Raw genomic sequence first — 72,089 nt, 5'->3', positions numbered from 1 at the left:
AGAATAGGTGTTGAGAAAATGGAGCAATCGAGAGAATACAAGACGTTCAAGGAGTTTAGAGGCAAAAGGCAGGAGGGAGACATGTCGATAGTTTGAAAGACAGGTAGGGTCAAGCTTGCTGTTTTTGAGTATTGGTATGATTGTTGCATGTTTGAAGGAGGATGGAAAGGTTCCAGAGCAGAGGGAGGAGTTAAAAATGTGCATGAGCGTAGGGATTATAGTAGGAGCAAGAGGTTTTAGGAGATGGGAGGGAATGGGGTCAAGAGGGCAAGTGGTAGAGGGAGAAGAGGCGATCAACAGAGACACATCCTCCTGTGAGACAGTGGAAAAAGAGTCAAGGAAGGCAGGAGGAGAGTTAGGAAGAGGTGTAGGATGGGAGGAAGAAACAGAGGGGATTTTCTGACGTATGGATTCCACCTTTTCCTTAAAATAGTCAGCAAAGTCCTGAGCGGAGATGGAAGAAGGAGAGGCAGCTGAGGGTGGTTTGAGTAGAGTATCAAAGACAGAGAACAGTCGGCGTGGGTTAGACTTGTGCATGTTTATTAGTGAAGAAAAGTAGGCTTGTTTAGCTTGCGAGAGGGCAGAGTTGAAACAGGATAGCATAAATTTGTAGTGAAGGAAGTCTGCGAGAGTATGAGATTTCCTCCAGAGGCGTTTAGAGGAACGAGTGGAGGAACGCAGCATGCGCGTGTGGGAATTTAACCAGGGTCTAGAGTTATAAGGGCGAGTGCGGCAGAGAGAAAGTGGGGCATGTAGATCAAGAGAGGAGGACAAGACAGAGTTGTAGTTCCTGACCAGATTGTCAGGGTCTGTAGCAGAGCTTAGAGAGGAGAGGGAGGAGCGTAACGTGGACTCAGTCAGGTAAGTGAATAGAGTGCAGGTTTCTGCAAAACCGGGTGGTAGGTGGAGGTGGAGAAGGGGAGAAGCGAGATAGAGAGAATGAGATGAGGTGATGGTCAGAGAGAGGAAAAGGGGAAATGGAGAAATTGGAGAGAGAGAAGTTTTTAGTGAAAACCAGGTCTAAGTAGTGGCCATCCCTGTGGGTGCTGGCTGCAGTCCACAGTTGAAGGCCAAAAGAAGAGGTTAGAGAAAGAAAGCGGGAAGCCCAAGGGAGAGAGGGGTCATCAATGTTGCAATTGAAGTCCCCAAGGAGAAGAACAGGGGAGTCTGAGGAGAGAAAGAAAGAGAGCCAGGATTCAAATTGAGAGAGAAAGGCAGAGGGGGGATGAGTAGAGGTAGGTGGGCGATAGATTACTGCCACGTGGACAGGGAGAGGAGAGAAGATCTGGACAGTGTGAACCTCAAAGGAGGGAAAAGCAAGAGAGGGGGGAATAGGAAGAGTTCGGTAACGGCCTGACCGTGACTGACGTGTGTGACTGTATATCAGGGGGCAGCCTGACCGTGACTGACGTGTGTGACTGTATATCAGGGGGCAGCCAGACCGTGACTGACGTGTGTGACTGTATATCAGGGGGCAGCCAGACCGTGACTGACGTGTGTGACTGTATATCAGGGGGCAGCCAGACCGTGACTGACGTGTGTGACTGTATATCAGGGGGCAGCCAGACCGTGACTGACGTGTGTGACTGTATATCAGGGGGCAGCCAGACCGTGACTGACGTGTGTGAATGAATATCAAGGGGCAGCCAGACCGTGACTGAGGTGTGTGACTGTATATCAGGAGGTAGCCACACCGTGACTGGCGTGTGTGACTGTATATCGGGGCAGCCAGACCGTGACTGACGTGTGTGACTGTATATCAGGGGGCCGCCAGACTGTGACTGACGTGTGTGACTGTATATCAGGGGGCAGCCTGACCGTGACTGACGTGTGTGACTGTATATCAGGGGGCAGCCAGACCGTGACTGACGTATGTGACTGTATATCAGGGGGCAGCCACACCGTGACTGTATATCAGGGGGCAGCAAGACCGTGACTGTATATCAGGGGGCAGCAAGACCGTGATTGACGTATGTGACTGTATATCAGGGGGCCGCCAGACCGTGACTGACGTGTGTGACTGTATATCAGGGGGCAGCCAGACCGTGACTGTATATCAGGGGGCAGCAAGACCGTGACTGTATATCAGGGGGCAGCAAGACCGTGACTGACGTATGTGACTGTATATCAGGGGGCAGCCACACCGTGACTGTATATCAGGGGGCAGCAAGACCGTGACTGACGTATGTGACTGTATATCAGGGGGCAGCCACACCGTGACTGTATATCAGGGGGCAGCAAGACCGTGACTGTATATCAGGGGGCAGCAAGACCGTGACTGACGTATGTGACTGTATATCAGGGGGCAGCCAGACCGTGACTGGCGTGTGTGACTATATCAGGGGGCAGCCAGACCATGACTGACGTATGTGACTGTATATCAGGGGGCAGCTAGACCGTGACTGACGTGTTTGACTGTATATCAGGGGGCAGCCAGACCGTGACTGGCGTATGTGACTGTATATCAGGGGGCAGCGACACCGTGACTGACGTGTGTGACTGTATATCAGGGGGCTGCCACACCGTGACTGACGTGTGTGACTGTATATCAGGGGGCAGCCTGACCGTGACTGACGTGTGTGACTGTATATCAGGGGGCAGCCTGACCGTGACTGAAGTGTGTGACTGTATATCAGGGGGCAGCCTGACCGTGACTGACGTGTGTGACTGTATATCAGGGGGCAGCCAGACCGTGACTGGCGTATGTGACTGTATATCGGGGGGCAGCCACACCGTGACTGTATATCAGGGGGCAGCCTGACCGTGACTGACGTGTGTGACTGTATATCAGGGGGCCGCCAGACCGTGACTGACGTGTGTGACTGTATATCAGGGGGCAGCCAGACCGTGACTGTATATTAGGGGCCGCCAGACCGTGACTGACATGTGTGACTGTATATCAGGGGGCCGCCAGACCGTGACTGACGTGTGTGACTGTATATCAGGGGGCAGCCACACCGTGACTGTATATCAGGGGGCAGACTGACCGTGACTGACGTGTGTGACTGTATATCAGGGGGCAGCCACACCGTGACTGTATATCAGGGGCCGCCAGACCTTGACTGGTGTATGTTACTGTATATCAGGGGGCAGCCAGACCGTGACTGACGTGTGTGACTGTATATCAGGGGCAGCCAGACCGTGACTGATGTGTGACTGTATATCAGGGGCAGCCAGACCGTGACTGACGTGTGTCACTGTATATCAGGGGGCAGCCAGACCATGACTGACGTGTGTCAATGTATATCAGGGGGCAGCCAGACCATGACTGACGTGTGTGACTGTATATCAGGGGGCAGCCAGACCGTGACTGACATGTGTGACTGTATATCAGGGGGCAGCCAGACCGTGACTGACGTGTGTGACTGTATATCAGGGGGCAGCCAGACCGTGACTGACGTGTGTGAATGTTTATCAGGGGCAGCCAGACCGTGACTGACGTGTGTGACTGTATATCAGTGGGCTGCCACACCGTGACTGACATGTGAGACTGTATATCAGGGGGCAGCCTGACCGTGACTGACGTGTGTGACTGTATATCAGGGGGCAGCCTGACCGTGACTGGCGTGTGTGACTGTATATCAGGGGGCAGCCTGACCGTGACTGACGTGTGTGACTGTATATCAGGGGGCAGCCAGAAAGTGACTGATGTGTGTGACTGTATATCAGGGCTCAGCCAGACCATGACTGACGTGTGTGACTGTATATCAGGGGGCAGCCAGAAAGTGACTGATGTGTGTGACTGTATATCAGGGCTCAGCCAGCCCATGACTGACGTGTGTGACTGTATATCAGGGGGCAGCCAGACCATGACTGACGTGTGTGAATGTATATCAAGGGGCAGCCAGACCGTGACTGGTGTGTGTGACTGTATATCGGGGCAGCCAGACCGTAACTGGCGTGTGTGACTATATATCGGGGCAGCCAGACCGTGACTGACGTGTGTGACTGTATATCAGGGGGCCGCCAGTCCGTGACTGACGTGTGTGACTGTATATCAGGGGGCAGCCTGACCGTGACTGACGTGTGTGACTGTATATCAGGGGGCAGCCTGACCATGACTGACGTGTGTGACTGTATATAAGGGTACCGTCACACCGTGACTGACGTGTGTCTCTATATAACAGGGGCAGCCAGACCGTGACTGATGTGTGTGACTGTATATCAGGGGGCAGCCAGACTGTGACTGACGTGTGTGACTGTATATCAGGGGGCAGCCAGACCGTGACTGACGTGTGTGACTGTATATCAGGGGGCAGCCAGACTGTGACTGACGTGTGTGAATGTTTATCAGGGGCAGCCAGACCGTGACTGACGTGTGTGACTGTATATCAGTGGGCTGCCACACCGTGACTGACATGTGAGACTGTATATCAGGGGGCAGCCTGACCGTGACTGACGTGTGTGACTGTATATCAGGGGGCAGCCTGACCGTGACTGGCGTGTGTGACTGTATATCAGGGGGCAGCCTGACCGTGACTGACGTGTGTGACTGTATATCAGGGGGCAGCCAGACCGTGACTGATGTGTGTGACTGTATATCAGGGCTCAGCCAGACCGTGACTGACGTGTGTGACTGTATATCAGGAGGTAGCCACACCGTGACTGGCGTGTGTGACTGTATATCGGGGCAGCCAGACCGTAACTGACGTGTGTGACTATATATCGGGGCAGCCAGACCGTGACTGACGTGTGTGACTGTATATCAGGGGGCAGCCTGACCATGACTGACGTGTGTGACTGTATATCAGGGGGCAGCCTGACTATGACTGACGTGTGTGACTGTATATAAGGGGGCAGCCAGACTGTGACTGATGTGTGTGACTGTATATCAGGGGGCAGCCAGACTGTGACTGACGTGTGTGACTGTATATCAGGGGGCAGCCACACCATGACTGACGTGTGTGACTGTATATCAGGGGGCAGCCAGACCGTGACGGATGTGTGTGACTGTATATCAGGGGGCAGCCAGACCGTGACTTACGTGTGTGAATGTATATCAGGGGCAGCCAGACCGTGACTGACGTGTGTGACTGTATATCAGGGGGCAGCCTGACCGTGACTGACGTGTGTGACTGTATATCAGGGGGCAGCCTGACCGTAACTGACGTGTGTGACTGTATATCAGGGGGCAGCCTGATCGTGACTGACGTGTGTGAATGTATATCAGGGGGCAGCCTGACCGTAACTGACGTGTGTGACTGTATATCAGGGGGCAGCCAGACCGAAACTGGCGTGTGTGACTGTATATCGGGGCAGCCAGACCGTGACTGACGTGTGTGACTGTATGAAACACAAGAAGAGATGGGGGAGCACAATGTGAGGGGAATATAATATCTTTCACTGACGGTCAATGTGGTAATTATACCTCTATTGATCCCTCATAGAAAGATCAAAAAACTCCTTGGATGGGGAGCTTGCGTATAAGTGTGTGATCACAGGGATTGGACGGAATAATAAATAAATAAACTTACACGGCCTTGTGTAAGTTGTATCCCATCAAGGTTTCTTTTACTTTCTTTCGAGTCTTGCTTCTGGGTGGTGGTGCTTCTTTCTTCCTGGTCCTTGTTTTCGTTTAGATAGGTGGATTCTTCACTGTAGTTCGCCTCTCGTGTGGATGTAAGTGTAAACAATAAAAGAAGGCAATTAGGCATATGCATACACAGATCTGCTGCGGTAAGGGGGTGAAGCAATATAATATTGCATGTATCAAATACTGATAGATAATATTCCGCTCACACGGCCTAATGTGAGTGATCTCCTATATCCGTATCTTGTCAACACCCATACGGTTAACAGGTCTTCAGGTAAATAAACATATGACCAATGACCAGGGGTCAAATGTTCCAACCTGGTAGGAGGGGAATAAAGGGATATACAAAAATACTCACACAGGCCATTGTGAGTACACACTCGTAGAGGTATCTTTGATACTCCAGTAGCAATGATAGGAATGGTAGGTAAACCCCTAGGGGCTACATGCAATCTCAAATGGACTCAGGGACACTGAACACTATGGGGGGTGATAACTTTATTGTAAACTAGCATAAAATAATATCAGCAATAAACAACTTTAAAACAATGAGGGGATAGGAAATATAAAACAAAGAAGCCACTGCTGCTTCTAAATGGGAAGATAAAACAGCAAAAGGAATCTCTTGATGGTTAGTGGGCACAAAGTCTCTTTTCTCCGCGTCCAGATGAAGAAAGTTTCCACAGCACCTCCGGTTCCTCTCTGAATGCTGCATGGTTCCAATGTCGATGAGCTACGCATTTCACCCTGAACAGGGCTTCCTCAGGCTCGTGTGTGACTGTATATCAGGGGGCAGCCAGACCGTGACTGACGTGTGTGACTGTATATCAGGGGGCAGCCAGACCGTGACTGACGTGTGTGACTGTATATCAGGGGGCAGCCAGACCGTGACTGACGTGTGTGACTGTATATCAGGAGGCCGCCACACCGTGACTGACGTGTGTGACTGTATATCAGGGGGCAGTCAGACTGTGACTGACGTGTGTGACTGTATATCAGGGGGCAGCCAGACCGTGACTGACGTGTGTGACTGTATATCAGGGGGCAGCCAGGCCATGACTGACGTGTGTGACTGTATATCAGGGGCAGCCAGACCGTGACTGACGTGTGTGACTGTATATCAGGGGACAGCCAGACTGTGACTGATGTGTGTGACTGTATATCAGGGGGCAGCCTGACCAGGACTGGTGTATGTTACTGTATATCAGGGGGCAGCCACACCATGACTGACGTGTGTGACTGTATATCAGGGGGCAGCCTGACCGTGACTGACGTGTGTGATTGTATATCAGGGGCAGCCAGACCGTGACTGACAGGTGACTGTATATCAGGGGGCAGCCAGACCGTGACTGACGTGTGTGACTGTATATCAGGGGGCAGCTAGACCGTGACTGACATGTGTGACTGTATATCAGGGAGCAGCCAGACCGTGACTGACGTGTGTGACTGTATATCAGGGGGCAGCCAGAAAGTGACTGACGTGTGACTGTATATCAGGGGGCAACCAGACCGTGACTGACGTGTAACTGTATATCAGGGGGCAGCCAGACCGTGACATAGGTTTGTGACTGTATATCAGGGGGCAACCAGACCGTGACTGACGTGTGTGACTGTATATCAGGGGGCAGCCAGACCGTGACTGACGTGTGCAACTGTATATCGGGGGGCAGCCAGACCGTGACTGACATGTGTGACTGTATATGAGGGGGCAGCCACACCGTGACTGACGTGTGTGACTGTATATCAGGGGGCAGCCACACCGTGACTGACATGTGTGACTGTATATGAGGGGGCAGCCAGACCGTGACTGACGTGTGTGACTGTATATCAGGGGGCAGCCTGACCGTGACTGACGTGTGTGACTGTATATCAGGGGCAGCTTGACAGTGACTGACGTGTGTGACTGTATATCAGGGGCAGCTTGACAGTGACTGACGTGTGTGACTGTATATCAGGGGCAGCTTGACAGTGACTGACGTGTGTGACTGTATATCAGGAGGCAGCCAGACCGTGACTGACATGTGTGACTTTATATCAGGGAGCAGCCAGACCGTGACTGACGTGTGTGACTGTATATCAGGGGGCAGCCAGACCGTGACTTATGTGTGTGACTGTATATCAGGGGGCAGCCTGACCATGACTTATGTGTGTGACTGTATATCAGGGAGCAGCCAGACTGTGACTGACATGTGTGACTTTATATCAGGGAGCAGCCAGACCGTGACTGACGTGTGTGACTGTATATCAGGGGGCAGCCAGACCGTGACTTATGTGTGTGACTGTATATCAGGGAGCAGCCAGACTGTGACTGACATATGTGACTTTATATCAGGGAGCAGCCAGACCGTGACTGACGTGTGTGACTGTATATCAGGGGGCAGCCAGACCGTGACTTATGTGTGTGACTGTATATCAGGGGGCAGCCTGACCATGACTTATGTGTGTGACTGTATATCAGGGGGCAGCCTGACCGTGTCTGGCGTGTGTGACCGTATATCAGGGGGCAGCCAGACCGTGACTGACATGTGTGACTTTATATCAGGGAGCAGCCAGACCGTGACTGACGTGTGTGACTGTATATCAGGGGGCAGCCAGACCGTGACTTATGTGTGTGACTGTATATCAGGGGGCAGCCAGACCGTGACTGACATGTGTGACTTTATATCAGGGGGCAGCCAGACCGTGACTGACGTGTGTGACTGTATATCAGGGGGCAGCCTGACCGTGACTGACGTGTGTTACTGTATATCAGGGGGCAGCCAGACCGTGACTGACGTGTGTGACTGTATATCAGGGGGCAGCCTGACCGTGACTGACGTGTGTGACTGTATATCAGGGGGCAGCCACACCGTGACTGACGTGTGTGACTGTATATCAGGGGGCAGCCAGACCTTGACTGACGTGTGACTGTATATCAGGGGGCAGCCAGACCGTGACTGACGTGTGTGACTGTATATCAGGGGGCAGCCACACCGTGACTGACGTGTGTGACTGTATATCAGGGGTACCCAGACCGTGACTGACGTGTGTGACTGTATATCAGGGGGCAGCCAGACCGTGACTGACGTGTGTGAGTGTATATCAGGGTAAAGCCAGACCGTGACTGACGTGTGTGACTGTATATCAGGGGCAGCCAGACCATGACTGACGTTTGTGACTGTATATCAGGGGGCAGCCAGACCGTGACTAACGTGTGACTGTATATCAGGGGGCAGCCAGACCGTGACTGACGTGTGTGACTGTATATCAGGGGCAGCCAGACCGTGACTGACGTGTGTGACTGTATATCAGGGGGCAGCCAGACCATGACTGACGTGTGTGACTGTATATCAGGGGACAGCCAGACCGTGACTGACGTGTGACTGTATATCATAGGACAGCCAGACCGTGACTGACGTGTGTGACTGTATATCAGGGGGCAGCCTGACGGTAACTGACGTGTGTGACTGTATATCAGGGGGCAATCAGACCGTGACTGATGTGTGTGACTGACGTGTGTGACTGTATATCAGGGGGCAGCCACACCGTGACTGACGTGTGTGACTGTATATCAGGGGGCTGGATAATTGTAAGAGCACAATTAGCCTGTTTTACCCAAAGGTAATTATATAACTACTCAACTATGTAACTACTCAACTATGTGACTACTCAACTGTGTAACTACCCAACTGTGTAACTACTCAACTGTGTAACTACTCAATTGTGTAACTACGCAACTGTGTAACTACCCAACTGTGTAACTACACAACCGTGTAAGTACTCAACTGTGTAACTACCCACCTGTGTAACTACTCAACTATGTAGCTATATAACTACTCAACGATGTAACTATGTAACTACTCAATGGTGTAACTATATAACTACTCAATGACGTAACTATATAATTACTCAACTATGTACCTACTCAACTATGTAACTACTCAACTATGTAACTATGTAACTACTCAACGATGTAACTATATTACTACTCAACTATGTAACTACTCAACGATGTAACTACTCAACTATGTAACTATATAACTACTCAACTATGTAACTACTCAACTATGTAACTATATAACTACTCAACGACGTAATTATATAACTACTCAACTATGTAACTACTCAACTATGTAACTACTCAACTATGTAACTACTCAACTATGTAACTACTCAACTATGTAACTACTCAACTATGTAACTACTCAACTGTGTAACTACTCAACTGTGTAACTGTGTAACTGTGTAACTATGCATCTATGTAACCTCTGTATGTTTATTACAGCATCACAATGAGGAGTTCTAATAGTTCTTAATTATCTATCTGTAAATAACATTACAAAAAATACTTTTGATGCAAATAGGGAAGGAAAATGTGGATGTATTTATATGAATAAATAAATAAATGGCATACAGAAGGATCAATCATTACCAAACAATAACACAGAATTGCAAAGCTAAAGGTCATTGCTGGGTTATACAGACACCTGTGTGTGTCTTACTGTATGTTACATGTACATGCAGAATATCCTACCTGTCTGCTAATATGTTTTGCATCACTAGATGGCAGTACAGTCACACGGATCCTAATCAGTAAGAGAAGCAGAATTACCTGGACGGGATATAGGGCTTTTCCCCTAGGTGCAGCCTGTATAAGTCTGCTGTATTTCCTCCTATATTGTATTCCTTAATAAAAGGCATTGCCAGACTGTAGTTAACATGTCCCGCGTGTATACTGCTCCCCGACTGCAAAGCACCGATAAAGTTAAGAATAAATACAAACCTGGGTGCCCCCTGCTTAGGCTGCGGCCACGCTGCCGCTGAGCGCGCTCGTGTTTGAGAGTGGTGACCTCACATGAGCGCAGGCTGTGCTGCATAATTTTGCAAGCTCAAGCAAGGTGGCGTGGATCGGGGCTATTTCTGTGTGTAATGTGCGTGTGTGTGTGTGTGTGTGTGTGTGTGTGTGTGTGTGTGTGTGTGTGTGTGTGTGTGTGTGTGTGTGTGTGTGCGTGTGTGCGTGTGTGTGCGGCTGTGTGCGGCTGTGTGTGTGTGTGGCTGTGTGTGCGTGTGTGTGTGTGGCTGTGTGTGGCTGTGTGTGGCTGTGTGTGTGTGTGGCTGTGTGTGGCTGTGTGTGGCTGTGTGTGGCTGTGTGTGGCTGTGTGTGTGTGTGGCTGTGTGTGGCTGTGTGCTGCGGCTGTGTGCAGCTGTGTGCGGCTGTGTGCGGCTGTGTGTGGCTGTGTGTGGCTGTGTGTGTGTGTGGCTGTGTGTGGCTGTGTGCTGCGGCTGTGTGTGTGTGTGCGTGTGGCTGCGTGTGTGTGTGGCTGTGTGTGGCTGTGTGTGGCTGTGTGCTGCGGCTGTGTGTGTGTGTGCGTGTGGCTGTGTGTGGCTGTGTGTGGCTGTGTGTGGCTGTGTGCTGCGGCTGTGTGCAGCTGTGTGCGGCTGTGTGCGGCTGTGTGTGGCTGTGTGTGGCTGTGTGCTGCTGTGTGTGGCTGTGTGTGGCGGCTGTGTGCTGCGGCTGTGTGCGGCTGTGTGCGGCTGTGTGCGGCTGTGTGTGGCTGTGTGTGGCGGCTGTGTGCTGCGGCTGTGTGTGGCTGTGTGTGGCTGTGTGCGGCGGCTGTGTGCAGCTGTGTGTGGCTGTGTGTAGTTGTGTGTGGCTGTGTGCGGCTGTGTGTGGCTGTGTGCTGCGGCTGTGTGTGGCTGTGTGTAGTTGTGTGTGGCTGTGTGCGGCGGCTGTGTGCAGCTGTGTGTGGCTGTGTGTAGTTGTGTGTGGCTGTGTGCGGCTGTGTGTGGCTGTGTGCTGCGGCTGTGTGTGGCTGTGTGTAGTTGTGTGTGGCTGTGTGCGGCGGCTGTGTGCTGTGTGCTCTGACTGCTGCTGAGCACGCTGCAAAATCAATTTTCTTTGTCTCCCCAAGCGCCGAGTTTGGGAGAGCGTACGTGTCCGTGCACTGCGTGCAGATTCACATTCACTGAAGTAACGCGCCGAGCGCGCTCAGCGGCAGTGTGGACGCAGCCGGAATCCTTCCACACGCGCTTTCTCTGCATTACTCTCTGTGGCCACAAGGGCAGTAAGTATGGCTACATCTTTATATACTGTACCTGTAACACGCAGAGCAGTGTGTGCCTGTAACATGCAGAGCAGTGTGTGTCTGTAACACGCAGAGCAGTGTGTGCCTGTAACACGCAGAGCCGTGTGTGCCTGTAACACGCAGAGCGGTGTGTGTCTGTAACATGCAGAGTGGTGTGCGTCAGTAACATGCAGAGCCATGTGTGTCTGTAACATGCAGAGCAGTGTGTGTCTGTAACACGCAGAGCAGTGTGTGCCTGTAACATGCAGAGCAGTGTGTGCCTGTAACACGCAGAGCAGTGTGTGTCTGTAACACGCAGAGCAGTGTGTGCCTGTAACACGCAGAGCAGTGTGTGCCTGTAACACGCAGAGCAGTGTGTGTCTGTAACACGCAGAGCCGTGTGTGCCTGTAACACGCAGAGCGGTGTGTGTCTGTAACATGCAGAGTGGTGTGCGTCAGTAACATGCAGAGCCATGTGTGTCTGTAACATGCAGAGCAGTGTGTGTCTGTAACACGCAGAGCAGTGTGTGCCTGTAACATGCAGAGCAGTGTGTCTGTAACATGCAGAGCAGTGTGTGTCTGTAACACGCAGAACAGTGTGTGTCTGTAACACGCAGAGCAGTGTGTGCCTGTAACACGCAGAGCAGTGTGTGCCTGTAACACGCAGAGCAGTGTGTGTCTGTAACACGCAGAGCAGTGTGTGTCTGTAACACGCAGAGCCGTGTGTTTCTGTAACACGCAGAGCAGTGTGTGTCTGTAACACGCAGAGCAGTGTGTGTCTGTAACACGCAGAGCAGTGTGTGCCTGTAACACGCAGAGCAGTGTGTGTCTGTAACACGCAGAGCAGTGTGTGTCTGTAACACGCAGAGCAGTGTGTGTCTGTAACACGCAGAGCCGTGTGTTTCTGAAACACGCAGAGCAGTGTGTGTCTGTAACACGCAGAGCAGTGTGTGTCTGTAACACGCAGAGCAGTGTGTGTCTGTAACATGCAGAGTGGTGTGCGTCAGTAACATGCAGAGCCATGTGTGTCTGTAACATGCAGAGCGGTGTGTCTGTAACACGCAGATCAGTGTGTGTCTGTAACATGCAGAGCAGTGTGTGTCTGTAACACGCAGAGCAGTGTGTGTCTGTAACATGCAGAGCGGTGTGCATCTGTAACATGCAGAGCGGTGTGTGTCTGTAACATGCATCACAGTGTGCATCTGTAACACGCAGAACAGTGTGTATCTGTAACACGCAGATCAGTGTGTATGTGTAACACGCAGAGCAGTGTGTATCTGTAACATGCATCACAGTGTGTATTTGTAACACGCAGATCAGTGTGTATGTGTAACACGCAGAGCAGTGTGTCTGTGTAACATGCACAGTAGTTTGTATGTGTAACACGCAGAGCAGTGTGTATGTGTAACATGCAGAGCAGTGTGTATCTGTAACACGGAGAGCAGTTGGTATCAGTAACCCGCAGAGCAGTGCGTATCTGTAACACGCAGAGCAGTGCGTATGTGTAACATGCAGAGCAGTGTGTATGTGTAACATGCAGTGCAGTGTGTATGTGTAACACGCAGAGCAGTGTGTATGTTTAACACGCTGAGCAGTGTGTATGTGTAACACGCAGAGCTTTGTATATCTGTAACACGCAGAGCAGTGAGTATGTGTAACACGCAGAGCAGTGTGTGTGTGTAACACGCAGAGCAGTGTGTATGTGTAACACGAAGAGCACTGTGTGTCTGTAACACGCAGAGCAGCGTATATCTGTAACACGCAGAGCAGTGTGTGTCTGTAACACGAAGAGCAGTGTGTGTCTGTAACACGCAGAGCAGCGTGTGTCTGTAACACGCAGAGCAGTGTGTGCCTGTAACACGCAGAGCAGTGTGTGTCTGTAACACGCAGAGCAGTGTGTGTCTGTAACACGCAGAGCAGTGTGTGTCTGTAACACGCAGAGCAGCGTGTGTCTGTAACACGCAGAGCAGCGTGTGTCTGTAACACGCAGAGCAGCGTGTGCCTGTAACACGCAGAGCAGCGTGTGTCTGTAACACGCAGAGCAGTGTGTGTCTGTAACACGCAGAGCAGTGTGTGTCTGTAACACGCAGAGCAGCGTGTATCTGTAACACGCAGAGCAGCGTGTGTCTGTAACACGCAGAGCAGCGTGTGTCTGTAACACGCAGAGCAGCGTGTGCCTGTAACACGCAGAGCAGCGTGTGTCTGTAACACGCAGAGCAGTGTGTGTCTGTAACACGCAGAGCAGTGTGTGTCTGTAACACGCAGAGCAGTGTGTGTCTGTAACACGCAGAGCAGTGTGTGTCTGTAACAGACATGTTTGTGCTCCGTTACCTGTATGCAGTGAAGCTCTGGAAAATGACAAGGGGAGTGAAAGAACAGAGTGCAGCATAGTGCAAATAGGGAGGCGCAGCGATAAAGGGCATAAAATAGTGCCGAAAATATGTGAATAAAACATAAAAACTTAAACAAAGGGAAATAATGTGTAATCATAAAGTGACTAACGAATAATGTGAAAATAAAGAGATTTGCAGCTCAAAACCCTTTAAGTGGACGGTCTGTTGAATCCATTTCAAACGTTGATGGCCTCAAGGTGTGGGGGAGCGCAGGTTCAATATGTAATAAAAGAGGAATAAAACATAGTGCAAATATAGTTTGTAACCATCGATTATATTGGATACTCGACCAAATGGAGACTCACGTGGTATCAATCAAATGAACTCAAAGTCATTGGCTCCTGACGAAGCTACACGCCTAGTGAAACGCGTAGAGTCGCCCTTGTGACGTCATCAGACGGCTCCATATCGCTCCCCCTTGGATGTTGCGCCGAGCTGTTCCTTAGACGGGAGAACTGGCACAAACACCCTCCTATCATCAGGATACTTACCTGCAGCTTCACACACAACTGATGCAGACAGCACTGAGCTGAAGCGGAGACGTCTGTGACGGAGGTAGCGGGGAGCACCCCAATCTGATGACATCAGCATTTTATGTGTCTTATTTCTTACGACACTGTATAAGTGTTCATTTTTTAATTGTTTCTATAAAATTATTTCTTGTACCGGATTACGCTATGGATGTCTTTTCTCTCTTACCCTGATTGGCGAATATCCCTGAGTGACACCGTATACTATCACTGTATACTGTCACTGTATACTATCACTGTATACTGTCACTGTATACTGTCACTGTATACTGTCACTGTATACTGTCACTGTATACTATCACTGTATACTATCACTGTATACTATCACTGTATACTATCACTGTATACTATCACTGTATACTGTCACTGTATACTGTCACTGCATACTATCACTGTATACTGTCACTGTATACTATCACTGTATACTGTCACTGTATACTGTCACTGCATACTATCACTGTATACTATCACTGTATACTGTCACTGTATACTATCACTGTATACTATCACTGAGGTCGTGTGACCACCGGGGTCATGTGACGACGAGGTCGCGTGGCCACTGAGGTCGTGTCACCACCGTGGTCACGTAACCACCGAGGTCGTGTGACCACGAGGTCACATAACCACAGAGGTCGTGTGACCACCGAGGTCATGTAACCACCGAGGTCGCTTAACCACAGAGGTCGTGTGACCACCGAGGTCGTGTGACCACTGAGGTCACGTAAGCACCGAGGTCGCGTAACCACAGAGGTCATGTAACCACCGAGGTCGTGTGACCACCGAGGTCATTTCACTGTGAGAGTAGCCGCACCAAAGACAATGATGTTTGCTACATCCGTAGTTACAGGGGGATAAGTGAGACACAGGAAGACATAGGGCCATGTTTACTAAGTAGCGTTCTGCTAATTGATACCTTACGGCCCATTTGAGCCAAGGTGTCTTGTGATAATAGACTTGCTTAGTAACTATGGGCCAGAGAGTGTGTGACAGATGACCGAAGGAATATAAAATGTGTGTAGTCACTTAGTGTCCCCACACATATTGGGGATCGCGGTGTCACAGTATGTCCCAACGTTATGTGGGAGGAGAGGCGTGTAGTGATTTTCCCTCTGACTCTTCCTGGTGCTGCAGAGGGTGTGAGCAGATTAAAGCTCAGAGCCAGAGAATCTCTCGCCAGACACTGAAGTGTAACACCACCTGTGCAGGTAACGTATAGTATTACAGCCTCCTGAGCCTTGTGTCACACAGGCGGAGTGAAACATGCAAAGAAAGGTAAGGAGAGGAGGAGAGAGACACAAGGACAGGAAGATCAGAAGAGAGAGAGGGAGAGAGGGGGAGAGGGGGAGAGGGGGAGAGGGGGAGAGGGAGAGAGGGGGAGAGAGGGGGAGAGGGGGGGAGAGAGGGGGAGAGGGGGGGAGGGGGGGAGAGAGGGGGAGAGGGGGGGAGGGGGGGAGAGAGGGGGAGAGGGGGGGAGGGGGGGAGAGAGGGGGAGAGGGGGGGAGGGGGGGGAGGGGGGGGGAGAGGGGGGGAGGGGGGGGGGAGGGGGGGGGAGAGGGGGGGAGGGGGGGGGAGAGGGGGGGAGGGGGGGGGAGAGGGGGGGAGGGGGGGGGAGAGGGGGGGAGGGGGGGGGAGAGGGGGGGAGGGGGGGGGAGAGGGGGGGAGGGGGGGAGAGGGGGGGAGGGGGGGAGAGGGGGAGAGAGGGGGAGAGAGGGGGAGAGGGAGAGAGAGAGAGAGGGGGAGAGAGAGGGGGAGAGAGAGGAGAGGGAGAGGGAGGGAGAGGGAGGGAGGGAGAGGGAGAGGGAGGGAGGGAGAGGGAGGGAGAGGGAGAGGGAGGGAGAGGGGGAGGGAGGAGGAGAGGGGGGAGGGAGAGGGGGGAGGGGGGGAGAGGGGGAGAGAGGGGGAGGGAGGGAGAGGGGGAGGGAGAGGGGGAGGGAGAGAGGGAGGGGGAGAGAGGGAGGGAGGGGGAGAGAGGGAGGGAGGGGGAGAGAGAGAGACTGTGTGCAGGGAGAGGAGAGTGAGAGAGAATGAGATTTATAATAATGGTTTAGCAGGAAGGAGGGTAGTGAAACAGGGAGAGGTATTGTAGGGTAGAGAAACGGTTAACAAGAACAGAGATCTAAATTTAAGGAGAAATGAATCTCCAAGTAATGCTGCAGGTTATTCTTAATCAAGCCATTCTATGTCTTTATTTATATATAGCCATTAATGAAATTAATGAAAGCCATCACAAGGCAGCGCTGTGGATATAATCCTTAGTATATAGGATGATGAAGTTCCCAATATAAACCTTTGATGCTGGATCCTATATATAGTATGCTGGGATAGAAGCCAATTGGAGCCCCGCAGATAGCTAGGACAACACTAGGAGTCACAGGGAAACCCAGCAACCTGAATCCGATTGGGCAATCAGAGCAGCTCCCAAAGGCAAGATACCCAGAGAATGAGAAAACTGTACTCACAGTACCACTGCTTTTCAATAGTCATGCATCCTTGCGTGCGTCCTGTCGAGCCATATCCCGAAGAGTACACAAAGTAACATGGGGCACAGCCAAAAAGAGAACTGGGGGCAGGATCGAAAGTCAAAAAGAATACAAATGTATTAGCACATAGTGCGCATAAGGAAACTGGAACAACACTCTGACGCGTTCCGCGCCGTAGGTGGCGCCTTATCAAAGAGAACAGAGATCTAGCAAAACGTCATGAAGAAGCTTTTCAATAGCCCCACACTATATTCCTGCCTTCATCAGGGTGGATTATAATGGGAGGAGAGAAGGAATACTATGGGTCTGATACACTAGGGTGAGCAGCTATTCATTCAGCGAGAAACAGCCTTTTCCCTGCAGGATTTTTGTACATTGACACGTTTCTGGGGTTATTCAAACTCACATTTACTCATTGGAACCCCTTACACGCTGAGAGAAGTGTCCCAGGCACCTGCAGCAGGACAGGGTTAATGCCTGTCTTGTAATACACAGGTGAAGGTGCTTTCGCTTTGTGAGGGCGTGGCAGTCAGTCCGGGGCGGGGCCGGCTATTCCTGTAATAGAGATCTGTGTGTGTGTAATTTTATACGTGTGCGAGGCAGGATAGGCACTGGCGCGGCTTCACAAATCCTTGTTGTTTTGGGGTAATATGAAGACTTTTGCAGCCATGTGTTTTTTTTGCTGTAAGAAGGGGCCCAGGGTATGTTCTGATCCCTTTGCCTTTCACAATCGGGTTTGCTCGGGAACTGCCGCCCACCGCAGCCGGCGTGAGTCTGTGATTGGTCAGAATCCCAGCACGTTTAGGAGAATTATAGTGGGTGAGTGTTCACTGCTCAGGACGAGTAGAGGGAGAACTTATCAAAATGATGGATTGACGTGTGGTGAGCCCCCGTACAGTATAACAGGGATGGTAGCCACACAAAAGGGGGTTTATAAGTGTGTACAGTATAAAGTATATATGTACAGATGCAGCGGCCGGTATCCGATCATTTCTCAAATTGGTTTTCGAGATCGCCCCGGCCATCCTTTCTACATTTGCCGCGACAGACTAATGGCCCAGCGGATTAACACAGCGGGGGTCCCTGCTGTGTTAATCTTACCGGGGTCTGTAAGAGACGCGCAGTAAGAGGCTGCATCAGTCACACTACCTGCGCGACTCTAACAGGCGACCGCGGGGGGGTTTATTTCATTTTAAACTCTACAGTTGTTGTATTGTAGCAGGGGGTCTCTGGAGCTGAGCCGCATTGATTTCAGGTCCGGGAACACCCTACTTCGCAAGATACAGGCCCTGTTATGGGGTGCCGGTATCCCCGCAATGTTATGGGGTGCCGGTATCCCCGCAATGTTATGTTGTGCCGGTATCCCCGCAATGTTATGGGGTGCCGGTATCCCCGCACTGTTATGGGGTGCCGGTATCCCCGCAATGTTATGGGGTGCCGGTATCCCCGCAATGTTATGGGGTGCCGGTATCCCCGCAATGTTATGGGGTGCCGGTATCCCCGCACTGTTATGGGGTGCCGGTATCCCCGCACTGTTATGGGGTGCCGGTATCCCCGCACTGTTATGGGGTGCCGGTATCCCCGCACTGTTATGGGGTGCCGGTATCCCCGCACTGTTATGGGGTGCCGGTATCCCCGCACTGTTATGGGGTGCCGGTATCCCCGCACTGTTATGGGGTGCCGGTATCCCCGCAATGTTATGGGGTGCCGGTATCCCCGCAATGTTATGGGGTGCCGGTATCCCCGCAATGTTATGGGGTGCCGGTATCCCCGCAATGTTAAAGACCTTCCAGTCACGTGGCACAGAGGATTTTACCATGGCGGGGATACCGGTACCCCATAACGGGGCCTGTATCTCGGGAAGCACCCCATAACGGGGCCTGTATCTCGGGAAGCACCCCATAACGGGGCCTGTATCTCGGGAAGCAGGGGGTTCCTGAGGCTGAAATAAACTTTGTTCAGCTCAAGAGACCCCCTGCTCACGCTCACTATGAATGAAAATAAAATGTAAGCAGCTCCATTACCTTAGCGGCTAACTGCTAAGGCAATGAAGGGGTTAAGGCAGACTACCAGGTTTATTGGGGGCAGAGGGAGCGGTCTGCAGCGGACCATCTCGGACCACCACGCACTATAGTGCATGGTGCAACCCGAGAAATGGCCGGATAAGGCCGCTGCATCTGTATGTGTGTGTATATATATATATATATATATATATATATATATATATATATATATATATATATATATATATGAGTTCTTCAGTATTAGGTGATACCTTTTTTATTTGGACTAACAATTTATGTCATAGGACAAGCTTTCGAGAGTTCTCTCTTCCTCAGGTCTGCAATACTGATCATAAGAGAGGATAACTCTCGAAAGCTTGTCCTATGACATAAATTGTTAGTCCAAATAAAAAAGGTATCACCTAATACTGAAGAACTAATTTATTCTGCACTATATCAACTGGACTAACACGGCTATTTTCATTTTTTATTTCATATATATAGCACAACAAGAAAGTATCCTTATATTGAAGCACACGGGCATACCAGAATATGATTATTGTTACAAATGTATTAGTAAAAAGATAAAAACAAGTCGAGAAATATAAAAGAGAAGGGGGACTCACAACTGACAATACAGATATACCATGAGGACAAAGGCACATTAATTGGTCAAAAGGATCACCAATGGCTGTTATGGTAGATAGTCAAATACATTCTATCCAAAACATTGGTAGCTCACTGAAAGGCACTATCCTGTAATGTAACACATTACTGCAGAGCTGTGTACTATAGATAGAAGTATGCCTGTAATATAACCCTAGGTTGCATATGAACAATATTGCCTAGGCTAATGTCAAGGAATCCAGTATAAGAGCATGTATCACAGTGTTGTTAAATTAGGATACATCACCAAAATCTATGTGGTTGGTATGGCCAAAAAACGAATTGCAGAAGCCTCCTATAATGGAAAAAGTCAGGGGTCCCCCTCCACAGACTCCCACTCCAACGCGTTTCGACAAACGGTCTTCTTTGGGGTGTGGAGTTGTGGAGAGTGAGCCTAGCATTTATAATGGAGTCAGGGGGTGTAGTACTGAAATTTCGCGCCAAAGTTCAGTGAGGAACAGCTGAAGGGTATGAAGGGAAAGGAAAGAGGAGTGCTCGCAATAATGCGACTGACGTCATGACGTATGACGTCACCGTGTATGAGCGTCATGACGTCAGTATCCCCTATTGTCACAATCGGCAGCGTGAAATCACTACTGCCGATGTGGTACTCACATAGAGGGGGAACAAGCAATAGGGGCGACTGGACTACCATGCCTCTAGCTCTACAACTAAATTTGGAAGCTATGGCAACCCCGGATAGTCGCGTGTTGACGTCACGATGGCTGACGTCATGACGCAATAAGCGCAGCATCCATAGATAGAATTCAGCATCTAGAGCAAAAGCCTCAAATATATGCCTCTATATACGCTTCCATTGCAGCAAGGGATTCTGGGAAATGGCATGCAAATGAGCACACAGTGCCACCTTTTGCTTTTTGTTTTGAAGCAAAAGGTGGTACTGTGTGCTCATTTGCATGTCATTCCCAGAATCCCTTGCTGCAGTGGAAGCGCTGTATGCTGGGTGATAATGGTGAAAGGCAGGGTTGCAGACCTGTCTAAGACATGCAAATGAGCATACAATAATGTTTATACTGTATATATATATATATATATATATATACATATATATATATATATATGAGACACGAAGAGAGGCCTGCAAAAGACCCTAAAATAGCTGTGATCTCCAGGACGAGCCCAGCTGATCCGGAACCTTTCTGGGGCAGCCCCACCCCTCCCCCCCACCCTCCCTACCTCTCCCCTTGTGTAGTCTGGTTGTAAGTCTGGTGGGTCTGTGCGTAACCCCGGTTTGTCTTTTGTGAGCCCAAATACAAAATGAGTTGTTATGTGTACTGTTATATACGACAATGGGTTGGTAGAGTATGTGATGATTGTACCATACACTCAATAAAAACTTTTTTGGTTGAAAAAAAGACCTAAAATAATGAATACCAAAATCAGCTAAGTATACAGTATACACTGATATGCGAAATGTCATCTCACAGAAGAGGTCAGAATACTGACACTGGACAAAGAGACAGAGGGGATAATTGTAGGATCTGCAGGGGTTAGCTGCCACTCAAAGACATCCTGTGTATCCTGCCTCCCCTGCTGATTGGATCCTGATGTTAGAGGAGGCGTAGTCAGCACCCTACAGGTAGCATCAGACAGAGCTGAAGATGCTAATGACCACTGGAGATGGGGGAATTTTGTGGGGTTACCAACCCCCAGGGAGGACATTAGATGGACAGAAGTGGGAGGAGGGACCGAATCCAAATGAAGGCAGAAATGTATTGTGGACGGTCTCTGCCAGAGATTCAGATTGCAGATACATATACTTGTACATATACTTGTGGTTCAGAATTACGGTGCCTCGGACAGTTCAGGTTTGGGAAGTCCGAATCCCCCCAAGTTCAGGGACTTTGGGATTTTGAACCTGCAAAAGTGTTCTTCCTTAGTTATTGGTGTGATGGACAAACATGTCAAATGATACCTCCCAGTCCTGGATGTCAGGACTGGATGACTGGGTTTTCTTACCCTATAAAACAGATGAGATGTGGACAGTGACCTGCAACATAGGTTGTTGCCATTCTATTCACGTGGCTGTTACTCTGTTTTTGTCTTTTCTCAGGGGAAGCTGACTGAGCTGAGCAAATGGCCAGTAATGCACATAAAGTTGGGATCTTCTCAAGAGACGGAAGAGACAACTACAACTGGTTGTATCTCCTGCTACTTTCAGGGTTTTTCAAGAGTGTGGTGACAGAGGTACACCCCATATACATCGCCAATAACAACTTCCACCAGTTCATGAACAATGTCACCCAGTGCACATTCGCCATCCTGTACCACTCTCGGAAGAGAGGGAGACTGAACGTCACCAATGTGACTGACTCTTTGTATGACATGGAGCTGGAACATTTAAGTACTATACTTGGTGAGAAGTAATTTTCTTATACAAACCCCCACCTACAGTATAAGGGAGGGTAGCAAAATGTATTTTATACAACTGGTTGCCAGTAAATAGCACAGGGACAGTAACTTCATGCCTGTAAGATAACCTTCTAATATTGGTTCTTGATACGCAAGAGGTAGGTTGAAAATGAAGCTGCCAACATTTGAACCATCTCTGCCATTTTATCCTACATACTGCAAAATAAGAAATCTACAGTTTTATAAATATAAGAGTGTAACTGCTGTTCCTCATTCAACATCGGTTTATCCTACCAATAATACATATACACTAATATCATTATTTATTAGCACACTGCACAAACCATTAAATCAACAACAAGAAGTAACAATACAAATAATATATTTGTACTCAGCCCATGTTACATTTCAGAACATTATGACATTTCCCTGAGTCTAACCACTGTAAATGTACTATATAAGGCTCTATATTTGCATGGAATCCATCCATGTATCCATCTTTCCCAGGAAGAAAAGCCATTATCTTAAGATTCAGGTCCATAACCGAATGCTTGAGCATTCACCCCGAATGAAGAGCTCACAATAATAAAATAGTCAGTTAATTAATGATTCTTTCTTTGTGTGTAGGAAAGAAACGGGTCATTGTGGTGATGGATGACGTGGAGAACAGCAGCCCTGAGGAGAAGAAGAGAATCCTACAAGACCAGTACAGCATTGGCCAATTGGCTTGTGATCTGTTCCTTTTCAGTGAGCAGGAGAAGAGATCCTGCAACATGTATGCTTCAGACCCAATATGGAGTGAGCGGCCCACTTCGAACCTGCTACATGATGAATATAACTCAGTGGTGAAGAAGAGAAAAGAGATGAAGGAGATCGTGGCTGGCCATAAAGACCAACATAGCAGAGACGGTAGTTTCTTACTGACTTTCAAGGGAGATTAAGGGCAGAGTACTTTGTTTGATTGGGCAGATCTTTCAAATATTGTTTAAAATAAAAAAGTGATAGAAATGGTGCAGGAAGGAGGGGTTTGGGTTTTTAGAGCACTGGGACTCCTTTTCTGAGATGTGCCATGTATATTCTTGGGACGGATTGTACCTCAATGAAGAGGGATCTTCTGTGCTAGCGGGGAGAATGCTAAAAAGGTTGGAGGAGATTTTAAACTAGGATGGAGGGGGGAGGGGAATGAAACAGATAATGAACTAAATGGAATAGATGAGGATACAAGGTGGTATGGAGGTAGAATGGGGGCAAGTGCAAGTTTGAAAAGCATTGAGATACCCATAGTAAATACAGATAATACTAGAAAACTTCTAAAGACTAAACCAAGTGGGATAAGATGAGATAAGATAATAGTACAGGCTGAAAAAAACTTAAATGCATGCTTGCTAATGCAAGAAGCCTAACAGATAAAATGGGGGAGCTTGAATTAATAGCTGCAAGGGAGCAGAATGATATCATAGGCATTACTGAAACATGGTGGGATGAAACTCATGACTGGACAGTTCATTTAAAGGGGTATTCTCTTTTTCGGAAGGATCGAACAAATAGAAGGGGAGGTGGAGTATGTTTATATGTTAAACCGGATCTAAAACCTATTATAAGGGATGATGTCTATGAAGGGAATGATGAAAATGTAGAGACTTTGTGGATAGAAATTAGCAGTGGAGATAAAAGTATAAAGACAATGTTTGTGGGAATATGCTATAAACCACCAAATATCGGTGAGGTTGAGGAAGCTAAAATACTTTTGCAAATGGAGAAGGCATCAAAACTGGGTCATGTTTGCATAATGGGGGATTTTAATTATACAGACATAGACTGGGGCAATGAGATTAGCGTTACAACAAAAGGAAACAGGTTTTTGGGGGTGCTTAAAGATAATTATATGACCCAAATTATTGAGGAACCAACCAGGAGAGGGGCAGTTCTGGATTTGGTCATATCAAACAATGTAGAAGTAATAACAAATATTCAAGTCCTGGAACATTTGGGTAATGGTGATCATAACATGGTCTCATTTGAAATAAATGATCAAAAAACAGATTACTTGGGTTCAACAAAGACCTTAAACTTTAGAAAGGCAGATTTTAATAAACTGAGGTCTAATCTAGTAGTAATACAATGGGATGATGTTTTTGCAGGGAAAAATGTAGAAGATAAATGGGCAGACCTTTAAAACATTGTTAGAAAAGCACACTTATCAGTGTATACCCTTGGGTAATAAGTATAAAAGAAATAAGTCAAAACCAATGTTGCTAAATAAACAGGTAGGGGAGGAAATGGACAAGAAGAGGAAGGCGTTTAGATTCTTTAAGTCAGAAGGGACAGAGGCATCGTATCAAAATTATATGGAATGTAACAAAAATTGCAAAAGGGCAATCAAATTAGCACAAATGGATAATGAAAAAAGGATTGCGATAGATATTAAGGCCAACACTAAAAAGTTCTTTAAGTACCTTAATAACAAGAAAATGAGAAAAGAAAATATAGGACCCTTTCAGTGTGAGATGGGTAGGCAGATTATTGGAGATAAGGAAAAAGCTGAGGTATTAAACAAATCATTTGCCTCTGTGTTTACCAGGGAAGAATCAAGTTCAATAGTAGTGCCGCAGGAGGAAGCCACAACCTCCATATTAATGAACAATTGGTTAACTGAGGAAGAAGTTCATAAGCGACTTGAAAAAATTAAAGTAAATAAGGCACCTGGCCCCGATGGCATACATCCAAGAGTTCTCAAGGAGTTAAGCTCAGTAATGGCAAAACCATTTTATTTAATATTCAAGGACTCCATTTCCACAGGCTCAGTACCACAAGATTGGCGTAAAGCAGATGTGGTGCCTATATTTAAAAAGGGAGCTAGATCACAACCGGGAAATTACAGACCTGTAAGCCTGACTTCAATAGTAGGGAAACTACTTGAAGGTTTAATACGGGATAATATTCAGGAATACCTAATGGAAGACAAAATTATTAGTAATAGTCAGCATGCATTTATGAAGGATAGGTCTTGCCAAACTAACCTTATTTGTTTCTTTGAGGAGGTAAGTAGGAATTTAGACCAGGGTAATGCAGTTGATGTGGTCTACTTGGATTTTGCAAAGGCTTTTGATACGGTTTCACACAAGAGGTTGGTGTACACAATAAAGAAAATTGGACTCAGTAATAATATACGCACCTGGATTGAAAACTGGTTAAAGGACAGACAACAGAGGGTTGTCATAAATGGAACTTTTTCAGGTTGGGCTAAAGTCGTGAGTGGAGTACCTCAAGGATCGGTACTGGGACCCCTGCTTTTTAACTTGTTTATTAATGACCTTGAGGTTGGCATCGAGAGCAAAGTCTCCATCTTTGCTGATGATACTAAATTGTGTAAGGTAATAGAATTAGAGCAGGATGTAATTTCTCTTCAGAAGGACTTGGAGAGACTGGAAACGTGGGCAGGTAAATGGCAGATGAGGTTTAATACAGATAAATGTAAGGTTATGCATTTGGGATGCAAGAATAAAAAGGCGACTTATAAATTAAATTGAGATATATTGGGGGAATCCTTGATGGAGAAGGATTTAGGAGAGCTTGTAGACAGCAGGCTTAGCAATAGTGCCCAATGTCATGCAGTACTGTAGCTGCAAAGGCGAACAAGATCTTATCTTGCATCAAACTGGCAATGGATGGAAGGGAAGTAAACATAATTATGCCCCTTTACAAAGCATTAGTAAGACCACACCTTGAATATGGAATACAATTTTGGGCACCAATCCTAAGAAAAGACATTATGGAACTAGAGAGAGTGCAGAGAAGAGCCACCAAATTAATAAAGGGGGTGGACATTCGAACTTATGAGGAGAGGCTAGCTAAATTAGATTTATTTACATTAGAAAAGAGGCGTCTAAGAGGGGATATGATAACTATATACAAATATATTCAGGGACAAAACAAGGAGCTTTCAAAAGAACTATTCATCCCACGGGCAGTACAAAGGACTCGGGCCATCCCTTAAGGTTGGAGGAAAGTAAATTTCACCAGCAACAAAGGAAAGGGTTCTTTACAGTAAGGGCAGTTAAAATGTGGAATTCATTACCCATGGAGACTGTGATGACAGATACAATAGATTTGTTCAAAAAAAGGTTGGACATCTTTTTAGATGGGAAAGGTATACAGGGATATACCAAATAAGTATACATGGGAAGGATGTTGATCCAGGGATTGATCCGATTGCCAATTCTTGGAGTCAGGAAGGAATTAATTTTCCCCCTTAATGGGGTTTTTTGTTTGCCTTCCTCTGGATCAATGAGTAAGTATAGATATAGGATAAAGTATCAGTTGTCTAAATTTAGCATAGGTTGAACTTGATGGACCTACGTCTTTTTTCAACCTCATCTACTATGTAGCTATATGTAACTATGAAATATATTGTAAAACGGTTCAGCAGCATATTCTAACCCTACTGCTTCAATGGGGCCTTCACACAAAATACATACAGGAAACACTTTCGTTAGTTCATTTTCAAAGTAGTTAACGGATACAAATAAAAAAAAATTTGAGCTGGACGTCCTGGTAGAAACATAGACATTTAACGTTGGATAAGAAGCACCTGGCCTACCTATTCTGTCCATCTTCCTATCTGCTGTAAAACCTAACTTCCTATTTGTTCCTAGGCTACCAAACTCCCCCAAAAGGTTCCCCTTTCCTGCTAGCCACACCTTTCAGTACATAACCTTGTGTTATCGTATTACTGCTCAGACATTTCTGAAGACACCATAACTTGTTCACTACAATTAAGTTACTAGACTGTGTAGAAGCCAACTGAGTATCCAGTTTACATCATCTCATCCACACCCCAGTCTCTGCTGTTCCCACAGTCCTCACTGATAAACCCGTCTGATAAACCCCACTGATAAACCCATCACTGACTACATATAGCTCAAACTCTTGCTATTCTACAGTAAATCAACCTAATGTCCCCACAACTCCCAGTTCTATTCTCCAGTCCTGTGCTTATTTCACTGCCTCTCACCCGGCCCCATTCATTTCCCCCATTTGGTATAGTGGGAACAGGGTAACGCACACTTAATGCATCTACTTCCATTCTCTTAAATCGAAGTGTAGAATATTGCAATATGTACCTAAATGCCACTGAACTTAGTACAGTATAATGTCCCAAGGTAATTCTTGGACAGGACGTCCCAGTATATCCTGACACGTCATGACAACTGTAAATGGTTCATGTTATTCTATGTGTGGGGAAATAATCCAATGATGGACAATACCAACTATCGCTCTTTTTTCCACTAAATGATTTATCTTCTACAGTTACCGTTGCATGTTACTCGTTCGATAATACAAGTTCACAGCTGTGCTTCCTACAGTAACTTGTATCCCCTAATATTCTCTCTTTGGGGAATTTTGCATCTGTTTATACCAAAAAAAAGTATTGATGCTCAAAATATTCGCGTAAGTTTGCAAACTCAGCAAAAGTTGCACTTTTTTGTGAAATAATTGTGAAAAAAGGAGCAGTTGGCCCAAGAAATGTGCATGGGTGCTCTGGTGATATGAACTTTATACGCAAGGTCACATGACCAATGTTCCCCCCTTTGAACAGATGTAACACATTAGGCAGGAAAGGGGCAATATTTCACATCCTTTTTTCCATTAACCCCCGCCTCTCCCACATTAACTGTACACAATGTACACAAAATTCACATTGTGTGACGTCCATTGTGACCCGTTCACACATCTTTAAATAAGAGTAATCAGGACAGGAACACAGAGGCCCAGCATAGAGATGTTTCTCGGTGTACGGTGCCATACTGACCAGAGGATACACCGGGCCCCGCCCGGACCAGGGAGAAGGATCTGAACTGATGAAGCCAGCAAGCGAAGAAAAGACACACAGTTTCTTAGAAAGCAGGAGTACTCTGTGTGGTAACATAAGCAATCTTTTCTTTTTATTCCACTTCCTCTTTCTAAAAATTCCTTTTACTTTGTCGTGAGATTGGCATACAGTACTTCTAGGTATTTCTGGAACTAGCTGAACCAAAATGTTAGTGAATACAGACAGGTGACAGCTACGGTTTAAAGTGAATAGCCTACAGTAAGTGATAAGGTGCAGAACGCAGGTGGGGGATACACACTGAGCAGGAATTACAATATAACCCTTTGATGAAGGAGACACCTGGTTATGAGGACCCCTGAACATGCTTGCAGTTGCTGCAACTCACCTCAATCACTTCTCCGCACCCAACTCACCGCAATCACTTCTCTGCAGCCAACTCACCGCAATCACTTCTCCGCACCCAACTCACCGCAATCACTTCTCCGCACCCATCTAACCTCAATCACTTCTCTGCACCCAACTCACCTCAATCACTTCTCCGCATCCAACTCACCGCAATCACTTCTCCGCACCCATCTAACCTCAATCACTTCTCCGCACCCAACTCACCTCAATCACTTCTCCGCACCCAACTCACCGCAATCACTTCTCTGCACCCAACTCACCGCAATCACTTCTCCGCACCCATGCAAAATGTCTAAATCTGGCTTATTTAGCAATATTCTCTCTGAACTGCTAGAACACAAAAAACTGAAACTTTTGTAGCGGTTACCACAAAGTATCACCTTTATTGGAATATTGATCCTCGTTCAGATAATCAGCATTGCTTTGAACAGCTTCTCTTATTAAAATCCCCCGATTGGACTTAGTTTCTCGGATTTTAATTGAATCCGACATAAGATTTACTGTAAATTAAACGGGTCCATGGAAGGTGCTTATAGCTAATCCCACGTGGAAATCAACAGAAATTACACATCACATTTGATTCAATTTGTCGCATTGAGATTTCGTTTGTCCGATTGGGATTCAGTTTGTCGGATTGGGATTCAGTTTGTCAGATTGGGATTCAGTTTGTCAGATTGGGATTCAGTTTGTCGGATTGGGATTCCGTTTGCCGGATTGGGATTCCGTTTGCCGGATTGGGATTCCGTTTGCCGGATTGGGATTCCGTTTGCCGGATTGGGATTCAGTTTGTCGGATTGGGATTCAGTTTGTCGGATTGGGATTCAGTTTGTCGGATTGGGATTCAGTTTGTCGGATTGGGATTCCGTTTGTCGGATTGGGATTCCGTTTGTCGGATTGGGATTCAGTTTGTCGGATTGGGATTCCGTTTGTCGGATTGGGATTCCGTTTGTCGGATTAGGATTCCGTTTGTCGATTGGGATTCCGTTTGCCGGATTGGGATTCAGTTTGCCGGATTGGGATTCAGTTTGTCGGATTGGGATTCCATTTGTCTGATTGGGATTCAGTTTGTCGGATTGGGATTCAGTTTGTCGGATTGGGATTCAGTTTGTCGGATTGGGATTCAGTTTGTCGGATTGGGATTCAGTTTGTCGGATTGGGATTCAGTTTGTCGGATTGGGATTCAGTTTGTCGGATTGGGATTCAGTTTGTCGGATTGGGATTCAGTTTGTCGGATTGGGATTCCGTTTGTCGGATTGGGATTCAGTTTGTCGGATTGGGATTCAGTTTGTCGGATTGGGATTCAGTTTGTCGGATTGGGATTCCATTTGTCTGATTGGGATACAGTTTGCCGGATTGGGATTCAGTTTGTCGGATTGGGATTCCGTTTGCCGGATTGGGATTCCGTTTGCCGGATTGGGATTCAGTTTGTCGGATTGGGATTCCGTTTGTCGGATTTGGATTCCGTTTGTTGGATTGGGATTCCGTTTGCCGGATTGGGATTCCGTTTGCTGGATTGGAATACAGTTTGCCAGATTGGGGTTCCGTTTTTCGGATCGGGATTCCGTTTGCCGGATTCGGATTCCGTTTGCCGGAATCGGATTCTGTTTGCCGGAATCGGATTCCGTTTTTCGGATTGGGATTCCGTTTGCTGGATTGGGATAACGTTTGTCGGATGGGGATTCCGTTTGCCGGATGGGGATTCCGTTTGTCTGATTGGGATTCCGTTTGTCTGATTGGGATTCAGTCCGCAGGTTCGGATTCGGTTTGCAGGTTCGTCGAACGGATTTTTCAGTAATTGGACATTACTGAAACTAACCTTTTGATATATCTAAACGTATGATTAATTCACAAGTGTAATATTTTGAGCACAAGGGGCATAACCACTGTGTACTACCACTGAACATGATAATGTTGGGGGGCCCAAGAGCAGGGGGGGCCCCGTCTGACCAGCGCTGGATGTTGGGCCCAGCCAGAGGTTGGCCCTACCTCTGCTTCCTGTAGCTGGGGCCTCTGTGTGCTGCCAGGTCCTCACACCAATCCCCCCCCGCCCCCTGCCGGTGTACCCATGTCCCCGGTCAGGCCCAATGCCCGCATCTGCAAGGGTGGGCCCCACTGGAGGGGACAGCTGGTTATGAACCGCTCTGAAGGAGTTGTCTTCTCCTTGCTAGGGACGATTTACGCTCCATTCATTTGAATCTGCCTCAAAGCTCCTGTGTTTCCCAGAAATGCGAGAGCCGCGTACGGTGCGGCCGACTGGCGCCGAGCAGGAAAACGTCTGGGCTTGTCTCATCTTTTACATGTTAAGCTGGACAAGAAATGGAATTATAAAATGAATAGCGGAGTTTATTTTCTGGGGGTGCATTGAGACAATCAGAGCCCCCAATGTTTGATAAATCGGCCTCTTGAATACATTTGAACCGGGGTGTGTGAGGCTGTGTTGACAGGCCCAGTATAATATAAGGAAGCCCAGTAGCTGGTGTAGGAGGCGCATCTTAGTCTGCTGCTGGTAATTAACACACCCAATACTATTCCCGTTATATTGTGCACAGGAGGCCGGAGAAGCTTTAGGCCACAAATGTTGGTACGTTAAGGAACCTTAGAACATGGATGTGAGCTGGGAGCAGCTAACTAGACCAGGGGGCTCAACTCCAGTCCTCAAGCCCCATGTCAGGTTTTTAGGATATCCCTGCTTCAGCACAGGTGACTCAATCAGTCCCTACTTCTGATCAGGTGGCTCAGTCAGTCCCTGCTTCAACACAGGTGGCTCAATTAGTCTCTGCTTCAGCGCAGGTGACTCAATTAGTCCCTGCTTCAGCACAGGACGCTCATTCTGTCCCTGCTTCAGAACAGGACGCTCATTCAGTCCCTGCTTCAGAACAGGTCGCTCAATCAGTCCCTGCTTCAGCATAAGTCTTCGACTGAGCCTCTGATTGAGCCACCTGAGCTGAAGCTGGGATATCCTTAAAACCTGACCTTTTAGGGGGGCGTGAGGCCTAGGGCAGAGCCCCCCTGACCTAGACCATGCACATACAAAGAGCAACGGGTTCTACCGCAGACGCGCCGCCTTTACATATGAAAGAGATGTTTCTGAAAAGGAGAAAAAGCTCGTGTGTAATGGCAATTCTGTAACCGTTCGCACTCCCACCTATAAGGTTTATTAGAGACCTTCAGTTTCAAACTGATATTATTATTATTATTATTATTATTATTATTATTATAATCATTTGTTTGAAAAGCGCCATCATATTCCGCAGCGGGGTACAGAGATGTGATCATTATATAAACAGTTACATACATATAGAGACAAACAGGCAGATACAGAGCAGTAATGAGGGCACCGGTCACAAGAGCTTACACTCTAGAGGAAATGAGGGACAATGTTGAAACAAAAGTTAGAGTGGCTGCTCATTGTGGGATGGAGTAAGCCTCGGGATGGAGTAAGCCTCGGGATGGAGTAAGCCTCGGGATGGAGTAAGCCTCGGGATGGAGTAAGCCTCGGGATGGAGTAAGCCTCGGGATAGAGTAAGCCTCGGGATAGAGTATGGTCCAAACACACAGCTGGTTCCATTAAGGTTTGGGTGTGTGGATGTTGGGGGTGTTAGAGTGGAATTTTGACCAGCCGCACAGCTTGTACTGATAGGGATGATCGGGGTGAGGGGTAGCAGGAGGGTGTTAAATGAAGAAAACTCTTCCAATGAAGACAATGAATCATGTAAGGGAAACAAAAACAGACATAGTGTAATACAGTAACTATACAATACACTTAACACTAAACAGACCTGCTGAGACAAGGACTGTTATAAAAGGTATCACATTTAATAAAACAACATTAAAATGATGTTGTTTTATTAAATGTGATACCTTTTATAACAGTCCTTGTCTCAGCAGATGTCTGTTTAGTGTTAAGTGTATTGTATAGTTACTGTATTACACTATGTCTGTTTTTGTTTCCCTTACATGATTCATTGTCTTCATTGGAAGAGTTCCAGCGGAGCGCATCCCTTCACTGGTTGTATAATACTTTTTATTAATTCTTTATATGCCTGTGACCCAGCGCCATAGATATAACGTTTTCTTCATGTTCTGTATCTGACCCGGGGGGTCAGAGTTATATCACAGGCTGCTGGTCTTTTTCTAGAATAGCGCTACCTTTCCTTTGTCTAGGAGGGTGTTAAATGTAACAGGGAGGGTGTTAGGGGTGCGCTAGAGAGGCTTCCTTCAACAGGTGTACTTTCAGGAAGTGTTTAAATGCCTGAAAGCTGAGGGAGAATCTGCTGGTGTAGCAGAGAGAGGGGGCAGCACGGGAGAAGTCTCACAGGCGTAAGAGGAGATAATAAGGCAGGATAATAATAATAATAATAATAATAATAATAATAGCGTGTTCTTGTATAGCGCTGCTAGTTTTACGTAGAACTTTACAGAGACATTTTGCAGGCACAGGCCCCTGCCCCGTGGAGCTTACAATCTATGTTTATGGTGTATGAGGCACAGGGAGATAAAGTGACTTGCCCAAGGTCACAAGGAGCTGATACTGGGAATTGAACCAGGTTCAAACTCAGTGCCAGTGAGTGTATTTACTCACTGAGCCACTCCTCCCAGGATGAAAGGCAGGTGTTGTGGGCAGAGGGTATTTAGGACTGTATTTGGGGATGAGGGCTGAGATGTAAGGGGGGGCAGCATAGTCGAGACCTCTGTAAGTTAGAGCTAGGGTTTAAATTAGACACTGGAGGATATGGGAAGTCAGTGTGTGGGATTGCGTTGTGGAATTAATACGGAACATTAGTAAATATTTACGGGGATAAAAGTGTTTTTTCTTTATTGTATTTCTTTGATTCTGCTATTGGAGGGCTTTTGATTAATACATTCATAAGCTGATTCATTAATTCTGATGGTATCTATTTTTCTTACAGACCCCAGAGGAAGCCAACCTCTAATCAGATCTACTTCTTATTTGGTTAGTAGCAATAATATTGTTTCCTTAAGTGTTCATCCTAGTCATCGTTCAGACGTATTAATAACACTGCCTATTTTCTGTTGAGACGGCTTGATACCCAGCCTTTTCCATATTTACAATTCCAACGCCTCTATTCCAAGCTGCCTTTAATGACTTGTCAGTATTATTATATACCGCGGTTCCTGGGCAGACTGTTCCATGCGCCCGCCATGTTTTAGTGATGATGACGGGAGGTTCTCTCATGATCTGCCCCTTCTAGTTTTCTATAACAATGGAAGCGTATGGTGGGGAGCAGTCAGTAAATCTGCATTCACACCGTCTCGTGAGTTACCCTCCACATTACTAGCGCTCCTATCGCTGTTATCGCTGTTATCGCTGTTATCGCTGTTATCGCTGTTATCGCAGTTATCGCAGTTATCGCAGTTATCGCAGTTATCGCTGTTATCGCTGTTATCGCTGTTATCGCTGTTATCGCAGAACGGACTTCAGTTGAGAGGTATTTTGTGTCTTAAAGACAATCTCTAGTGAAAAATCTCTTTCCTGGTAATGAAAATGCATAAAGTTACGTCATGGGCTACTGATGGGCGCACAAGCTGCCGCCGGGTGTCACGCATGCGCAGAAGCAGCCGCCACGGTGCCACGCATGTGCACAAGCTGCCACCGGGTGCCGTGCATGCGCAGAAGCGGCCGCCGCGGAGCCACGCATGCGCACAAGTGGCCGCCGGGTGCCGTGCATTCGCAGAAGCAGCCGCTATGGTGCCACGCATGCGCACAAGTGGCCGCCGGGTGCCGTGCATTCACAGAAGCAGCCGCTATGGTGCCACGCATGCGCAGAAGCGGCCGCCGGGTGCCGTGCATTCGCAGAAGCAGCCGCTATGGTGCCACGCATGCGCACAAGCGGCCGCCGGGTGCCGTGCATGAGTGCGGCCACACACACCGCCGTTATTAGAGGAATACCCCGTGAGTATAAATATCGAAGTGCAAATAGGAAACATTTTACAAATGTACCAAAAATAAAACCGTCATTGCTGGACTCCAATCTGGTAATATCTGGTAATATCTGGTAATATCTGGTAATATCTGGTAATATCTGGTAATATCTGGTAATATCTGGTAATACCTCCAGTATTCTTACCTACGGGATTAGCATCTGGATTTTTCATTACTACAGGGTGCTGGTTGTTGCTTTGCAATATATATATATATGTAGGTAAGAATAATGGAGATATTACCCGATTGGAGTCCAGCAACGAGCAGACAGCACACCAGGAATGATATTCAAAATGATTCTGTATTGTAGAAAAATACAGGCACCCCAGCCAACGTTTCGGTCTGCAGAGAGCAACCTTCTTCAGGGCAGCAATGGTCAAATGACCGTGACATACATTTATACCAACACCCAGTGACTCATGACACCCAATTCACCAATCAGAGAATAAGAAAAGCCAGCGAAATAGCTCACCTGTTGTCAATAATAGCCTTACTTGTTAGATTGCAGGCTGATGGTCATGTGTGTCTTTCTTGCTTAAGGGATTGGTCAGATGTCAGCAAGCAAAGAGTATGGTGGCTGCCTGGTGCTAATCAGCTGTTGCCATATCGTAATTGCGCATGCGCAAACAAGAGCACTATTTATGTCTAATGTGCACCGTTGTGGCTCCATTAGGGCAGATTATGGACTGCGCATGCGCATACCGGAGCGTCCGGCGTCACCATGAAACATAAAGTATGGTGGCCGCTTGGTATAAGCTTATCATGATTGCGCATGTGCGAACAATCGTAGCGTCGTAGACATTGTTTGTATCTCGTATGCACGCAGTTGCCTAAGGGCCAATCATGAGCTGCGCATTTACATAAGGGGGCGTCCGGCGTCACCATGGCAACCCGTGGAAAACAGCACTAAGTGACAGGAGCATGATACTCGGGGTTTATGTGAAACATGGTGTGCTGTCTCCTCATTGCTGGACTCTTAGGCAACTGCGTGCATATATATATATATCTTTACTTATCATAAGTCAATTATATCACTTATTCCAAGTGATAGTATGGAAATTTCAACACAAAAATATCTAAAATTAATTCTACTCTCAAATCTCTTTCATTGAATTAAATCATCACCACCACAAATACAATTTCTGTGTCAAAACAGTTAGAAAACACAAAGAAGTTTCACTTACAATGCGCGTGCTCAGCACACACAGCTTGTTTTTTCTGAGACTGTTTTTGGTTCTTTTTTTCAGAACTCACCTACGGACATAGTAGAAATAAGTGAACCCAGAGCCCCCAATGTGTGCAAACTCAGTAACAAGGTAACAAACTCTAATACTAATCTAGGGATGTGGGCGGTAAATCATTTCTACCCAATCATTTGTAATGTTTTTAATAAACTGATAAAAAGATGTACAAGATGAGCCCCCGATGTGAGATAAAACTGATCATTTCTGTACTCCAATATTGCTGAATCTTGTTTCTTTTTTATATGTACAGTATGTGTGTATGTCTTTATTTATATAGCGCCATTAATGTGCATAGCGCTTCACAGAAGTAGTACACGTGACACTCATATCATCATATAAATAACAACTAATACAAATAACACATAATGGGAATAAGTGCTTCAGACATAAAAGTAACATTAAGGAAGAGGAGTCCCTGCCCCGAGGAGCTTACAGTCTAATTGGTAGGCAGGGAGAACGTACAGAGACAGTATGATGGCGTTCTGGTAAGTGCGTCTGCAGGGAGCCAAGCTTTATGTACAGCTGCAGCGGCCGCTATTCGAACTCTTCATGCGTTGGTATATCGGAATACCCACGTCATGGCGCGGGAGGTCTTCCAAACTTCCCGCCTTAAGATGCGAGTGTGGCGAGTGTAGAAAATGGCATTTTAGTGTTCTGATTTTGAAACACCTGAAATTGACACAGTAGCACAGTAACAGAGTGACACAGTGACACAGTGACACAGTAGCAGAGTACTGTACACATTGCAATTCATTCATTACATTGTAACCAAAGAAACAGAATCCATGAAATTTAAAGAAAGCGTACGCGATAAGCGCGGGTCCCTGGGGCGATTGGCCGCATTCATGCCTCGTGGAGTACAGCAGACCACACAAAATCGGCGCCGTGATTTGTTCGAATAACGTCCGCTGCAGCTGTATGAGGTGTATAGTATCAGTCACGGAGCTACTTATATGCTTCGTTAAGCAGGTGTGTTTTAAGGTGGGTCTTAAAGGTGGATAGAGAGGGTGCTAGTCGGGTTTTGAGGGGAAGGGCGTTCCAGAGGTGCGGGGCAGCCAGTGAGAAAGGTTTAAGTCGGGAGAGGGCTTTAGATACAAAGGAGGCAGAGAGAAGACATCCTTGAGAAGAACGCCAGTTTTGCAGCCAAGCCATTTTTTACTGAACGTGATGAGTTTGTAAAGAAGCCGGAATATTTGTTATCTTTAGTAGGATTGGTCTAAACCTGCCACTAATTTGGCGAACGTGTTGTTATAAGAAGAATAAGTGATCCCTACTTTTCTTTAATGTCACTATCCCTGAGTGGTGGACAAGGGAAGATCATAAAGAAGAGACTGGGTCATACGTTCTGCCTTGTAACCGCCGTATTCTTACTTCCTTTTTTATCTTTCTCAATATATATCATCTTTTATCTTTTGCAGAATTTCTTCCTAATTATAATAGCGTCTATAGTTGTGTTGATAATTTGTCTGATTGTGGCCCTCACTGTAAAACCTATCCACTGATCTTCTGCTGCACCCATCATCTTCTGGGACACGTCACGTTTCTGACCATCCTGTTAACGCCTTTGATGCAGACAAGGTCAGCAGAACGGTATCTGGCTGAGCATGAAGTATTAGTAAGAAACGATTCAGTATTCACTCTGCCACTGCCTGCATCAGATGGATTTATTTCCCTTCTTTTGACACAAATCATGACGGTGATTGCCCAAACCATAAGCTGTGGTGGTGAAGGCACCTTGGGCAAAATTAAATGCTTGGTTCCTAAGTATATTGGTTTTCTGAAAACTGTGTTTTTATTAACATGAGATTTGAATCTCATTGCTTGCATAACCTTTCTGAACATGTAAGTCATATTGTATTACACTCTCTTCCGCCTGATGGTACGCTGGTTATAAATAAATTTCAAATATATCAATTGTGGATTTGTAGTATGTGTCCGACGCTTAAACAGTGAAGGTTATTTCCTATTCTTCTACAATATTCTCTTATTCTCTCCCACCTGAACTACTGCCCTCTCTGCAGGCCTGGATTATCCACTGGGCACAAAGGGTACCGTGTCGAGGGCCTGAGAAGCTCCCAGGGGTTTACGAACAAATGAGAAAAAGAAAACTGCTAAAATCAAACTTAATCATTTGCTGTCATTGAATTACTTTACAAATGCTTTTTAATTCTAATAATACATAACACTCCTTTCAATAATGTATTGACTTAGAATCCGTGTGGGGATATTGAAGGACAATCTAACTGTCAAGACTTCTGGTGCAGGTAGGACCTCATTTGCCAGAACAGCAGGGGGCAGGCGAGGAGGCATCAGGTTCATAGGCAAGGGTCCAGTGCAGGTGGCAATAAGCATGGTTGGGGTCACCAGCAGGGATCCAGGGCAGGGGCAAGAATCGTGGTCAGGGTCACAGGCAGAGGTTGGCAGCAGGGATATCCACAGGGACAGGGACAGAGGCTATGGCAGGGACAGGGCAAAAGGCTGTAGTGCACAACCGAAACGTCGGACTGCTTGGGTCATTAAAGCATTTTGTTTAAACTTGTGTGCTGGCTTCTCTCTGAACACTGAACAGGGACAGGGCAAGGAACAGACAGGGAATAAGCCTAATTGCAGTCAAGGACTTTTATTCACAAGGACAAGTACAGGAACAGGGAACAGACTGTGGCAGAGAAGTCCAAGGAACACAACACAAAGCAAAGTCAAAGAAGCACAGGAAACTATAACGACAGAGGACAGGACCAACAAGAGGAGACAGACAGACAGAGGAACCCCAGAGCAGCACCCCCGGTGGACAGACAAGGGAACTGTGGCTGGGAGCAGGATGTCTAGGAAGACTCTGACACTAACACACACATTTCATGACAAAGTGTCTCACGCACTCCATGCATCTTCTCTCCACTAACTCATGAACTCCCCGATCATTAGAGGCAGCCAGTTACATATAAGGCTAACAGTATTAATACTGCTGACACTATTAGACACCATATGAAAGTCATATGTTATATACATCTACGATTATATTATAGGACTGTAACAGGGACTTACCCCTGTTAAGAAACTTGCCTCTGATCCAGCAGTGTGCCGGTTAATTTCACACCTGCAATCAGACAACCCCACCTGCCTAATCAGAGCTATGTGAAATAGTGTCATGTGAGACACAGGAAGGAGATTCCTGAGCTGACATTTGGAGCTGACACAGGAAAGCAGAGAAGCCTGCACACAGACACTGTCTTGACCACATAGGGGTGCTGAGATAAAGACACCCAGAGACCTATATTCCTGGACACAGGGGACCCAGGAACCCACCAGAGACTGACATGAAGGGCCACCTGCTTTAAGGTATCTCTTGCGACTTTGGGGAATAGGGTGGTAATGGGATTATCCCTCCAGCCCTGCACATAGGGACTGGGGAACTAAGTTAGCCCTTACACAGATATAGGCGTTTGTTGTTTTTGTTGTTTTCATATGTTTGCTGTGCTACTTAAGGGAAACGGGCAATAAAGCCTTATTTTAATTTCACCTTAAAACAGTCTGTATTGCGTACCTCTGAACATGTCTCTTATATATGGTGTCAGAAGTGGGATGAGAGTTGGCCCTTGAAGTTCAAAGGGGCCCCAGAGACTGCCTGTGAGAATTTTTATGCTTGCTGCTCCTTGGCTTGTTGAAAAAAATAGTCCTTTGGCTACTGCCCTTTTTCTGGGGCCACGTAGGGGCAATCCTCACCATCCGAATAAGGCCTGAAGGGACACTGCTCTGTGTGGCCGGGCTCTTTACACCAGGAACACATTTTCTTCCCCATTCTTGTAGAGTCTGTATTTGACTTCAGCTGGGCGGCCATTTTAAATTCCCAGGTTTTTTTTCTTTCTTTTCTTTCACCAGTGGTGGGGTAGAATCTGGTCACAGCATCAGTCCCTTGTGTGGGTGACGAGATGAGGGGGATGTTATGGAGATGGGAGCAGTGTAGGTGAGTGATGGGATGAGGGGTATATTAGGGAGATGGGAGCAGTGTAGGTGAGAGTGATGGGATGAGGGGGATGTTTGGGGTATGGGAGCAGTGTAGGTGAGTGATGGGATGAGGGGTATGTTAGGGAGATGGGAGCAGTGTAGGTGAGTGATGGGATGAGGGGGATGTTAGGGTGATGGGAGCAGTGTAGGTGAGAGTGATGGGATGTGGGGGATGTTTGGGGGATGGGAGCTGTGTAGGTGAGTGATGGGATGAGGGGGATGTTAGGGAGATGGGAGCAGTGTAGGTTAGTGTTGGTATGAGGGGGATGTTAGGGTGATGGGAGCAGTGTAGGTGAGTGATGGGATGAGGGGGATGTTAGGGGCATGAAGGCAGTGTAGGTGAGTGATGGGATGAGGGGGATGTTAGGGAGATGGGAGCAGTGTAGGTTAGTGTTGGGATGAGGGGGTTGTTAGGGGCATGAGGGCAGTATTGGTGAGAGTTATGGGATGAGCGGGATGTTAGAGGGATGGGAGCAGTGTAGGTGAGTGATGGGATGAGGGGGATGTAAGGGAGATGAGAGCAGTGTAGGTGAGTGATGGGATGATCGGTATATTAGGGAGATGGGAGCAGTGTAGGTGAGAGTGATGGGATGAGGGGGATGTTTGGGGGATGGGAGCAGTGTAGGTGAGTGATGGGATGAGGGGGATGTTAGGGAGATGGGAGCAGTGTAGGTGAGTGATGGGATGAGAGGGATGTTAGGGAGATGGGAGCAGTGTAGGCGAGTGATGGGATGAGGGGGATGTTAGGGAGATGGGAGCAGTGTAGGTGAGTGATGGGATGAGGGGGATGTTAGGGGGATGAGAGCAGTGTAGGTGAGTGATGGGATTAGTGGGATGTTAGGGGCATGAGGGCAGTGTTGGTGAGTGATGAGAGGAGGGGATGTTAGGGTGATTGGGGCAGTGTAGGTGAGTGAAGAGATTAGGGGGATGTTAGGGGCATGAGGACAGTGTTGGTGAGAGTTATGGGATGTGGGGGATGTTTGGGAGATGGGAGCAGTGTAGGTGAGAGTGATGGGATGAGGGGGATGTTAGGGAGATGGGAGCAGTGTAGGTGAGTGATGGGATGAGGGGGATGTTAGGGAGATGGGAGCAGTGTAGGTGAGTGATGGGACGAGGGGGATGTTAGGGAGATGGGAGCAGTGTAGGTGAGTGATGGGATGAGGGGGATGTTAGGGAGATGGGAGCAGTGTAGGTGAGTGATGGGATTAGTGGGATGTTAGGGGCATGAGGGCAGTGTTGGTGAGTGATGGGAGGAGGGGATGTTAGGGTGATGGGGGCAGTGTAGGTGAGTGATGGGAGGAGGGGATGTTAGGGAGATGGGGGCAGTATAGGTGAGTGATGGGATTAGGGGGATGTTAGGGAGATGAGAGCAGTGTAGGTGAGTGATGGGATGAGGGGGATGTTAGGGGGATGGGAGCAGTGTAGGTGAGTGATGGGATGAGGGGGATGTTAGGGGGATGGGAGCAGTGTAGGTGAGAGTGATGGGATGATGGGGATGTTTGGGGGATGGGAGCAGTGTAGGTGAGTGATGGGATGAGGGGGATGTTAGGGGCATGAGGGCAGTGTAGGTGAGTGATGGGAGGAGGGGATGTTAGGGGAATGGGAGCAGTGTAGGTGAGTGATGGGATGAGGGGGATGTTAGGGTGATGGGGCAGCGTAGGTGAGTGATGGGATGAGTGGGATGTTAGAGGGATGGGAGCAGTGTTGGTGAGAAAAGGTCAAGCGCAGACATGGAAAGGCATTGGGATTGAAAGGAACGTAGCTCTAATAAATCTAAAGAAAATGTATTTATTTTGAACACTTTATTTATTAAACATACATTACGAGAATGGCCCCCAATGTCTTGGTGACTAGGATCCCCCAAGAGTATTAATCCACCACTGCCTGCTCTCAGGTATATTATTTCCCTAAAGTGCTTTGAGTCCCATTGGGAGAAAACACCATATCAATAAAGTTATTATAATTATAGTTATTTAGTGACTGCTGCAGTAAATGTGTTTTACCACTAGAGGGCAATTATTGCAAAGCTCAGACCAGTGATGTAATTGTTACTTTCACTTTCATTTTGACCGTGCACTGAAAGGTCAATGTCCGGCTTTACACTGAGGGACCACATGGAAGCTACAACTCTCCTCTAGCCCAGGGGTGCTCAAAGTCTTCTTCCTGTGCCCCCCTGTCTGGTCTCCCCCCCATGCTCGCGCCAACCCCCACCCTCTCATGGCTCCAGTGTCAGATGATGCTGCTTGGTCATGTGATGTCACAATGCCATGGCAACGCGACGTCACGTGACCCCGCAGCGTTATTTGACGCCGGGTTGCCATGACGACGCTTCGCTGGAAGGTAAGGGAGTTTACAGAGGCCTCACGCGATCCCTGGCATTTAATTTAAATACCTTCGGGGGAAGCGCGGGGGCCTCTATAACGGCCGCACCTCCCCCAGAAAATCTCCCAGGGGGCGCACCCCGCACTTTGCGCACCCCTGCTCCCATCTGTTCATCTATTCAATTAGCAGATGCTAATGCCAATTATTGACTATGGAGACATAGTATATGGCTCGGCTCCTCAAACCCACCTTAGCAAACTTGACACCCTCTACAATTCAATTTGTCGTTTTGTTCTCTAATGCAACTACACATACTTCACTGCGAAATGCTCAAAGAACTAGATTGGTCATCACTCGAGTTTAGGCGCAAAGCTCACCTTTCCTGTCTTGCCTTCAAATACTTTCTGGGCAAGCTACCAGTCTATCTGAACAAGCTCCTCACCCCTACCACACGCAGCACCTATCACCTGAGATCAGACTCCAAAAAACTGTTCATGGTCCCAAGGCTCAACAAAGTATCCGGCCGCTCCTCCTCTTACCGTGCACCCCAAAACTGGAACAACCTATCGGAGACTCTCACATCCACCACCAGTTTAAGTTCTTTCAAAACTAAAGCTGTCTCCCATTTTTATCTGGTCTGTAACTGTTACATACGCCTATAATATATATTATCTGTAACTGTGCATGCTACGTCTTGTATATAATGTATAACCTGCTCACTTAATGTAACCATGTATTATTTGTCATCTTAAATCTGTGCCCAGGACATACATGAAAACGAGAGGTAACTCTCACTGTATTACTTCCGGGTAACACATTTTATACATAAATAAATAAATCTGAAGCACTGGAGCCTTTCTCTTTTCTTCTGTGCATCAGCGAGGTTCTTGTGGATCCATACTGTATAAGGATGGAATGATTCCTACTCGTGTAAATAAACATGCAGTATATACAGTATATACCTACCCTGACTTCAGGAGCTTGTTCACTCCATGGAATCTGTTTTATAAAGTCCCCTCTTAGTGTGGTAGAGTAGCAGCTGAAGAAAAACTGGTCTGGATCCTTATCACACAGGTGACCTGGAGTCAGTTGTAAAATATGTCAAAGAAATGACTTTCAACATCTAGAACAAACCATTGTAAAGATATCTAGAAAGACAGGACACTGTCACTGCCAGAGACATCTGGAAAATATTTGTTCCGCAAACCCCTAATTAATAAATCTTTTTGCAACTAATCACACTATCGCCAACAAAACTGTGTGACCGATCTCAGGCAGTATAGTGCTTGTGGGGGAACACACGCTTAATAAGGCCCTGCACTGCGTGCAAACAGCATGGGGGGTTATATCTGTCACTCACTGCAGAACGTGCAAAGTCTCACCCCAAAATGCATTGCTGCTGTGAATGCAAAACATTGTGAGGAGAGACTTTGAAAGACCCTGCTGTAACGGACAGCTACACCCCCTATGCTAAGGTGCAGTTTTGGGACCAGGTGTGCAGTCCCCACACGGGTTCAGGAATACACTATACTGACTGGGATCCACCAGTACATATAATTTTTGCCAAACCCAATGGAGACACTCATGAAATCCCTGCGGGTTCTCACACTCCCTGTTGATAGTCACTGAAAAAGATTGAGAAGTTTTCATGACAGAGGGCAGGCCTACATTTTATTCTGTATGTATCATTTGTTATAAGTAATGTGGTCTGCCTGTTATCCATTACCTCTTCATTGATCACGTGCATTTTTTGTGCAATATTGCACCCTCTTCCTTGTACTCATCTTTACTTATCCAGAGTTTCTGGAAGGCGTCCAGTGAAGCAGTAAGTGAGCCTCCTACCCAAGATGCATACTGTCTCCTCTTTGTGCTTTTTGGGACAATCAGGTTAAAAGCCGAACCTGAGGAAAGCAGAGAGTCCAGTTCCTTCTGCCACATCTAAATATTCTTTTGAATTAACTGAATTGTTATCCTTTGGCAGAATTCTTAATGTTATTAGCCATAAAGAGTGTGACTTTCTCAACTGTCCACATCCCGTGATTCCGGTATTCCACCATCTCCCAAAGATCCATAAATCGCTGGTCGACCCTCCTGGTCGACCCATAGTGGCGAGCATTGTATCTTTGGGAGATGGGTTATCACGGTATGTGGACAAGTTTTGCAGCCCCTGGTCTTTCAACTTCCATCATTTATTAGAGATACAGAGGATCTCATTGTCAGTTTACAGGAGCTTATATGGCACATGGAGTACAGGTGGGTCACATTAGATGTGGCCTCCCTCTACTCCATTATAGATCACAAACACAGTCTTAGAGCTATACGACATTATCTTGATTTATCTAATGTATCTGTCTCACACTGCACTTTTCTAGAAGAATCTATATCTTTTTTACTCACTCACAATTATTTTTTGTTTGATTCACGATTTTATTTACAGAAATTGGGTACGGCTATGGGCACGAGTTTTGCACCTTCATATGCCAATTTATTTATGGTTGTTTGGGAGTCACAGTTTATTTATCACATCAATAATTATTTTCGTCATAATATCGTCTTTTTTTTTAGAGATATATTGACGATCTGATCTTAGTTTGGAGAGGTGATGAGCACTCATTATTTTCTTTAATTCAATATTTAAACACTAATGATTTTAATATCAAACTCACTTTTGAGCACAATATTAATCACATTCATTACTTAGACTTGCTCCTGTACATTGACAACGATATGACCATTCAGACTGATATATATCGAAAAGAGAATTCCAGGAATACGCTCCTCAATTCGCGGAGTTGCCATCCGCGTTCATTGATCAGGAATATTCCTGGATCTTAATTCATGAGATTGAAGAGACTTTGTTCAAACAATGACATATTCCTGTCAAGGTCTAAGGATATGTCTGACAGATTTTTGGCCAGGGGCTATTCTGCAAAAGATGTTTCAGCAGCTTTTGTTAAAGCTGACACTATGGATAGGGAGGTCCTTATTCGGAAAACTGGATCTAAATCTAAAAAAAAAAGATCAAAAACGTTATATTATAGCTCCACACAGAGTCCATTTTTTATTACAATTTATAGTCAACAATCACCACAAATTTCAAAAATAGTGTCTAAACATTGACACACTCTCCTATTGGATGAGGATATTTGTACTATGGTTCAAGGGGGACCAAGGTTCACTTATCTTAAGGCTAAAACTTTAGCATCTCATCTATCACCAAGTCTTTTTGATTCTCGATCCGGTTTTACCAATGTTACAAGTATACCAAAGGGGTTTTTCGGATGTGGAAATTGTTCCATGTGCCAATTCGCATTACCTGCTAAATTCATTTCATATGCTAATGATGTTGGGAAATATTACATCAATAATTTTTTGAATTGCAACACAAGTTTTGTTGTTTATGTTCTCTTTTGCAGATGTGGCAATAGATATGTGGGCCACACTGTCAGATCTCTTACGCTTAGAATAGCTGAACAGACTCGCTTAATTAAGAAGAACGACTTAGTTCATCCAGTGTCTTGACATTTCTCTCAATGTCCCAGGGAAGGCATTGGCAATTTCTCATTTTCTGCCATAGAACATATACCTTGTCACCCTAGGGGTGGCAATAGAGAGAATACACTCAATAAGAAAGAGATGTGTTGGATATACACTCTCAGGACTCTCTACCCCCTCGGCATGAATTCTGATTGGGAATTGAAACATTTCCTTCATGACTGAGGGAGTGGAGAGTGCAGAGATTGTATTACCATATTACCATATACTAATAGTCATTTTTTCATTCTTTATTGTTTTATAGTTTATTATTTCATATACACATTTTTTCACCACCTTTTTTATTCATTTTTTTTATTATTTTTCTTTATTTTTCTTTATTTCATTTTTTATTTGTTTTTCTCCATGATTACACATGTATGCATATATACTTTATGATTATACACTAATGCTTGACATCATATTCTTTGTTTTTAATTAATTCTTGTTTGTATATATATATATGTGTGATGTTTTCCTTGCTGCAGACATGTCTGTCTAGAACACTGTGACCCAGCTTTTGTTTCTATCTTGATGTGATTATTCAAACCTGCTGGGTCCCATTTAAAGCTTTCCAATTAGATTTGAGTTACTTCTACTTAGACTTGCCTGGTAGTAAGGAGGTTGTACTCTTTGATAAAGTCCCATGTCGGGATGAAACACGTCAGAGTGTTCTTATCTGTGATGTCCAGCATTCTTTTCTGATAAAGCTGATTTTATACTACAGAAGCTTGGTTTAGTACAAGGGAGTGGTGACCATTCATCACTTTTCTACTTTTTAATGCTTTCAGCTAGTCTACATCCAGGCAGGCTTCCCGTTCCCCAACCCTTATAAAAAGTCTCTTCTAGGACAGGGGTGCTCAACTCCAGTCCGCAAACCCCCCAACAGGTCAGGCTTTCAGGATATCCCAGCTTCAGCACATGTGGCTCAATCAGTGGCTGAGTCGAAGGAGCAGGGACTGATTGAGCAACCTGTGCTTAAGCAGGGAGCGATTGAGCAACCTGGGCTGAAGCAGAGACCAATTGAGCTATCTGTGCTGAAGCTTGGATATCCTGGAAACCTGTTGAGCACCTGGGTTCTCGGGGGCTGTGGTGAGACCCCTGGTTTCTACCTCTCCAGCCAGTTACTGCTGTAGCAAAATTAACGTAACTAAAATATAGAACTGAAAATAATTCAAAACTCAAGCACAGAGAGAAAAGGTCGGGGCTATTGATTTGGTGTAACCCGATCCTTCCTGTGGGGAGGGGCAGTGATACGGTGTAACCCGATCCTTCCTGTGGGGAGGGGCAGTGATACTGTGTAACCCGATCCTTCCTGTGGGGAGGAGCAGTGATACGGTGTAACCCGATCCTTCCTGTGGGGAGGGGCAGTGATACGGTGTAACCCGATCCTTCCTGTGGGGAGGGGCAGTGATACGGTGTAACCCGATCCTTCCTGTGGGGAGGGGCAGTGATACGGTGTAACCCGATCCTTCCTTCCTGTGGGGAGGGGCTATTGATACGGTGTAATCCGATCCTTCCTGTGGGGAGGGGTAGTGATACTGTGTAACCCGATCCTTCCTGTGTGGAGGGGCAGTGATACTGTGTAACCCGATCCTTCCTTCCTGTGGGGAGAAGCAGTGATACGGTTTAACCCGCTCCTTCCTTCCTGTGGGGAGAAGCAGTGATACGGTTTAACCCGATCCTTCCTTTCTGTGGGGAGGGGCAGTGATACTGTGTTACCCGATCCTTCTCTCTCTCTCCCTCTCTCTCTGTGTGAATGACATGAATGAACTTTATAGATGTAATTTATCTCCATTTTGAATATAGACATACTGTTTACTTTTATTCATGAAGCTGGAATTTACAGTAACATTGTTGGAGGGCTTCATGTACACAGCACTCTCAATCTCGGCTTTTTACCAGAATTCTGTCTTGAAATCCAGATGCACCAGACAATATACTCCCAATAAAGACTAGTGGCTAGCCCCCAAATGCAACCTCTTCTTGCTCCTCTTGTTTTTGATGAAGACACGAGAGTTTTACAAAATGTATCCATTATTACATGAGCTTTTGAGACATCGCGAGTCTGTTCTAATCAAACCATAAATAACTTTGCATGTTCATCCAGGGAACATTTTCAAGACCATAAATGAGTTTGTTTTCTCCGGAACCAACACGGTTACTTCCGCTCATCTAGGAGCTTATCCTTATTTTGACGTTTTTGGATGATATTGTGGTGTTAATGTCTCCGTTTTTTCTTTCTCAGAAATATGCAATGGCCGTGACAGTCACTGCAATATTTGTAATATGTGTGGCCAGAAGACGGTATTACAGAAAGAGGGGACCAGGTTAGAGTCTGCGTTTATCATTCCCTGGTAAGTGTACCGTACGATGTGTCTAATTGTTGTTGATTTGATAGTCTGAGATTTTGTGCTGATCAGTGGGTAATCTCTCCCGTTTTATGTGTTTTCAGTAATATTGTGTTACAAACCTTTCAGTATTCTATGGGCCATGTGTTCATTTTGTGTCATTGTGTCATTCTCCAGTGGAGAGGATACACTTGGTGAATCATACGCCCCTTCTGTCTCTGTGTCACTGCAGTAACAGGGACACACTCTGCAAGTTCCTCTGGGTTACTAAGTGATTATTTATCTTTTTCTCCAGGTTTAGAAAAGAAGAAAATCCAAGAAATCTTGAACAGTCCGAACCCAAACTCATTACACCCTGAGACCCCACACATGTAATCTTCTTATTTCAACAGAGACCAGACACTATGCCATCTGTTTTAAATTGAGTTCAGGGTGATTTATAGATGAATTAATGGAAACCAGTGTGCGCTGTCCCTTATATTTCTATCCCAGTTTCCCATGATCAGCAGGGCAAATCCAGACACATAAAAATACAAAAATATGCCTGTCTATCTTTGTTTTTGTTTTTATGATTTATAGATGATGTTAATTAGTCGTCTGTATAACTCCTAGTGAAAATAAAGGTGAACAATAGCGCTCATGCAAACAATGAATTACAATGAATTACAAAAAAACTGTGATATAGAGTCCAAGGTAGTCCTGGAGCTGCCCAAAGAAGTGAATCTGGAATCTCCTACCCAGATTTGGTAATGTAGGGGAAAGACACCTCCTGTGGCACTGAGGAATGGTTTAATTGTGATTGTAGACAAAGTTCTTTTCTTGATGGATTCCTCAAGAGAAAAAGAGAAAACAAGAATGCATTACCCAGGGACAACTAGGATGAAGAAATAGAGAAATTTTAATACAATAATAAAATACACTATAAAATACAAAATAAAAATTGATTACACTAAAAATACAAAGATTTATACTAAAAAGAACTATCTGTGCCTTGGCATAGTAACCAGATGTCTTGAAACTTGCTCCGTTTGGTGTAAAATTGGAAACCTACTCACCAAAAGTGACTAGGACATAAGCGTTATTGAAATGGTCTTATCAGCACATGAGACCGCTTGCTGCGAGGTGAAATTGTGTCAATCCACAGAAGAGGATCTCCTTTTCTGCTCGGGTGTTTGCTTGCTGCACACTGCTTACTGCTTTCTCCCAGAGTTCAGCCGATCAACTCCTCCTACAGTATGACGTCACCGCTTGTTCTCCACAGCTACGGTGTCTCAGTGATGCCAAAAGACCTCCTACATGTTTTGAAACTCCTAATAGTGGGTTTCTTCATCAGGGATAGTTACTGCATGTGTCCATACTCATATATATACACCCTTTCCTTAATTCATGTTAATAATTGACTAGATGACTCCTAATTGAGTGGAGAGTCTCACGAATTAAAATTGGAATGGTAGTCCATCAGAGAGATAATTCATTAATATGCAATATACATAGAAAGACATTCTAGTTGCAACATGGATGCAACACTTAGATAAATCTATATGCAAAATCGCAAATGAGCAAATAAATCAAAGAGATATATCATTAGTATGCAATATACATAGAAAGACATTCTAATTGCAATATAGATGCAACATATAAATAAATCTGTATTCAAATTAGCAGATGAGCAAATGAATGAAAAAAGCCAATTGACAATTAAGCAAAATAAGCAAGTTAATGAAAAGAAGCAAATGAACAAATTGGTAGAAAATAATAGCAAAAAATGTATACAGGCTTTGGTTGTGATTCTACAGGTGTGAAAGAAATGTTCTTACTAAATAGTATTTTACCATATATATAATCAATCACTACACATAAGCCAATGTATACATTTGATTGCTGGATTGATTACAAACAACAAATTCAATAACATGATGTTAATAGTCACAGACAAACATGATCAGCTACATACAATTAGACTAAATGCTGATTTAAATGTGAGAGGCTGTGTGTCAAGAAGGAACCTTAAGACATTATTCTTATAATTAGTATGTGAACTAATCAATTAAGTATATATAAAGTATAAGAAGTGACAATAGTGTTTTAAGATTTAAGATTAGTGATCCTAAACTATATATTATAATTATATCTTAATAGAGATAGAGTGTACTAAAGAATTTATTTGATTTGTGTAGTGCTTAATGGTGTTTTGAAGAATAATAATAAAGTGTATGAAAAAGTGATCAAATTAATTGGAATTGAAAAATTTAAATTTAATGAAAATTTAACATATAACAGGCAATCGCACAGCTGGATGAGAAATATTCTAAGACCCTAAGATTCTAAAATCCAAAATCTCAAGATCTCAAAATCTAGTCGGCAGACAATGTGCTGTGCAATTCTATTTGAGAAAAGCTGATAAATCAAATTCAATATTTAACCCCTGAGGACTAAGCGTTTTTAATTCATAAATCCAAAAGGACTCCCTCTTGGAAATGAAGTTCAATTTGTCTCCTCCTCTCTTGCAGAATGTGGGACATCCAATGGCATGGCACCTTAAGCCTTCTGGGCTCTGTGCATGTTTTGTTTTGAAATGGAGAGAAACATTATGAGACTCAAAGCCTCTTTTGATATTGTATACTGTATATGTTCTCCCAATCTTCTTTGTAATGTTCTGCCCGTGCAGCCCACGTATTGTAGACCGCACGGGCATTTCAAAAGGTAGATGACAAACTGACTGTGACAATTTATTAAAGTTTTTATAACATATTCTTTCTGTGTAATATATGATGTAAATGTATTTGTCTTAATACTATATTGGCATGCTATACACTTAGAACATGGGAAGTAACCATTGATTCTCCCTCTGTTAGTGAGTGAATTTTTACTGAAAGTGCAGCTTGGTGACAACATTGATTTGAGATTATTTGCTTTCCTGAATTATATTTCTGGTTTTTCTTTCAGGTGTATTTTCAAACTGTCATCCTGTCTAAGAAGACTCCAATATTTCCCAAAGGTTTTGATAATCTGTGGAGCTAGAGAATTGTATTGTGTAATAAAAGCCACTGTACTCTGTGTATTATTTTGATTATTTTTTGGTTTATATTCTAATAAATCAGATCTTGTCATATCTCGTACAGTATCAATCGCTTTCTCTAGCTCATGTTTGTTATAATCACGGTCAATAAACCTTTGTTTTAAATCCTGTGCCTGTACATCGAACATCAAATGGTCAGAACAATTGCGTTTGATCCTAACCAGCTGACCTTTAGGAATATTCCTAATCCATTTTGGATTGTGGTTACTGCTGGCTAGGAGATAGTTGTTCGCTTGGACTGGTTTATAGAATGTTTTTGTTTGTAAGATATTGTTTTCGATATATATATGAAGGCCCAAGAACTCCATGCAAGTCCTACTTTGCTTAAATGTAAAATGTAAGTTTTTATTATTATTATTATTAAGATTTATTTTGAATTGTTCTAACGCACAGGGCGTTCCTCTCCATATGAATATGACGTCATCTATGTAGCGCCGCCAAAGGACCAAATTCACCCCCAGCTCTATATTGGACCAAATAACATCATCCTCCCATCTACCCATATATAGGTTGGCATAGCTGGGAGCGAATTTGGTACCCATGGCAGTGCCACATATCTGTAGATGGAACTGTTCCATGAAGAGGAAGTATTTGTGCCTTAAAATAAAGTTTATAGATTCCATAAGGAATTTAGCCAATTCTTCAGACATGGTCTTATCTTGTTCAAGAGTTAATGCGATAGCCTCGCAGCCCTTTTCATGTGATATCACTGTGTACAGTGATGTAACATCTGCTGTTACTAGAATAAAATCTTGATGCCACTGAATGTCCCTCAAAACCTGCAAAATATGAGTAGTGTCTCTCAAATAAGAATGTAATTGGATCACATATTTTTGTAGGTGGTGATCAATAAATTGTAATAGTGATGAGGTGAGCGATCCTATGCCAGATATTATTGGACGGCCAGGGGGTCTCAGAAGGTCTTTATGTATCTTGGGGATCATATAAAAAATGGGGATTCTCGGATGTGTACTATAAAGAAAATCTAGTTCCTTATCATTTATAACATCATCTTTTAAAGCATTCTCTAATATGGTTTTTAGTTCACCTTGATACTGTATAGTAGGGTTACTATTTAATAGGAGGTAGGTGTTCTTATCCCCTAGTATACGTTGTGACTCTTCAATGTAGTAGGGGGCATCCATTACCACGATGCCCCCTCCTTTGTCTGCCGACTTAATTACAATCTGATCGTTCTTTTCCAGCTGTATTATTGCCTGTCTTTCGTTTGCACTCAAATTTTCTTTCCTGGTTCCTTCTTTCAAAATATGTCTCTCTAAATCTGCTGAAACCATCTCTGCAAATGATTCTACTAGGTTCCCTCTAGCAAATTTAGGGTAAAATGTTGAACCCGGTTTAAATTTTGTAAATTTTGTGGACTTTCTTTCCCCCTCTTCTTTGTCTGTTGTGTTGGTTTTAGCAAAGAATCTTTTTAATGCTAATTTCCTAGCAAATTTTTGAATATCTATATATAGCTCAAAATTATTTGGGCCACATGTAGGGGCGAAAGTAAGGCCTTTACTTAAAACTTGCTTTTCTAATTCTGACAATTCATATTTGCTAATATTGAATATGTTTTTTTGCTGTTTAGATTTTTTTGCTAATTTCATTCGCTTATTGCTCTGGCTGGTCTTTTCTTTCCCGCCTCTCCTCCCTCTTTTTCTATTTTTCTTTTTCGTGAATTCGGTGACTCCCATTTTTTGTCTGGCTTTCTTCTCTGAAATTCCTGGTCCCTTTCTCTCTTCCAATCTAAAAAATACCTTAAAAAGCTGAATAAGTGGATTGAATGTAATTGATAGTTTGAACAGGAGGAGGAAATGTGTGTCAGTGTCAGGGATCTCACAGCATCTTCACAAACAGGTTTGGTTATGATGTCAATTAGTCGTCTGTATAACTCCTACTTTAAATGCTCCATAATGCTAAGTCCAAAATGAAAACACAATGACAATTGTTTGTTTGTGGGTTTTACGATACACTTTGTCTGATTTAGTCTTTCAAATCTTCAAATATTCACTATTTCATTATTTCGCCGGTAATTTGTGCAAATTAAAATCTGCAGTAGTAACACTGTCCTGGGGTGTTTATTTGTATTTTTTGTTTATTGTACAGTTTTTATAAAGCAAGATCTCAAATTGGGAAAAATGTTTCTTCTTTGCCTTATATAGTAGGTAACACTGTCCTTGTCATTTTGCAGACACAATTAGACCCTGCGCTGAAGAGCTTACAAACCGTTTTGGTCCCTGAGGGCCAGGGAGGTACAGATGTAGGAAGACTTATTGTTTTTGGCAGAGCGATAAACCATTTGTAATCCCCCGGAATTTGTCTGCACGTTGCGGCCCTGTGACCGCGGGCGACCTGCAGCTTCCCAGTGGAGTTTGGCGGCTACCTTGGTACTTTGCAGTAATGTTAGGTGGTGCTAGTGTGTCTATATCCTATAATATATGTACCTCTAATCCACTCCCATACACTTTCACGGGTAGCTCCTGCGGCTCTGGAATCCAGGTGCTGGGACAGGCTAGTAAGTGGGTAGCGAGGATCCGTGGACAGGCCGGAGATAAAGGAAGGCAATAGCTGTCCCCTGCAGCGTGGTGTATATATTTCTAACGTTTTCCTGGGTATTACTGCAAGAGCATCTACTGGATCCCACTGACTATGATTGACTATTGTCTACGCCTCCGTTGTTCATGTGCCGCAGGTGTGCTTTGGCAAACAGACATAAGTAACTGCTCCGGGAGACCACTTTCTTGCAGGTCAGTGTCGGTAACACCGGGGGACATAGGCACATAAGTCTTCATCGCTGGATGAGCGGGACAGTATGTTCTGGCTGTATGGACTTCCCCGGCTTAGTTTTGCGTGAAGGCACATGGGGGCAGAAGAGGCTTCCTCCAGAAGTCGTGGTCTCTCTGTGGGTAGAGACCATCAATGAGCCTCGCCATGCAGTCCATCCTCTCCAAAATAAGGTACATTTTTCATCTCAGACACACAGATTACATTTACTTACCTGCCAAAGGTGGCAGGCATAGAAACCCATGCACGTTTCGAATATACATTTGTTGGATCCAGCAGGGGTGCATTAATTGCACATGTGGTGGTGGTGCTCTGCGGGTGCTGAGGGCACTCCAGATTTGGCCATGCTGGTGTACTGTGTTGTGTGCCGTTCTGGGTGTGGAACAATGTTTATAAAAAGTTCTGGATGGGTGGGGGGGAAAGGTTTGTCCCAGATTAAAGGGACATGTTACATTATATATTGTATAGAAACACATGTTAAGTTTTTGTGCTGTTCGGAGCGGACATGGACTTAAACATTCTCTGTGCCATCTGCCTGACACATACTGAGAAGGAGAAGCAGCGGCTCAGTGAGTAAAGACACTGACTGGCACGGAGTGTGAAGCAGGGGAACCTGGGAGAAGGAGCGGCTCAGTGAGTAACGACACTGACTGGCACTGAGTGTGAGGCAGGGGAACCTGGGAGAAGGAACGGCTCAGTGAGTAAAGACACTGACTGGCACTGAGTGTTAAGCAGGGGAACCTGGGAGAAGGAGCGGCTCAGTGAGTAAAGACACTGACTGGCACTGAGTGTGAAGCAGGGGAACCTGGGAGAAGGAACGGCTCCGTGAGTAAAGACACTGACTGGCACTGAGTGTGAAGCAGGGGAACCTGGGAGAAGGAGCGGCTCCATGAGTAAAGACACTGACTGGCACTGAGTGTGAAGCAGGGGAACCTGGGAGAAGGAGCGGCTCAGTGAGTAAAGACACTGACTGGCACTGAGTGTGAAGCAGGGGAACCTGGGAGAAGGAGCGGCTCAGTGAGTAAAGACACTGACTGGCACTGAGTGTGAAGCAGGGGAACCTGGGAGAAGGAGCGGCTCAGTGAGTAAAGACACTGACTGGCACTGAGTGTGAAGCAGGGGAACCTGGGAGAAGGAGCGGCTCAGTGAGTAAAGACACTGACTGGCACTGAGTGTGAAGCAGGGGAACCTGGGAGAAGGAGCGGCTCAGTGAGTAAAGACACTGACTGGCACTGAGTGTGAAGCAGGGGAACCTGGGAGAAGGAGCAGCTCAGTGAGTAAAGACACTGACTGGCACTGAGTGTGAAGCAGGGGAACCTGGGAGAAGGAGCGGCTCAGTGAGTAAAGAGACTGACTGGCACTGAGTGTGAAGCAGGGGAACCTGGGAAAAGGAGCGGCTGAGTGAGTAAAGACACTGACTGGCACTGAGTGTGAAGCAGGGGAACCTGGGAGAAGGAGCGGCTCAGTGAGTAAAGACACTGACTGGCACTGAGTGTGAAGCAGGGAAACCTGGGAGAAGGAGCGGCTCAGTGAGTAAAGACACTGACTGGCACTGAGTGTGAAGCAGGGGAACCTGGGAGAAGGAGCGGCTCAGTGAGTAAAGACACTGACTGGCACTGAGTGTGAAGCAGGGGAACCTGGAAGAAGGAGCGGCTCAGTGAGTAAAGACACTGACTGGCACTGAGTGTGAAGCAGGGGAACCTGGGAGAAGGAGCGGCTCAGTGAGTAAAGACACTGACTGGCACTGAGTGTGAAGCAGGGGAACCTGGAAGAAGGAGCGGCTCAGTGAGTAAAGACACTGACTGGCACTGAGTGTGAAGCAGGGGAACCTGGGAGAAGGAGCGGCTCAGTGAGTAAAGACACTGACTGGCACTGAGTGTGAAGCAGGGGAACCTGGGAGAAGGAGCGGCTCAGTGAGTAAAGAGACTGACTGGCACTGAGTGTGAAGCAGGGGAACCTGGGAGAAGGAGCGGCTCAGTGAGTAAAGACACTGAGCGGCACTGAGTGTGAAGCAGGGGAACCTGGGAGAAGGAGCGGCTCAGTGAGTAAAGACACTGAGCGGCACTGAGTGTGAAGCAGGGGAACCTGGGAGAAGGAGCGGCTCAGTGAGTAAAGACACTGACTGGCACTGAGTGTGAGGCAGGGGAACCTGGGAGAAGGAGCGGCTCAGTGAGACACTGACTGGCACTGAGTGTGAAGCAGGGGAACCTGGGAGAAGGAGCGGCTCAGTGAGTAAAGAGACTGACTGGCACTGAGTGTGAAGCAGGGGAACCTGGGAGAAGGAGCGGCTCAGTGAGTAAAGACACTGAGCGGCACTGAGTGTGAAGCAGGGGATCCTGGGACAAGGAGCGGCTCAGTGAGTAAAGATACTGACTGGCACTGAGTGTGAAGCAGGGGAACCTGGGAGAAGGAGCGGCTCAGTGAGTAAAGACACTGACTGGCACTGAGTGTGAGGCAGGGGAACCTGGGAGAAGGAGCGGCTCAGTGAGTAAAGAGACTGACTGGCACTGAGTGTGAAGCAGGGGAACCTGGGAGAAGGAGCGGCTCAGTGAGTAAAGACACTGAGCGGCACTGAGTGTGAAGCAGGGGATCCTGGGACAAGGAGCGGCTCAGTGAGTAAAGACACTGACTGGCACTGAGTGTGAGGCAGGGGAACCTGGGAGAAGCAGCGACTCAGTGAGTGAAGACACTGACTGGCACTGAGTGTGAGGCAGGGGAACCTGGGAGAAGGAGCGGCTCAGTGAGTAAAGATACTGACTGGCACTGAGAATTTGAAGCAGGTTCAATTCCTGGAGTCGGCTACTTGTGACCTTGGGCAAGTCACTTTATCTCCCTGTGCCTCAGGCACCAAATACATAGATTGTAAGCTCCACGGGGCAGGGACCTGTGCCTGCAACATGTCTCTGTAAAGCGCTACGTAAAACTAGCAGCGCTATACAAGAACACGCTATTATTATACTGGATTGCAGTTTGAGTAGCTCTGGCCAGACACGAGGTCCTCTGAGTCCTTACTGACAATCCACCTTTCTCAGCAACTACAATACACTCTGGGGAAAGTTACCCTTATCCCATGTCCCATCAGAAGAGCCCACAGGTTGGATTCAGTATTTAATAAGTGGATTGAATGTAATTGATAGTTTGAGCAGGAGGAAATGTTTGTCAGTGTCAGGGATCTCACAGCATCTTCACAAACAGGTTTGGTTATTTATAAGGGATTATTAATGCCCTGCCCAGGTTTCCTGGAACAGGACAGGCTTTCAGTTTCATTTCTTGTCAGCAGCCTTTCTTCACAGGAACAATTTAAATTGAGAGACCTTGGGGACTGGGAGCGGTGTAGTCCCGGGTCAGTTAAGCTCCATGAGGAAAGGGAGAAAAATACCCTAAAATACCAATAAATACAAAATGTAAACTACAAATACAAATAAACAACTAGTCTTATCCGGAACTTCAATTGGAAGATTAGTTAACATATATAATATAATATTCAAATTTTCCGTTGGTCCTGTGAAATGTCCCTGACCTCCGGCTATCCAGTGACCTGGACGAGAGGTTGGCATACCGGCTTACCGGAGGTGAGTGAGCAGGACCGGGATAAGGACCGGCAACAGAGTTAAGACATTTTTCTCTCACACGAGAGATCCTCAAGGGGAAGCACTGCATTGTGAAAGAACAGTGTCGGTTGGGCTCCCAAGATGGCGGCCGGACGCAGCTGAGGGTCTTCTCCTGCTAATAGAGTTAACCGAAGGAGAGGAGGGGCGGGAAGAGGAGTGGGAGGAGAGGTAGGAGGGGAGAAGAGGTGCCCTTAGCAAGCCTAAGAGAAAGACTGCCACCTGGTGGAGAAAATCTTGCACTCCTTCCTCCCCCTAGCCCAATGCAGAGCTGATAAATCAGTTCTACCACAAAGTGTCTCCAATCAACACTCTGTTATACAAAAATAAAATAACAAAACAAAATAAAATACATAAGGAAAAAGTAAAAGGAACCAACAATGACTAGTGTGTAAAAGATGGACTCAGCCGTGGCAGGGACACATAACACATAACATCTCTAGCCAAAGATAAAACCAAAGATAAAATCCAACACAAATTTTCTTTTTATCTCTCATTACTACGAGACTACCCAAACATGGCCCCCAAACTCAAAAAGATCAAATCAAGCGACCTAGTATCATATCTAGCTAAAGATAGAGGATCCCCTAGACCTCTGTCCTCCAATACACAAGAAGAAACGGAGGGTCGGGACTCGGTGGAGGAGGGCACGAGCCGGCAATCAACACAACAGGACATAATTGACCTATATGAGAGCTTTAAAACACTGCTCCAAGTAGAAATTTGCGAGGTAAAAAGGGACATATCCTTCTTAGGAGAAAGGACGGTCACTCTAGGAACAAAATTAGATGAGACTGTTCGCCATCAACACTCTCTCACCAAAAACACAGAACATTTACAGTCTAGGGTGGTTGAATTAGAGGATCGACAAGAAGACTCCGAAAACAGGGAGAGGAGGAAGAATTTAAGATTCAGAGGAATACCAGAATCAATCTTGGAGCCTGAAACATTCATACTAAAGTGGCTTTCTGAAACACTCCCCGACCATGCCGAATCTCTTCTGCTGGACAGATGTCACAGAGCCCTCTGTCCAAAACCCCGCCCTGAGGACCCCCCAAGAGATGTGATTGCCAGATTTCATTACTTCAAGGTGAAAGAGGCTTTTTTTGCGACAATCAGGGGTACAAATAACCTTTCGTTTGAGAATATCAACCTACAAGTCTTCCAGGACCTTTCTCCCACCACCCTTGCTAGACGCAGAGGCTTGCAACATATCACTTCAGCCCTGAGGGGAAGGAGAATTCAATACCGTTGGGGGTTCCCATTTCGATTGATGGTGGTGAAGGAGGGCACAACGCACTGCCTGAGAAGTCCGGAAGGCGGACCAGCATTCATGAGAGCCCTGGGTTTGATGCACAAATCACCTGAGGAGGCTCAACTAAATCGAAATAGCCAAGAAAAGAGACGGAGCAAAATAGGCCCTTCCGGAGACTGCCAGAGACCGGTGGTGCCTTTGGAGGATTCGGCTGAGATCTAGAAGTTAATCCTCTGGTCTGGAATCCCACTCAATGTTTCCTCCATCGTCCCAAAAGAGAGCAAGGCCATACAGTATAAAAGTCTCCTGACTGAAGTCTCCGGTTGAGGCAGATACATCTGAAGGATGATATCGTTGGTTCACTGTCGGGACCTGGAAGGGCCTCATTGGGGGGTCTAAGGACCAGACGCTTTTGAGAGTATCGTATTTTTGTATTGTTGTTATTCATAGTGTTTTTAAATAAGGAAAAGGTGTTAAAAGAAAAGGATAGATCAAAAAAAATATATATAAGATAAGATAATTTATTGTTAAAATATTTGGTTATAAGCTGTTAAATTACATGTTGTGCATTAATTCTGTAGTCCTCTGCCACGGCCAGGTTGTTCCGACCCTCCCAGATATCCATCCGTGCTCCCCCGAGAGGTTGATACACCTAAGTGCAAGCTCCTCTATTCAATCCTTGGTATTCCATTCATCCGTTTTATCCAAGGGCAATCGAGCTACAGGACATAATTGTCCCCAAAAGCTCTACATTTCCCCCCCACCCCCTTTTTTTTCTCTCTCCTCCCCACCCCCCCTTTTTCCCATATAATAGAGTACTACCCTATCACATTCAGAACATTCAAAACAGAGTGAATTCCTCTTCACTAATCATCCAATTTACTAATAACCACACTGAGAAATAAGATCAATTTGCTCTTTCCATATAAATGGCAATAGTAATTATATCACATAATGTCAAGGGTCTTAACGAACCCTGTAAGAGGAAAATGGCCATGACAGAATATAAGAGATATAAGAGCGATGTAATCCTCCTACAAAAGACGCACATTAAGAAGAACAATATCCCTTCATTCATTGATAAACAATACAAACAGGTTTATCATTCGACTGCGCCAGCAAAAAAAAAAGCAGTTACGATTCTATTTAATAACAAAATTCCTTTTAAAGTTACCCAATCTAAATCAGATGGAGATGGAAGATATCTAACCCTAGCAGGATCTCTATACGGTCAAGACCTGACCGTCGCCAATGTTTATGCCCCTAATGAAACCAGCGCCAAATTCTTCACTAAATTCTTCTGTACTCTAAAAAAAGTAGCTAGAGTTAGGATTGTAATTGGAGGTGATTTTAACTTAACCATGGACCCAAACACTGATAGGACTGGGCCTGTAACCATTCAAAGAAAGGTAGATCGTAGGGCCCAGATCAAAAGGTCTGGAGGAACTCCATTTAGCAGATGGATGGAGAGAACTTAACCCAACAAACAGGGAATTTACTTTCTACTCTCCCCCTCATGGTTCACACTCCCGTATAGACTATATTTTTATTTCCTCTAGAGCAATACCATACTGTGCATATTCAAAAATATGTGCTGTGGCCTGGTCGGATCATGCCCAGGTGGAGATGAGAATCTCACATCTTAACATGCATCCACATTCAGCCCAATGGAAAATAAATGAGTCCTTACTCAAAATACCTGAGATTAAAAAAATACTGGATGAAGAGTTCTTTTTCAAAACCAATACAGGCTCTGTATCATCCCCCTTTGTTCTCTGGGAGGCCCATAAGGTCACCCTTAGAGGAAAGCTAATCAGTATTGCAGGAAATAGAAAGAAAGAAAGGGAAGCCAATATAAAGAGGGCCCAAACAAAAGTGGAAGAATTAACAAAATTACACCAAAGAGGGAATCAACATGTTGATCTAGAAAAAGTAAAGGAGGCCAAAACTGAACTGAATCTCCTTCTCATGGCTAAGGCCTGGGACCCGCTGCGCCCGGCGGCTCGCGCGGCTGCACAGGCGTTCCCCACCATTAGGGGAATCCTCCCGAGCCGGTCCCCCCTGGCTGTACAGCTCACTACACGCTGTGACGCGTCAGCCGCTAGGGGATACAAGAGAAGTGTAATCCCTAGCTTCGACGCGTCACGTGGTGTGGCTGTGAGCCAATGAGGAGGGGAGGCTTCGGGAGCAGGGGAGGTTTCGGGGAGCGGGGAGGAGTGTGGAGTGCCTGCCTCTGTCTGTATGTGTGTATGTGTGTGTATGAGTGCCTGCCTGCGTGCCTGCGTGCATGTGTGTGTGTGTGTGTGTGTGTGTGTGTGTGTGTGTGTGTGTGTATGAGTGCTTGCCTGCGTGTGTGTGTGAGAGAGAGTGCCTGCGTGTGTGTATGAGTGCCTGCGTGTGTGTATGAGTGTGTGTGTTGCTTGTGATTACTTCAATCAGCAGCTCCAGCCCGAGCCCATGGAGGGAGGGGGGAGGGGGGGGAGAGTAGCGGGTCCCTCCGCTCAAGCCACGCCCCCCCTCCCGCTCAAGCCTCCCACTCCCGCCCACCTCCCGCTCCGGCTCCCACTCCCTACAGACCGCATATCGCGGTCTGTGTATGTCAGCGCCCCGCCTGTCTGCAGTGCAGGAGCGCTGACGGAGGGAGCGGGGCCTTAGCCTAAGGCAGAACAATCCCTCACCTTTACTAAAGCTAAATTGTTTGAGAAATCAAATAAACCTGATAAAATGCTGGCCGCTAGACTTAGATCAATTCCAACAAACCGTAATATCCACGCAATCAGACAAAAATCAGGTATTCTCTCAACAAATCCGACACTTATTATTAAGGAATTCCAGGCCTTCTATTCCAAATTATATGATGGTAATAAGACTAAACAAAGCAAACAATTAACAACCAAAATGGAAAACTTCCTAGATTCAGCTAATCTCCCCATAATTACTCCAGACGACAAAGTCAAATTAGCCCAAATTTTCACACTCGAAGAAGTTCTCAGGGTTATTAAAGATCTCAAACCGGCTAAGGCTCCGGGGCCCGATGGCTTCTCGAACTTATACTATAAAAAATTATCTCATATCCTCGCCCCAGTACTATTAAATATGTTCAACTCTATACTAATAGACTCCCAATTTCCCAACAGTATGCTCCAGGCAACCATAACACTAATCCTTAAAGATGGAAAAGACCCTACAGACTGTAAGAACTACAGACCAATTTCTTTAATAAACTCAGACTTAAATATATTCTCCAAAATATTAGCTATTAGATTAAATAAAGTTCTCCCATCTCTGGTTCATCCGGACCAGGTGGGATTTATCCCTGGAAGACAAGCTGCGGACAATACCAGACGCATTATTGAGTTGGTGTCATTAGCTACCAAAAATATAATACCATCGATGGTCCTGAGCCTTGACGTCGAAAAGGTGTTTGACCGAATCGATTGGAAATACATGTCAAAAACATTGCAGGCATTTGGACTGGAAGGCCCTTTCCTTAGAGCCATCGAGTCTTTATACACTACACCATCTGCAAAAATATACTCCCAAGGTTTCTCCTCTGAGACCTTTCCTATAAAAAATGGAAACAGACAGGGATGTCCCTTATCTCCACTGCTATTCGCCCTCTGTATGGAGCCACTAGCTGCAAACATAAGAAACAACCCAAATATAACAGGAGTTCAGGTGAAGAGTCAGATATACAAAATCGCACTTTATGCAGATGATGTGATCCTTACAATAACCAAACCTCAAACTTCACTTCCAAATTTATACTCCACTCTGTCGTCTTTTAAGGATATCTCAGGTTTCAAAATCAATAGTAACAAATCTGAGGCACTAAATCTAAATCTGTCTAAAGATCAAATTAAATTGATTGCTTTAAACTTTGATTTTAAATGGCAACCGAATACGATCAAATACCTAGGGATATTTATCACAAAAAACTATAGTTCTCTGTATAGGGAGAATTATCCAAAGGTCCTATAAGCTCTTAAGTCTGATATTGGGAAGTGGTCCGGCCACGCTATATCATGGATAGGCAGAATACACAGTATAAAAATGAACATATTGCCCCGTCTTCTGTATCTTTTCCAAACTCTACCCATTCCATTGGTATTGGAGCAAATTAAAAATCTACAGTCTATAATAAACAAATTTATATGGAAAAATAAAACACCAAGAAGTGGTAAGAAAATCTTAAATATACCAAACAAGACAGGAGGGCTGGGACTACCATGCCTTATGTCCTATTACAAAGCAGCCCAAACAAGCCAACTAATACTATGGCACTCTAATCCAGTCCACATACGCTGGGTATCATTGGAAATGGATTTAGTTGCCCCAGTCGAATTAAGTAATCTTCTATGGTCCCCAGTGAGAAAGAGACCCGAAATACTCAAATCCAGCCACATTATTGCCCATTACCTCAAATTATGGAACTCAGTTGCAAATCGACACTTCCTTACAACACGGAATACACTTATGACACCACTATATGATAACCCAGAATTTGGTCCAGGAATAGGCCGTAATAGGTTTATAGACTGGAAAATAGCAGGTATCACAAGATTAAAAGATGTAGGTTCAGAAGGATTTCCCAGAACATTTGTATATTTCCACAAAGAAAAGGCTATCCCAAACAATCAGTTCCTCCAATACCTTCAATTTAAAGCCTTTTATAACAAAATCCGACCTCCCGAATTGCTAACTAGATTTGAGTCACTTTGTCTAGCAGATAGTAACACACCTGGACTGATATCTAAATTGTATGGATACTTTGTTAGCCCCCCTCCACAAATGAATCAAAAACTGAAATATATGCTACAATGGGAGGATGACCTGGGGGAGGTATTAGACATGGAAGACTGGAATGATATTTTTCAAAAAGTTGCCACATCATCAATGTGTATCACAATCAGAGAAAATGCCTATAAAGTTATGATGAGGTGGTATTTAACCCCCATGAGACTAGCTAAATTCATCCCAGAGTACCCAACTACATGTCCGAAAGGATGTGGAGTACAAGCCACATTTATACATATGTGGTGGGGGTGCCCATTCATAGCAGCTTATTGGCTGGAAATCAAAATGTGGTCACAAAGGTTTTTCGGTTTGGACCTACCAATGGATCCCTGGTTATTTCTTTTAAACAAACCATATTACCCCCTCACGAGACATGAAAATAAATTACTGTGCCACATATCTTCAGCCGCAAGACGCGAATTAGCGGCAGTATGGAAACAAACAATGATTCCCTCAATTTCCAAAGTTAAAAATAAAGTCTGGCAGATTTGCTACATGGGAAAAAATGGTTAGTCTTAATAACGACACCTACACAGATTTTCAGAAGGTGTGGTTACCTTGGATTCTGAGTGAAAATCAACCAGAAAATAATACCCACTTAATTTTGTTGTAACAAAAAAAAAAGGGAAAAAAAAAAAAAAAAGGATATTTATATTAACTATGTGATAGAATATTTTAAGAAATCTTGTTAGGTAAAATTGTAAATGAATGTGAACTTTCTCCCATCTCTATTTTCTTTACCCTTCCCTCCCCTCCCCTCCCCCCCCCCCCATTTTTTATTTTCTTCATTCCTCCCTTCTCCCTAAACAATTTTAATAAAAATTAAGTTTAAAAATTAAAATTAAAAAATGAATAAGTGGATTGAATGTAATTGATAGTTTGAGCAGGAGGAAATGTGTGTCAGTGTCCGGGATCTCACAGCATCTTCACAAACAGGTTTGGTTATGATGTTAATTAGTCGTCTGTATAACTCCTACTTTAAATGCTCCATAATGCTAAGTCCAAAATGAAACAACAATGACAATTGTTTGTTTGTGGGTTTTACGATATACTTTGTCTGATTTAGTCTTTCAAATCTTAAAATATTCACTATTTCATTATTTTGCCGGTAATTTGTGCAAATGAAAATCTGCAGTAGTAACACTGTCCTGGGGTGTTTATTTGTATTTTTTGTTTATTGTACAGTTTTTATAAAGCAAGATCTCAAATTGGGAAAAATGTTTCTTCTTTGCCTTATATAGTAGGTAACACTGTCCTTGTCATTTTGCAGACACAATTAGACGCTGCACTGAAGAGCTTACAATCCGTTTTGGTCCCTGAGGGCCAGGGCGGCACAGATGTAGGAAGACTTATTGTTTTTGGGAGAGCGATAAACCATTTGTAATCCCCCGGAATTTGTTTGCACGTTGCGGCCCCGTGACCGCGAGCGACCTGCAGCTTCCCAATGGAGTTTGGCGGCTACCTTGGTACTTTGCAGTAATGTTAGGTGGTGCTAGTGCGTCTATCTTATACTATATAATTGAAAGCACTGTATGCCTGCATGCATGCATGCCTGAATGCTGCCTGGATGTTCGGTGTCCCTAGGGGAAATCTCATTGGTCCCTTGGGCCGCCCCCGCACACCTCTCATTGGCCAGAGGCGGAGTGACGGCCCAAAGGACACACAGTGTCACACACACACACACACACACACACACACACACACACACACACACACACACACACACACACACACACACACACACCTCACCCCCCCCCCAAGCTCATCCGCTCATTCCCTCCCCTAAGCTCACCCCCCCCCCCCCCAAGCTCACACCCGGCGCCGCGCGGGACAGGAGATGGGAGGGGGGATGCCCCTCCGGTCCCGGCTCCCCCCTGTCACCGCGTGACAGGCCGCGCGACAGGAGATGGGAGGGGGGATGCCCCTCCGGTCCCGGCTTCCCCCTGTCACCGCGTGACAGGCCGCGGGACCCGCTCTCTTCCCCACCGGTCCCGGAGGCTCCGCCTCTCCCTGTTTCCCGCGCATTCACCCCCCCCCCATCCACGTGGGAGCTGCCGGACGGGTGAGGGAGCTGCCGGACGGGTGAGTGAGCGGCCTTCACCTCCCCTCACCCCCCTTCACCTCCACCCCCCCCGGCGCCGCTACAGTCAGCGGGGGAGCGGAGTGAGCGAGCGCGCGCCCGGGACACAGCGGGGGAGCGCCCACAACACGCTGCCTCCCGCCTCAGATCCACGTGGGAGCTGCTGGACGGGTGAGGGAGCGGCCGGACGGGTGAGTGAGCGCCCTTCACCTCCCCTCACCCACCCCTCACTACACTTCCCCTTCACTCCACCTCCCCTCCACCCCCTCCCCTCCACCTCCCCCCTTCACCTCCCCCCTTCACCTCCCCTCCACCCCTCTCCACCTCCACCCACCTCCACCCCCCCCCCATTCACCTCCCCTCCACCCCCCCCCCCTTCACCTCCCCTCCACCCCCCCCTTCACCTCCCCTCCACCCCCCCCTTCACCTCCCCTCCACCCCCCCTTCACCTCCCCTCCACCCCCCCTTCACCTCCCCTCCACCCCGCTTCACCTCCCCTCCACACCCCCCCACTTCACCTCCCCTCCACCCCCCCCCTTCACCTCTCCTCCACCTCCCCTTCACCTCCCCTCCACCCCCCCTTCACCTCCCCTCCACCCCTGCTTCACCTCCCCTCCACCCCTGCTTCACCTCCCCTCCACCCCCCTTCACCTTCCCTCCACCCCCGCTTCACCTCCCCTCCACCCCCGCTTCACCTGACACCTCCCCTCCACCCCCGCTTCACCTCCCCTCCACCCCCGCTTCACCTCCCCTTCACCTCCCCTCCACCCCCACCTTCACCTCCCCTCCACCCCTCCACCCCCACCTTCACCCCACCTTTCCAACAAATACTCACCTATTGTTCCACGATTTATAAATAATACTACCTATTACGCATTTACATCCCGGGCAACGCCGGGTCTCTCAGCTAGTATCCTATAATATATGTACCTCTAACCCACTCCCATACACTTTCACGGGTAGCTCCTGCGGCTCTGGAATCCAGGTGCTGGGACAGGCTAGTAAGTGGGTAGCGAGGATCCGTGGACAGGCCGGAGATAAAGGAAGGCAATAGCTGTCCCCTGCAGCGTGGTGTATATATTTCTAACGTTTTCCTGGGTATTACTGCAAGAGCATCTACTGGATCCCACTGACTATGATTGACTATTGTCTACGTCTCCGTTGTTCATGTGCCGCAGGTGTGCTTTGGCAAACAGATATAAGTAACTGCTCCGGGAGACCACTTTCTTGCGGTTCAGTGTTGGTAACACCGGGGGACATAGGCACATAAGTCTTCATCGCTGGATGAGCGGGACAGTATGTTCTGGCTGTATGGGCTTCCCCCAGCTTAGTTTTGCGTGAAGGCACATGGGGGCAGAAGAGGCTTCCTCCAGAAGTCGTGGTCTCTCTGTGAGTAGAGACCATCAATGAGCTTCGCCATGCAGTCCATCCTCTCCAAAATAAGGTACATTTATCATCTCAAACACACAGATTACATTGACTTACCTGCCAAAGGTGGCAGGCATAGAAACCCATGCACATTTCGAATATACATTTGTTGGATCCAGCAGGGGTGCATTAATTGCACATGTGGTGGTGGTGCTCTGCGGGTGCTGAGGGCACTCCAGATTTGGCCATGCTGGTGTACTGTGTTGTGTGCCGTTCTGGGTGAAGAACAATGTTTATAAAAGGTTCTGGATGGGTGGGGGGGAAAGGTTTGTCCCAGATTAAAGGGACATGTTACATTGTATATTGTATTGAAACACATGTTAAGTTTTTGTGCTGTTCGAAGCGGACATGGACTTAAACATTCTCTGTGCCATCTGCCTGACACATACTGAGAAGGAGAAGCAGCGGCTCAGTGAGTACAGACACTGACTGGCACTGAGTGTGAAGCAGGGGAACCTGGGAGAAGGAGCGGCTCACTGAGTAAAGACACTGAACGGCACCGAGTGTGAAGCAGGGGAACCTGGGAAAAGGAGCGGCTCAGCGAGTAAAGACACTGACTGGCACTGAGTGTGAAGCAGGGGAACCTGGGAAAAGGAGCGGCTCAGCGAGTAAAGACACTGACTGGCACTGAGTGTAAAGCAGGGGAACCTGGGAGAAGGAGCGGCTCACTGAGTAAAGACACTGAACGGCACCGAGTGTGAAGCAGGGGAACCTGGGAAAAGGAGCGGCTCAGCGAGTAAAGACACTGACTGGCACTGAGTGTGAAGCAGGGGAGCCTGGGAGAAGGAGCGGCTCAGTGAGTAAAGACAGAGACTGGCACTGAGAGTGAGGCAGGGGAACCTGGGAGAAGGAGCGGCTCAGTGAGTAAAGAGACTGACTGGCACTGAGTGTGAAGTAGGGGAACCTGGGAGAAGGAGCTGCTCAGTGATTAAAGACACTGACTGGCACTGAGTTTGAAGCAGTGGAACCTGGGAGAAGTAGCGGCTCAGTGAGACACTGACTGGCACTGAGTGTGAAGCAGGGGAACCTGGGAGAAGGAGCGGCTCAGTGAGACACTGACTGGCACTGAGTGTGAAGCAGGGGAACCTGGGAGAAGGAGCGGCTCAGTGAGTAAAGATACTGACCGGCACTGAGTGTGAGGCAGGGGAACCTGGGAGAAGGAGCGGCTCAGTGAGTAAAGACACTGACTGGCACAGAGTGTGAAGCAGGGGAACCTGGGAGAAGGAGCGGCTCAGTGAGTAAAGACACTGACTGGCACTGAGTGTGAGGCAGGGGAACCTGGGAGAAGGAGCGGCTAAGTGAGTAAAGACACTGACTGGCACTGAGTGTGAAGCAGGGGAACCTGGGAGAGGGAGTGGCTCAGTGAGTAAAGACACTGACTGGCACTGAGTGTGAAGCAGGAGAACCTGGGAGAAGGAGCGGCTCAGTGAGACACTGACTGGCACTGAGTGTGAAGCAGGGGAACCTGGGAGAAGGAGCGGCTCAGTGAGACACTGACTGGCACTGAGTGTGAAGCAGGGGAACCTGGGAGAAGGAGCGGCTCAGTGAGACACTGACTGGCACTGAGTGTGAAGCAGGAGAACCTGGGAGAAGGAGCAGCTCTGTGAGTAAAGACACTGACTGGCACTGAGTGTGAAGCAGGGGAGCCTGGGAGAAGGAGCAGCTCTGTGAGTAAAGACACTGACTGGCACTGAGTGTGAAGCAGGGGAACCTGGGAGAAGGAGCGGCTCCGTGAGTAAAGACACTGACTGGCACTGAGTGTGAGGCAGGGGAGCCTGGGAGAAGGAGCGGCTCTGTGAGTAAAGACACTGACTGGCACTGAGTGTGAAGCAGGGGAACCTGGGAGAAGGAGCGGCTCCCTGAGTAAAGACACTGACTGGCACTGAGTGTGAAGCAGGGGAACCCGGGAGAAGGAGCGTCTCAGCGAATATAGACACTGACTGGCACTGAGTGTGAAGCAGGGGAACCTGGGAGGAGCGGCTCAGTGATTAAAGACACTGACTGGCACTGAGTGTGAGGTAGGGGAACCTGGGAGAAGGAGCGGCTCAGTGAGTAAAGACACTGACTGGCACTGAGTGTGAAGCAGGGGAACCCGGGAGAAGGAGCGGCTCAGCGAGTAAAGACAGTGAATGGCACTGAGTGTGAAGCAGGGGAGCCTGGGATAAGGAGGGGCTCAGTGAGTAAAGAGACTGACTGCACTGAGTGTGAAGCAGGGGAACCTGGGAGAAGGAGCGGCTCAGTGAGTAAAGACACTGACTGGCACTGAGTGTGAAGCAGGGGAACCTGGGAGAAGGAGCGGCTCCCTGAGTAAAGACACTGACTGGCACTGAGTGTGAAGCAGGGGAACCCGGGAGAAGGAGCGTCTCAGCGAATATAGACACTGACTGGCACTGAGTGTGAAGCAGGGGAACCTGGGAGGAGCGGCTCAGTGATTAAAGACACTGACTGGCACTGAGTGTGAGGTAGGGGAACCTGGGAGAAGGAGCGGCTCAGTGAGTAAAGACACTGACTGGCACTGAGTGTGAAGCAGGGGAACCCGGGAGAAGGAGCGGCTCAGCGAGTAAAGACAGTGAATGGCACTGAGTGTGAAGCAGGGGAGCCTGGGATAAGGAGGGGCTCAGTGAGTAAAGAGACTGACTGCACTGAGTGTGAAGCAGGGGAACCTGGGAGAAGGAGCGGCTCAGTGAGACACTGACTGGCACTGAGTGTGAAGCAGGGGAACCTGGGAGAAGGAGCGGCTCAGTGAGTAAAGACACTGACTGGCACTGAGTGTGAAGCAGGGGAACCTGGGAGAAGGAGCGGCTCAGTGAGACACTGACTGGCACTGAGTGTGAAGCAGGGGAACCTGGGAGAAGGAGCGGCTCAGTGAGTAAAGACACTGACTGGCACTGAGTGTGAGGCAGGGGAGCCTGGGAGAAGGAGCGGCTCTGTGAGTAAAGACACTGACTGGCACTGAGTGTGAAGCAGGGGAACCTGGGAGAAGGAGCGGCTCCCTGAGTAAAGACACTGACTGGCACTGAGTGTGAAGCAGGGGAACCCGGGAGAAGGAGCGTCTCAGCGAATATAGACACTGACTGGCACTGAGTGTGAAGCAGGGGAACCTGGGAGGAGCGGCTCAGTGATTAAAGACACTGACTGGCACTGAGTGTGAGGTAGGGGAACCTGGGAGAAGGAGCGGCTCAGTGAGTAAAGACACTGACTGGCACTGAGTGTGAAGCAGGGGAACCCGGGAGAAGGAGCGGCTCAGCGAGTAAAGACAGTGAATGGCACTGAGTGTGAAGCAGGGGAGCCTGGGATAAGGAGGGGCTCAGTGAGTAAAGAGACTGACTGCACTGAGTGTGAAGCAGGGGAACCTGGGAGAAGGAGCGGCTCAGTGAGACACTGACTGGCACTGAGTGTGACGCAGGGGAACCTGGGAGAAGGAGCGGCTCAGTGAGTAAAGACACTGACTGGCACTGAGTGTGAAGCAGGGGAACCTGGGAGAAGGAGCGGCTCAGTGAGACACTGACTGGCACTGAGTGTGAAGCAGGGGAACCTGGGAGAAGGAGCGGCTCAGTGAGACACTGACTGGCACTGAGTGTGAAGCAGGGGAACCTGGGAGAAGGAGCGGCTCAGTGAGTAAAGAGACTGACTAGCACTGAGTGTGAAGCAGGGGAACCTGGGAGAAGGAGCGGCTCAGTGAGTAAATACACTGACTGGCACTGAGTGTGAAGCAGGAGAGCCTGGGAGAAGGAGCGGCTCAGTGAGTAAAGACACTGACTGGCACTGAGTGTGATGCAGGGGTACCTGGGAGAGGGAGTGGCTCAGTGAGTAAAGACACTGACTGGCACTGAGTGTGAAGCAGGGGAACCTGGGAGAGGGAGTGGCTCAGTGAGTAAAGACACTGACTGGCACTGAGTGTGAAGCAGGAGAACCTGGGAGAAGGAGCGGCTCAGTGAGACACTGACTGGCACTGAGTGTGAAGCAGGGGAACCTGGGAGAAGGAGCGGCTCAGTGAGACACTGACTGGCACTGAGTGTGAAGCAGGGGAACCTGGGAGAAGGAGCGGCTCAGTGAGACACTGACTGGCACTGAGTGTGAAGCAGGAGAACCTGGGAGAAGGAGCGGCTCAGTGAGTAAAGACACTGTCTGGCACTGAGTGTGAAGCAGGGGAACCTGGGAGAAGGAGCGGCTCCGTGAGTAAAGACACTGACTGGCACTGAGTGTGAAGCAGGGGAGCCTGGGAGAAGGAGCGGCTCTGTGAGTAAAGACACTGACTGGCACTGAGTGTGAAGCAGGGGAACCTGGGAGAAGGAGCGGCTCCCTGAGTAAAGACACTGACTGGCACTGAGTGTGAAGCAGGGGAACCCGGGAGAAGGAGCGTCTCAGCGAATATAGACACTGACTGGCACTGAGTGTGAAGCAGGGGACCTGGGAGGAGCGGCTCAGTGATTAAAGACACTGACTGGCACTGAGTGTGAGGTAGGGGAACCTGGGAGAAGGAGCGGCTCAGTGAGTAAAGACACTGACTGGCACTGAGTGTGAAGCAGGGGAACCCGGGAGAAGGAGCGGCTCAGCGAGTAAAGACAGTGAATGGCACTGAGTGTGAAGCAGGGGAGCCTGGGATAAGGAGGGGCTCAGTGAGTAAAGAGACTGACTGCACTGAGTGTGAAGCATGGGAACCTGGGAGAAGGAGCGGCTCAGTGAGACACTGACTGGCACTGAGTGTGAAGCAGGGGAACCTGGGAGAAGGAGCGGCTCAGTGAGTAAAGAGACTGACTAGCACTGAGTGTGAAGCAGGGGAACCTGGGAGAAGGAGCGGCTCAGTGAGTAAATACACTGACTGGCACTGAGTGTGAAGCAGGAGAGCCTGGGAGAAGGAGCGGCTCAGTGAGTAAAGACACTGACTGGCACTGAGTGTGATGCAGGGGTACCTGGGAGAGGGAGTGGCTCAGTGAGTAAAGACACTGACTGGCACTGAGTGTGAAGCAGGGGAACCTGGGAGAGGGAGTGGCTCAGTGAGTAAAGACACTGACTGGCACTGAGTGTGAAGCAGGAGAACCTGGGAGAAGGAGCGGCTCAGTGAGACACTGACTGGCACTGAGTGTGAAGCAGGGGAACCTGGGAGAAGGAGCGGCTCAGTGAGACACTGACTGGCACTGAGTGTGAAGCAGGGGAACCTGGGAGAAGGAGCGGCTCAGTGAGACACTGACTGGCACTGAGTGTGAAGCAGGAGAACCTGGGAGAAGGAGCGGCTCAGTGAGTAAAGACACTGTCTGGCACTGAGTGTGAAGCAGGGGAACCTGGGAGAAGGAGCGGCTCCGTGAGTAAAGACACTGACTGGCACTGAGTGTGAAGCAGGGGAGCCTGGGAGAAGGAGCGGCTCTGTGAGTAAAGACACTGACTGGCACTGAGTGTG

The 72,089-nt window shown here is 46.8% G+C and overlaps 1 protein-coding gene and 1 long non-coding RNA gene across 3 annotated transcripts; one reads left to right on the top strand and one right to left on the bottom strand.

Moving 5' to 3' along the window:
• Positions 1–15,580: 15,580 nt before the first annotated feature.
• On the top strand, positions 15,581–37,367 carry LOC142463623 (uncharacterized). 2 transcript variants are annotated; one of them, XM_075566587.1, is made up of 6 exons: positions 15,581–15,705; positions 21,724–22,026; positions 22,650–22,931; positions 33,171–33,214; positions 35,452–35,520; positions 36,867–37,367. In XM_075566587.1, the coding sequence occupies exons 2-6, from the start codon at positions 21,747–21,749 to the stop codon at positions 36,948–36,950; spliced, it is 759 nt and encodes a 252-aa protein (XP_075422702.1). In that variant the 5' UTR covers positions 15,581–15,705; positions 21,724–21,746; the 3' UTR covers positions 36,951–37,367. The 2 variants fall into 2 exon arrangements, with proteins under 2 accessions (XP_075422702.1, XP_075422703.1); XM_075566588.1 differs by having other exon boundaries at positions 15,664–15,772.
• A 9,462-nt stretch (positions 37,368–46,829) lies between these two features.
• LOC142463624 (uncharacterized) lies at positions 46,830–57,270 on the bottom strand. Its single transcript, XR_012787468.1, has 3 exons — positions 57,091–57,270; positions 53,184–53,639; positions 46,830–48,487 (listed from the first exon to the last, which is right to left on the bottom strand). It is a non-coding gene; the product is annotated as an uncharacterized LOC142463624 (long non-coding RNA).
• Positions 57,271–72,089: the final 14,819 nt, after the last annotated feature.

This window comes from Ascaphus truei, chromosome 11 (assembly GCF_040206685.1).
Source record: "Ascaphus truei isolate aAscTru1 chromosome 11, aAscTru1.hap1, whole genome shotgun sequence".
Classification (NCBI taxonomy): domain Eukaryota; kingdom Metazoa; phylum Chordata; class Amphibia; order Anura; family Ascaphidae; genus Ascaphus; species Ascaphus truei.
Note: the sequence above shows the minus strand (reverse complement) of the source record. Positions and strands in the feature narration are given on the sequence as shown.

Bases quoted from the DNA above. Each gene is read 5' to 3' on its own strand.
- LOC142463623 (XM_075566587.1), top strand. From the start codon at position 21,747: ATGGCCAGTAATGCACATAAAGTTGGGATCTTCTCAAGAGACGGAAGA. The intron at 22,932-33,170 runs GTAGTTTCTTAC...TTTTTCTTACAG, and splicing joins AGACCAACATAGCAGAGACG to ACCCCAGAGGAAGCCAACCT. The intron at 33,215-35,451 runs GTTAGTAGCAAT...TCTTTTTTTCAG, and splicing joins TCAGATCTACTTCTTATTTG to AACTCACCTACGGACATAGT.